General features: G+C 40.5%; 2 long non-coding RNA genes and 1 pseudogene across 3 annotated transcripts in view; 1 reads left to right on the top strand and 2 right to left on the bottom strand.

Annotated features, from left to right (window-relative positions):
• LOC311581751 overlaps nt 1-2,673 on the bottom strand; it is a 5,557-nt gene extending 2,884 nt beyond the window's left edge. Inside the window, exon 1 of the long non-coding RNA XR_014773882.1 lies at nt 2,569-2,673. This is a non-coding gene — a long non-coding RNA (uncharacterized lncRNA). The remainder of the gene's footprint in view (nt 1-2,568) is intronic.
• An 8,310-nt stretch (nt 2,674-10,983) lies between these two features.
• LOC311581746 lies at nt 10,984-17,654 on the top strand. Its single transcript, XR_014773881.1, has 3 exons — nt 10,984-11,345; nt 12,006-12,175; nt 17,229-17,654. It is a non-coding gene; the product is annotated as an uncharacterized lncRNA (long non-coding RNA).
• A 49,754-nt stretch (nt 17,655-67,408) lies between these two features.
• Nucleotides 67,409-68,486, bottom strand: LOC311578180 (N-acetylneuraminate-9-phosphate synthase-like; annotated as a pseudogene). The gene has a single exon. The product of its transcript is annotated as an N-acetylneuraminate-9-phosphate synthase-like (transcript).
• Nucleotides 68,487-72,089: the final 3,603 nt, after the last annotated feature.

Raw genomic sequence — 72,089 nt, 5'->3', positions numbered from 1 at the left:
GGTCAAGTATGAGGCACCAGAGTACGTGAGAAAGTCATATCCCACTCTCCACTCAACTGTGGAGAATGTCCTGTCCATTGGCTAGATCTGGGTAGGGGTTTGAAGTTTACAGCCTGTATTGTCCTTGGCTGGTGCCATAGTTTGAGCGGGACCCCTGGGCCCAAATCTGCCTATCATAATGTTCTACTTGTAGGTTTCTAGGACCCTCTGGATCCTTCTACTTTGCTATTCTCCCATACTTCTCTCATCTAGAGTCCCAATAGGATGTCCTCCCCTCTGTCTCAGTTTCCTGGTTAGTGAAGCCTTTCGTGGAACATGCCCCTTGGGCTAGTATGCAGATATAAGTGAGTATATACCATTTGAGTCTTTCTGCTTCTGGGTTAACTCACTCATTATGATCATTTCTAGCTCAATCCATTTTTCCACAAATTTCAGGAATTCCTTTTTTTTTAATAGCTCTGAGTAGTATTCCATAGTGTACATGTACCACAGTTTCTTTATCCATTCTTCTATTGAGGGACTCTTAGGCTGTTTCCATGTTTTTGTCACCTTGCACAAAACTCAAATCCAAGTGGATTAAAGACCTCAACATAAAACCAGAGACATTAAGTCACTTAGAAGAAAAAGTGAGGAAGAGCCTGGAACATATTGGCACAGGAGACAACTTCCTGAACAGAACACCAACAGCCCAGACATTAATGTCAACAATTAATAAATGGCATCTCATGAGGCTGAGAAGCTTCTGTAAGGCAGGAGACACTGTCAAGAGAACAAAGCGACAGCCTACAGACTGGGAAAAGATCTTCACCAACCCTACATCTGACAAAGGTCTAATATACAAAATATATAAAGAACTCAAGAAATTAAACACCAACAAACCAAATAACCCAATTGAGAAATGGGGCTTGGAACTAAACAGAGAACTCTCAACAGAGGAATATCAAATGGCTGAGAAGCACTTAAAGAAATGCTCAACCTCCTTAGTCATCAAGAAAATGCAAATCAAAACAACTCTGAAATTCCATCTTACACCCATCAGAATGGCTAAGATCAAAAATTCAAGCGACACCACATGCTGGCGAGGATGTGGGGAGAGAGGAACACTCCTTCATTGCTGGTGGGAATGCAAACTAGTACAGACACTTTGGAAATCTATCTGGTGCTATCTCAGAAAAATGGGAATAGGGCTTCCTCAAGACCCAGCTATTCCACTCCTTGGAATATACCCAGAAGATGCTCCAGAACACAACAGGGACATATGCTCAACCATGTTCATAGCAGCCTTATTCATAATAGCCAGAACAGAGCTTGAGTTTTTAAGCTCATAAGTTTTCAAAAATTTTTGGACCCGATGCTTTTTAAAATGAAATTTGTAACAAACTAAAGTGACAATTAATTATTTGACTATCTTCTATTCCACATCTTCTCACTTTTGGGACTCTGGACAAGTATGCATTGAACTATTCTATCTTTTGGGACTCTGGACAAGTATGCATTGAACTATTCTATCTTTTGGGACTCTGGACAAGTATGCGTTGAACTATTCTATCTTTTGGGACTCTGGACAAGTATGCGTTGAACTATTCTATCTTTGTTCACAGCTCACTGGCTTATTTTTGCCTAAATTTTTCTTTGCATTTTAGCTAGGATAATTTATATCAAATTGTTGTTAATTACGCTAATGTTTTTTTTGTTGGATGGAGACTGATAGAGGCAAATTGGAAATAAAAAGAAGAATAAATTGACTTCAGTAGGAGCAGGTTATCCTTTAACCAGAACAAGGAGGAAAGACAGCTTCTCCTCAAGAATAGGGACAGTGCATGCATGGTGAAGGAGAGATAAACCTGTTTTTTAGGATTCCAAGTGTGGGGTCAGAATGGTCTCATGAGGGAACAGGTGAGGTTAATCCACTAGAAGAGCAATCACCTCTTGCAGGAGCTTAATTGTTGCCAGCTGAAAAGATCCCATGAACAGACTCTGAGAGGAAATATATAAATGAACCCAGAACTGGAGACTGGGCTTTTTGGAGGCTTGGGATAGTTTTGAGTGTTCATCGCTGCACTTTGAGATGCTCCTAGAGAGAACCGCTCGAGGGAAGGCTTCGGGGCTCCGGCTCCTGCTGAGGTTCTGGGTTCTGGTTACTCAAGGTTCCAGCCGAAGAAATCCTCTGATTGTGCCAGAAGAATCGCTCCTCGGAATGGATATCCTTACGGTTTTGTTATTGTGTCCATTACTTCTCATTTCCTATTGTTTTGCTTAGTCGAGTTATAAGTGATGTATGCTTGGTCACTAAGTTGTTAATAAAATATATTGGTTAAGAAAATTGAGCCTACAGCACGGCAAGGGGGCTTTGAGGTTTATGGACAGAGGGCATTCTTGGGGTGGTAGATTCTATCTGTAGGTCTGTTCTTCCACAGTCCCAATCTTCTGACTACCAACGGAAGTTGATGTGGCCTGGCAGAGGTGAGGTTGAAAAGTTGGAATGGGTGGTAGGGGATCGGAAGGGGTGTGGGGTCGGGTGGGTGGGGAGTGAGAGGTGTTCTTTTCAAAAGAAAGGAGATTCCTTACCTTATGAGACCATACTGGTCTTTAAGCTCCCTCGTCAGGAGCCTTTTGGAGTCTAGCAGTCTGCAAAGGTATCAGTGTTGTCCTTCATTTAGGAGGCCATACCAGAGTTCAGACTTCCTCACAGGCGCTCCCTGGGACCCCAGCAGCCAGTAGGTTTTAGTAGCTATCTTAGGGTTTCTATTTCTGTGAAGAGACCCCCTGGCCATAGCAACTCTTATAAAGGAAAACATTTAATTGGGATGGCTTACAGTGTCAGAACTTTCACTCCATTACTGTCATGGTGGGAAGCATGGCGGCACGCAGGCAGCCGTGCTGTTAGAGAGGTAGCTAAGACTTATGCATATGGATCTTCAAGCAGCAAGACAGTTGGTGAGCAGCTGAGTCTCCGGTTGAGCCTCTGAAACCTCAAAGCCCACCCTAGTGACACACCTCCTCCAACAAGACCTCATCTACTCCAGCAAGGTCACCTGTCCTAATGGTGCCATGCTGTTAGCATAATTTAAAATCTATTTTTATTTTTATTTTTATTTTTTAATCTCTTTTTCTCTCCTCCACCACAATCCTTTCCAACACCCCAACACCATGTAGGAGATAATGAAGGCTAGTGGGTAGAAGGGGCATCGTTTTCCTTAGCTACTTCTTGCTGTTTAGAGTTGTTATGTTACTTGAGGCAAGTGCGATCCTTATTTCAGGATATCTTTACCTTCTTCTCGTCAAACTACAACAAGAGCAACCATGAGCAGCAGTGGGGAAGCACCAGCAGCCTTGTTCTTTCTCAGATCCCCCCAGCCTCTCTCTGGGTCTGGCATTTATTCCCACTGGCAAAGACCATGCCCCCGCACAAGGCAGTTCCCAGCTGAAAAAAAAAAGCCCTTACCCTCTCATGAGGCAGTTATCAGCTGTAGACAAACTGGAGCAGCCCCCACATCACACACCTGGGATTAAAACAAAAACATGTTTGAATATCGTAAACCAAAACTTCCACATCACCACCGTTTTCATACCAACTTCCTCAGTAACTAACAGCATTTCTGCCCTAGTTTCTTTTTTTAAAATATATTTTATTAATTTATTCATATAACTGCCCTAGTTTCTTTATCTTCCTTAGTCTATTGGCCATTAGCCCTTTATTTTCCTTACGGGTTCTAATCTTTTTACCCTCTGTACGTAATTTCCAATCTTCAGATTGCAATTTCCTTTTTTCTTTCTAAGACAGGGTTTCTCTGTGTAGTTCTGGCTGTCCTGGACTCACTCTGTAGATCATGCTGGCCTTGAACTCACAGCGATCCACTGCCTCTGCCTTCCAAGTGCTGGGATTAAAGGCGTGCACCACCATGCCTGGCACAATTTCTAAAGCTACCATTTTAGCTCTATAAATTTCTAGTTTTTACTTTCTGTTTTTCTACTGGAACGTCCCATCCATTATTTCCATCCTTCTTATAAGCCTTGGAACATAATTTAAGCAGCTGTGCTGGTTGGCTTCTTCATTGTGACACAAGCCTATACGTATATAGGAAAAGAATACCTAAATTGAGAAAAATGCCTCACTAAGATTGGTCTGCAGGCAAGCCTTTAGGGGATTTTCTTGATTAATGGTTGATGTGGGAGTGCCTAGCTCAGTGTGGGCAATGCGACAGTATGCAGTGTTCCTTCATGGCTTCTGCTTTAGTTTCCGACTGCAGCCGCCTCCCTTGGCTTCCCTCAATGCTAGACTGTTACCTGAAAGTGTAAAACGAAATTAAATCTACTCCCAAAGTTGCTTTTGGACATGGTGTTTAACACATCAATAGAAACCCTATTTAAGAGACTAGCTATCTCTGGGCCTGTTTATACTGACCATTTTATTTGCTCAGCTTTTCCTGTCTTTCTATTAAATTTTTAGTATACACTGCACATTGTGAAAACTCTAGTGCTATGTTGAAATTACAGTGACTAGCTTTTTAAAGAATATTTTATTTATTATTAGGCCTGAATATGGCCTCTCTCTCTCTCTCCCTCTCCCTCCCCCCCCCCTCTCTATGTGTTAGTGCACAGTAAAATGGTGTGCATGTTGAGGTCAGAGAACAATTTCCTGGAGTTGGTCTTCTCCTTCTACCTTTAAGTGGGTTCCAGAGATCACACCCAGGTTGCCAGGTTTGGACAGCAAGGAACCATCTCTCTGGCCCCAGGTTTGTATGCTATTTTGATTGCATTTGATTTAGTAACAGCTAAGTATGACAAACTAGAATTTTAAAGCTTTGTTAAGGTAGAGCCTAGAGTGTCGTAACAGATATAGAGTATAGGACCAGAGCAAGGGCCTCTCAGTTGTGGGGCTGTTAAATTCTAATACTTGTTGCCGTTATTACACAGGATCTCACTGTGTATCTCAGGTCTTCTTGCCTTTGCCTCCTAACACTGAAACAAAAGCCGAGTGATGCCCCAGCAAGCTGGTGTTTGGGGATTTCAGAACAGATGATGCTGAGCCAAGGGGGTGCTCTGTGTATGGGTTCGTGGCACCCCTAACCTCTCCTTGCCGAAGTATGAGCAGCAGCAGCCTCAAGGTTGTAACTGCCTCAAACAAGCCTAAATATTGCTAATGCCCCCTAGGGGATGAAGCTGCCTAAAGCCAAGAACCCACTGAGCGAGCACTGCCCTGAATTAGCTACTATTTAGCTAATTAGCTACGAGTAGCTACTATTAAGCACTTTTGTGGGTGCTTAAACAACCAGTTCTGTGAATGCTTGGGGCCTTGCTAGCTTGAAAGTTTAGAACTTTGAAGTCTTTATTCACTTAAACGTCTCCCTGTCCTTGATTCTCTTAGACTCTGCTCAGTCTCATTCTGTGCAAAATAGCCAGGCAGATCTCCATGAAGATTCTTGGGCTTTTCTGTCAGCGTCTCTCTCTCTCTCCCCTTATATCCTACCATGAAAATTCTATTCTTCTTACCATCTTAGAATTCAGTTTTCTTTCCAGGCTCAGATGCCCTTAAGCTGCCTCCTCCCGCTCCTCTTCTCTTGATCGCAGTGCCGCGTTGTGTGATTTCTGTGACGGAGACTCCATTTCCTGTTTTATCTGCTTCAAAGTCGCCTTCATTTATTTTTTGCATGCGTGCATGTGTATGTGTTGTTTGTGTGCATGTGCGCATGCGCACTCACACCAGTGTGTGCCAGAGTTCACATGTAGAGTTCAACAGTAAAGGAGCGGTAGAGAGAGCAGTTCTCTCCTCCCACACTACGGGCCCACGGGATTAAACTGCGATCCTCAGGCTTCATGGCAAGGGCCTTTAACCGCTACGCCATTTACCAGGCGCCCTCATTCATCCCCGTAATTGTTTTCCCGTGGGAGGCAAGTCTAATTATCATTACCTTGTCTAGGGATTATGACAAATGGCTGCCTCTTCCTACCGGCATATTGTTGTTCAACGGATTTTTTAGTTATCAAAGGACAAAGCTACTATCAGGCATGAGAAGGCAATGATGCATAATGTCACGAAGAGAAAGTTCTTCTTTGCAACTGCGTTCGAATCCTGGTTAATCATTACTGACTGAAACTGACTCAGAATTGCCCCGGAAGCTGTTTTTCTCGTGTATTTTGTAACAACAAGAAGACTGTAACCAGTACAGCAAGGGTGCTGTTTGGGGAGGCTGTGGAAGCTTTAAGAGATGCTGGCATGGGCCTCGCTGGCAGAAGGAGGTCACTATGAGTCTTTGAAGGTTGATGCCTGGCGCCTGGTTCCCACAGTACTCTCTACTTCTTGCCTCTCTGTGATGTGAGGAGGTCTACACGCTTCTGCCTCCGTAGGCTCCTCTGCCATGCCTTCTCTGCTGTGCCTGGAACGCCCTGAGTCTGTGTCCCAAAATGACCATCTGTTCTTCCTTTCATGTGTTCTTATGAGGTACATTGTCACTAGCATGCTTTGCTCAAATGACACATGATATGTCACATAGAAAGTTAACACGTTTTTTTTCCTCCTTTTCCCCTTCTTAGTTTTGCAGGCCTTACCCTGGATGTTACATTACCTCCATTTTCTATTCACAAGTGTACTTTGGATATAATACATCAGGAAGATGCCTGGTGCCCCTGCCACTTCATTCTTAGACTGGTTAAGTAAATTTCCTGTTTAAAAAAAAAAAGAGTGATGTGGGTTCTCTTCTTCAGGCCTTTGATCTGATGACTGGTTGATGCCTTCTCTGAACTTTAGTATCCTCACAGACATCCCTAATGCTGCTGCCAGTTCTAATGTTCAAGAGAGTAGCCAAACATGGCATGCATTTGCCTTTGTAAAGAGGATGATCAGAGTTTAAGGGAGTGCATGCTGTGTTTCATTCCAGGGATTGAGTACGTAAGCAGATATACGTGTGTGTGTGTGTGTGTGTGTGTGTGTGTGTGTGTGTGCGCGCGCTGTATTTCACTGCTGTGACTGAACATATAAGCAGATATAGGTGAGAGTGTGAGTGCTATGTGTGTATGTATGTGCACAAATGTGCATTTCCTCACACAATACAAAATGTGTGGGGCTGACAAGTTGGCTCAGTGGGTAAAGGCACTTGCCACAAAGCTTGACAATTTTCATTTAATCCCTAGGTACACATTAGCACATGTGTACCTTCCCCCACAAATAAATAAATACAAGAACAATATATATATTTTAAAAGAAGTGTTTGTAGATAGCACTGTGGAATATTTATAGGTAGTTTGTGATTTGCAGAAATATGAACAACGTGCAACACTGATTAAAACTGTTATATCCAGCCAAGGACAATACATGCAGTAAACTTCAAACCCCTGCCCAGATCTAGCCAATGGACAGAACATTCTTCACAGTTGAGTGGAGAGTGGGGTCTGACTTTTACACGATCTCTGGTGCCCCATATTTGACCACGTCCCCTGGATGGGGAGGCCTAGCAGCACTCAGAGGAAGGATAGCAGGCTACCAAGAAGAGACTTGATACCCTGTGAGCATATAGATGGGGAGGAGGTCCCCCTCAGTCACAGTCATAGGGGAAGGGAGTAAGGGGAAAATGGGAGGGAGGGAGGAATGGGAGGATACAAGGGATGGGGTAACAACTGAGATGTAATATGAATAAATTAATAAAATATATTTTAAAAACTTATATCAGTTGATCACCAGGATCATAAAAGGTTATGTACTATTCTCTCATTCGAGTCCTCTGTAATTTGTTAAAGTGTTCATCTATTATGTCTCATCATAGTTTCCTTTCTTGTTTTCAGGGAGGAAGTGTATTTTCAGAACTTTAACCTATTATGCAAATGAGGATATAGTTGCCCACCAGTTTAAAGACACTCAAAACCTCTTGACTTGCCATGTCCTCCTCCTTTATATTGTGTTATTCTGTCCATGTAAGTGTCTGTTCATCTTTGATAATACTGTTGGTAAGTTGAGAAGAGGTAGCAATTAAAGTCAGAGCAAGAAGCAGACACACTGTTGTTGAAGCCAAGCTCTTCAGAAGGAAATGCAGGTGATGCACAGCCTGTGCCTCCTGGAGCTCACTCATGAGTTATTTCCCCAAGTGCCTCCAGCAGGTTCTGGTCTGTAATTGTCCTGTCCAGCTATCAGCTAGTACAAACTGGTCTTCAATGCACAGGGATGGCTTTATCGAGCCAATAATACCTGCTCACTCTCCTTTTCACTGATGATTTATTTAACTCTTCTAACTAATTTAAATTTAATAAAAAAAGAACTTTGTACATTGTTTTACTGAAACAAGATTCATCATCTATTAAAAGAAAAACCACACAGCAGTATTCAAGATTAGTGCAAAAGTGGCAATAACTGTTGCTGGATTTAATTAAAAACAACAAATCATTTGGTCAGTGGTAATGGATGCTCCATACAGCCCATTGGCTACGTGGTGATATAAGGTACCAGTATTTTAATCTTAAAACATTTGACTAAACAAGATCATTGGGTGGATGGCTCTTCTTTTGCTTTATCCAACACAGTGTCATTTGCTAAAATGATGGCTCTTCTCTGACACTGGGACCCTGAGGGTCTGCTGGTCAGAGAAGAAATGTACTGTGTTTTACTTTACGTGCAGAGTTAGAAAGAAGAGTAAAGGGGGGGGGGGGAACAAAACAGAATAAGACAGTGCATTCTACAGATGAAGGTCAGTACCACAACAGGCACAGTGATGCCATAAGGCTTTGTTCCCCGCCACTCCCACACAAAGGGAAAAATAGGCTGAAATATGTTGAGATTTATGTGTAGCTATTCATGGTGAAACACCGTTTATCTAATATTTGGAATTTCCAAAAGACACTGTTCCTTCCTCTCTCTCTCCTTTTCCCCTTCAAGTTGGCTCAGGGGCAGCTTACAACCTTATTATCTTCAGAATTGGAGAGTGGGAAAAGCACATGATATATGAGAATGCTTATTCAGCCACATAAAATGGCCATGGAGGGGATGCTTTCTTTTGAAATATGCAAGGCATTTAGGTGGCTTTTTTCTTTTCTCTTTCTTTCTTTCTTTCTTTCTTTCTTTCTTTCCTTCCTTCCTTCTTTCTCTCTTTCTTTGAGACAAGGTCTCACTATGTAGCTTTGGCTGTCCTGGAATTCATTGTGCATACCATGTTGGCCTCAAATTTACAGAGGTCTGTCTCCTGAGTGCTGGGATTAAAGGTGTGAATCACCACATCCAGTTTTAGTTTATTTCAGTAAATAGGTGCTGTTGTTTTTACTCATCTGCAAGAAACACCTGGATATGTCCTGAAAAGCACATGCTCTTGCTCTTGCTCTTGCTCTTCTTCTTCTTCTTCTTTTCTTTTTCTTCCTCCTCTTCTTCCTCTTCTTCTCTTCATCTTCTTCCTTTTCCTTCTCCTTCTCTTTCTCCTCCTGCTTCTCCCTCTTTTCATCCTCCTCCTCCTCCTTCTTTTTTGTCTCCTTTTTATTCCATACAGGGTTTTCTAATGAGCAAAAACTGCAACTTTCCAGTACCATCGTGAGTTGAAGCATGTGTATGTATATGCACTATATGCTTATCATGGAAAAGTTTGATCAGAGAGGTTTGGGCTCCAGCAGACCAGATGATGTGTGCACACAATTATGTCTTGCAGCAAGCACTGGCTCACTGGATGTAGAATAAGGATTCTCTGACTGTAGGTTCCAGCAGAGCCGGGTCACAGACAGTTTTCTAGCTTGGTGTGTGCCACTCACATCCGAGATGCCCTTTCTTGGAGCTCATCTTTCACTTTACCTGTCTTTCTTCCTATGGCTTCTGATCTTCAGTTTGTCCTGATTTTGTTTATTCTTGGCAAATGATTAATTCTGAATGCTTTAATCCCACACTATATGTAACTTTTAAAGGATATTTAATCCCAGATGAATATATAATAATAGAACAAGGGATGTCATGTCTTTTAAGAGTTTTGGGTCTAGAACTAACATATAGGGAGAGAAGGACCCCAGTGGTGAGATATACCACATCTGTGATACCAGCACTAAAGAGCCATTATCAGGGGCATCTTTTAAAAAATATTTATTTATTTATTTATTGTGTATACAGTGTTCTGCTGCATGTGCACTTGCAGGCCAGAAGAGGACATTAGATCACATTATAGATGGTTGGGAGCCACCATATCGTTGCTGGGAATTGAACTCAGGACTTCTGGAAGAACAGTCAGTGCTCTTAACCTCTGAGCCATCTTTCCAGCGCTTTTTAAAATTTTTATCTTGTGTTTTCAAAACAGAGTTTCTCTGTGTAGCCTTGGCTGTCCTGGACTCACTTTGTACTCCAGGCTGGCCTCAAATTCGCAGGGATCTGCCTGCCTCTACCTCCCAAGTGCTGCGATTAAAGGTGAGCATCACCAAGCTCAGCTCAGGAACATCTTGAATCCAAGGTCAATTGAGCAAGATTCACTCTAAAAAGTAAGAACAGGTAAGCCAGCCTGCTTCCAAGACAAAAATGAACTTGTTATTTGTCAGGTTAAATTTTGATCTAAGATCAGAAGCATTTTTGAAGATAGAAACTAAAGTCAATTTTTAAAAATGTTTCCATTTGGGGGATGGAGAGATAGCTCAGAGGTTAAGAGCATGGACTGCTCTTCTAGAGGACCAGATTCAAATCCCAGCACCCACATGGCAGGTCACAATTGTCTATAACTCCAGAGTCATGAGATATGACACCTTCACACAGACATACATGTAGGCAAATCACCAATGTGCATAAAATAAAAAATATTTAAAAACTTTCACTTTTGTTTTCTGCAATGATATATATTGCAATATATATAAATACACACACACACACACACACACACACACACACACACACACACACACAGGCTTAAAAGTAAAATAGGGAAATGTGCATTTTTCCAGCCCAATCAGTAACCATGTGAAGTTGGAATTTTCCTGAGAAGAAGTGCCAGTTTGGACCCAAGAAAAAACAGGAAGCATGGCTGGGCAGAAGCTGAGTGTTTGTCTAGAAGCACAGCTCCCAATTTGTTTAAGCTGTAATTTAAGTGGTGAACGAAGGCAAACTCCCTGAGCAGAACTGAAATTTACAGTGTAGCTTCTGATGGCCAATATATCAGGTTTATGGGTTCTGAGTGTGCAGACCACAACCATGTATGATATTTCTGCAGCAGAAAAGTTGTTTGTCTTTTGTGGCTCATGTCCTGCCACTCTGTTTATAATTAGTGACAAATGCAGACTTCAGAGAGTGGAGCATGCTGCATGGCTGAAAGCCCGTGAAGAAGGAAGGTCGGCATGAATGGGTTTCAGCCAGCTTGGGCTGTGGAAAGAGAGGGCCGTCACTGGGGAGTAGGACTTGGTGTCAGGTAAATAAAAGTGTTTTCTAATCTAATTTGGGGAGACAATTGTAGTTCACCATATCAAATTTAAGAAACAACACAGAGAGACATATAGGATTCCTTATCTGTTGGCTTACCACTGTATAACTTAAAAATCATACATATCAAGAGAACAGTTGTTGCAACCAGGACTCATTGTTGTAATTAACGCTCTCTCTCTCTCTCTCTCTCTCTCTCTCTCTCACACACACACACACACACACACACACACACACACACACACACACTTGTTCTCTCTCTCTCTCTCTGTGTAGCTCTTATTTATTTCATGTTTAGGTACTTGTTGCTTTGCTACAAGACATGAAAACCAAACATCTGATGAGGCAAACATTGAATGACTCTGAATGAGAGGACAGAGAGGTTTCTGTGGCCGTGAGGACCTTGATCAAGATGAGTATAAACTTTGAGTTGGAGGAGGCTGATGTCACAGAGGGCTCCTCAGGCTCTGAGTTCATTAGGTTTTGACATCTATTGAACAGGCTCAGCCCCTATGCATAAAAGCTAGGATTTCTTTTCCTTTTATTTTATTTCTTTTGATGCTGGGGATTAAACATAGGCACTTACTACTACTGACCAAGGTTCTCGTTAGGGTAGCATGTAAATTCCTTTTCCTACTCTTCAAAATAGGGAGAAGGATAGAACCACCTTCTATTCTTGTGAGAAACAGACTCAGCTGTGAGATGTTCAGCTGTCATTTGCCATTCAGTGAGTACTGCAGCATACATGTGGAAGAAGAGTCCATGGAGATGGAGGATGCTCACAGTTCAGTGGAAGAGGAAGAGAACCAACTTCACACGGTGTGTGCCTCCTCAGGGCGGTGCAGAATGCTCCTAGATTCAACCTCACTAAGTTCAGAGCTGGGAACTCCCTTCTCTTGATGGTCTCTCAATTTGCTCCTCCCAGAGCACTTAATTGAACTGATGTTGTAGGAAAGCTAGTTTTGTATGACTAAATGAAATATTTTATTGACAATTATTGCAGAGCAGAACCTAAGGTATTCATAGTTCAGCCAGGCTGTGGTTTTGAAATGTCTACTGTGTCAAATTGACATATGGATGTAAAACATTAGAATAGAATAGAATAGAATAGAATAGAATAGAATAGAATAGAATAGAATAGAACAGAACAGAATAGAATAGAAAACATAATCACTACACTGCTGGCCAGTTTTGTGTCAACTTGAGTGGGTCATAATGTAATCGGCACACTGTTTCTAAGTGCATCTTCCAGGTGTTTCCTGGTGAAGTTAGAATCGGAATTGGTAGACTCAGTAACATAGCCATCTCTAGTGTGAGGAGGTGGCACATTCTAGTCTGAGGAAGGCATGCATAGAAGAAAAGGAGGAGCAATTCGCTTGTTTTTACCTACCTTGTTGCCTATGCTTGGGACACTCTTTTGCTTTTTAGTGGCATTTACAGCTTTAACTCCTCCAGTTCTCAGCTTTAAACTCTAAATTATACCATGTGATTTTCCTGTATATCTAGTTTTCAGATGGCAGATCATGAGGCTGTTTTCTACCCTCCCTCATCTTCTGTCTGTCTATGTATCTATGTATCTATGTACCTATGTATCTATGTATCTATGTATCTATGTATCTATGTATCTATGTATCTATGTATCTATCTATCTATCTATCTATCTATCTATCTATCTATCTATCATATAGATAGCTATCTGTCCATCTAGCTATAATTTTGTCTATTCTGAATGAAGGTTCTGAGAAAGAAGCTATACCTTCAAAAACAAACAAAATGAAACCAAAAACAAGACAAAGACCCCTTTCAAGACTGGTCAACTGATTAGACTTTCAGTGTTTGTGGAGAGTTTGGAATTTTCCAGGCCCAGAGCCAAATTATAATTTATCTTGTGATAAGGTCCCACCCAGAGCAAAAGGGAGGCAACGTAGCATAAATAGTGTCAGTGTTTGTATGCATCTATATGTCGTGACTCTATAACACAGAGCACCCACTGTGACGTAAAGGAAATGAAGAGGCTAAAATGTACATGAAAGGAGGTAGCTAATGAAAGGTATATAAGGTAATGCTCTATGGTACTTGGAACTCAGCCTTTGCATGTGAAAACATTAACCAATGCTGGCACAAGCAAACATTGCTCTTTCTGCCCTGTTTGAGGTCCTGTCCTGACTTCTTTAGCAATAGGCTACATTGTGGAAGTATAGGCCAAATAAACCCCTTTGCCCTCAATTTGATTTTTGGTCATAGTGTTATCACAGTAATAATAACTCTAACAGGAAAGCTGGATGAAAGTGACCAATGCTTCTTCACGTATATGCCTTTTACTACCATTCATCTCCAGAACAGGAAAAACTATGCTGCCTCATTTACTGAGAAATATCAGGCTATGATGGTCTCATGCAGTTCATCATCCAGACCTACAAGTCCATGTGGATTGATTAGTACCAGGTTAGCCTGACTGTTTAATATTGAAGTATACCACAGACTTAGAGGCTAGTCTTGCAACGATTATAGGAATACTCCCCTACAAGGACAACAAATTCCCAGGCTTCAATGCAGCATCAATTCCCAGGGAACACCACCATTGGGACCCTAATGATGTCTGGGAAAAGTTCAGATGCTCAAACAGTACCAAAAAGATTCTTTTAAGTGGCTAGAAAGAAAGAGAGCAAAAGGTCATGAACATGAACAAATCCTCAGAGGTACTCTAGGGACTTGAAGAGAGCCCAAGAAGATACTGAGAGGCTATGTGAAGAATTCTACCTTTGTAAACCCCCATCAAGCTCAAAATAGCAAATGATTGCTGCAGTCATTGTTGGTCAGGCCCAGGGAGACATCTAATGCAAACTACAGCAGTCACAGAGCTTCTCTAGAGTGGGTGAGGGCCAGCTATTTAAGGTTACAATAGAGTTTTTCATCAATTGAGATTGAGAGGTCAGACAAAAAGCAGACTGAAAAACGAAAAAGAAGGCAGATATGCTTAATGTCATCCTAGTGGAAGGATCAAAACACTCCCAGAGAGGTGTCTTATTAGGCCAGGGCCAACGTCAGAAAAGAAGCTGCCAAGGACTGCTTTGCCTAGAAATGAGATTGGGGCAGAACCAATGTGCTTTTTGCCTCCAAGATCACTGGAAGAATGAGTGTATCCAACACTCAGAGAATATTCCTGGTCATGATATTATCACACAGTTCCTGAATGGGGAGGGAGCGGCTGGCTGATTAAAGTATAGAAACAGCCAATGTATGAGACCTGTCTCAATTACTTTTATATTGCTGAGATAAAACACCACAGCCAAGGAAACTTAGAAAAGCAAGTGCTTAATTTACCTTACACTTTCAGAAGGCAAGAACCCATGATGGCGAAATGAAGATGTAGCTGAGGGCTCACACCTTTGCTCCACAACCATGTATAGGAGAGAGAAAGGAGGGATTTGCATGAGTTTTTCAAAACCCCAGAGCCCACTCCAAGTGACACACCTCCTCCAACAAGGCCATACTTCTTAATTCTTTCTAAAACAGAGTTTCACCAAGTATTCCAACATCTGATCCTATGGGAAGGGGGCATTCTCATTCGAATCACCACATTCCACTCCTTTGCCTCCCTGAGCTTGTGGACATATAATGTGTTTAGTTCAACTTCAAAAGTCCTAATACATTTTTTTTGCTGTTTCAGCACATTTTAAATCCAACGTCTCTATTGAGACTCAAGGCAATCTTTTGTCATTCCACTTAAACTAAAAGAGTGAATTGCATACTTCTGGCATACAATGGCACAGAATACAAATTACTACTCCAAAAAGGAGGAACAGGAATATAGAGAAGAAATACTAGACCAAAGCAGGACCCAGCAGGGCAAACTCTAAATAGTGTGGCTCTATGTCTGATTTCAAATGTGTTAGATGGCTCTGCCCTTCAGGCGTTTCAGCCTGTAGCTCATTTCTCTCTCTTGGGCTGGTTCCACTCCTTGTATGCAGTTCACCTTGCATACAATATTCCAAGACTCTGGTACCTCTAACATCTTGGGGTCTTTAATACAATGCAGGCTTCACTTTCACAGTTTCACACAATGGCGTCTCAGGGCCACCACCAGGCAAGAGACTCCCTTGACACATGACTAGCCTTATTAACTACTCTTATCTATTGAAGAAGAATCCCCAACTCCTTTACTTGAGTACTGTTCATGACTCTAAAGCTAGAACCATCTGAGCGACATTCCCATATTTGACTGTCATCTTAGAGTGAACCCTGGCATGCTTGAATCAGATTCATAGCAGTTTTGATTTCTTGATTCATTTTAGGTGCATAGCATTCCTTAGGCCCTTTTTTCTTACAAATTAAAGGCTTACCTGAGTGAGGCCTTGCTCCAAAGAAAGTCCACATTTATTCCATTTTACACAGAACCTCTCTCTAATCTTTTTTTTTTGTTTTTGTTTTTCCTTTATTAATTTATTCTTGTTACATCTCAATGGTTATCTCATCCCTTGTATCCTCCCATTCTTCCCTCCCTCCTCTTTTCCCCTTATTCCCCTCCCCTATGACTGTTCCTGAGGGGGATTACCTCCCCCTGTATATGCTCATAGGGTATCAAGTCTCTTCTTGGTAACCTGCTGTCCTAATCTTTTTTTAAAATCTATTTTAAGACAACTTTTTGCTCCAATATTAAATTTCTCTTAAGCAGTACATTTTGCAATTTTGTCACAATTGCTCTTTTTTACTATAGACTTACATAAAAGCAATTACTAACAACCACAGGACAGAATCAATAGCAGGCTGTCTTGAGTTAGCTCAATTAAAATAGTGGGTTACCCTTAAGTTTAGTCTTAGGAAAATTTTTAGAACAAGGGCAGTAGGCAGTTATATTCCTTGACAAAATATGAGAAGAAAGGTGCCTAGCTCAGTTGCTAATCTGTTCTCTTCTGAAACATTTAGAGATGACTCAACAATTGCACATAACTCTCAGAGCTAGTCTTCCAAGTTCCTACTAGGATGGCCCATTAAGCTTTGCTTATATCATTCGACTTCCTTCCTATTCCAAAGTCCCTGAGTATTCCATTTTCCTCTAAAAAAACCCATATTGTCAAGTCTGCCATAGTAACATCTGTCTTAGTAACTTTTCTATTCATATGCTAAAGCACCATGACAAAGGAAACTTATAAAATACAGAGTTTAATTTGGCTTATGGTTTCAAAAGATTAGAGTACATGATGGCAGAGTGAAGGGACCTCTAAGACCTCACATTTTTTCCACAACCATGAGGGAGAAAGAGATAGAGAGAGATAGGTAGGTAGGTAGGTAGGTTGATAGATGATAGATAGATGATAGACACATAAATAGATAGACAGACAGATAGATAGATAGATAGATAGATAGATAAATAGATAGATAGAAGCATGCACTGGAGATTGTACAAGTCATCATTTGAAACCTCAAAGCCTAGCCCCAGTGACACACCTCTTCAACAAGGACATCTCTCCTAGTCCTTCCCAAACATTTCCACCAACTAAGGACCAGGTATTCCAATGTAAGAGCTTATGGAACCTATCCATACAACCATGGGTCCCTAAAGATGACATTATTAATTTGGCTGATAGAAAAGTATGAAGAAGAATAAGAAAGACAAGACTTCATTTTGAGCTCTAAGAACCTATGGTTCAAATGACTGTATGGGATCGCGTACTTCATGGTAGATAATATGGCAGAACTTTCAGTAGGGTCTAAACACGTAGGCCCCCTCTTGTGGCAATAGAACAATATTATGGGAACTATAGGGAGCCAAGATCATTGACCCTTTTTAGTGCCTCAGTGATGCATTTAGGTTGTCATTAAGTCATTCACAAATTTCTATATCACTTTGAATGTTCTTTGGCTTTAATAGGTCAGGATGTATTGCAAAAGCTAAAGGTCCAACTCCTAAGGCCAAGAACACCTGACTTCAGGGAAGCCAGAAGTCAAAATCTGGATTCTCATGGTTCTTCATGGAAAAGTGTAATGCCCCTGCAGTCTCGTAAAGACACCACAGCATGGACCTGAGCTTCCCTTCAAAATGCCTGATGTAATCAGAAGTCAATCCTCTCACAGTTGCCCAAATATACACCCAATAGTTGTAAAATTAAAACCAGGGGTAAGGTCTGTTTCTACCCACAAGAAATATTATCTCATGCCCTTTAAGGCACATGTTGGGGTCCTGGAGAACCTGGAAGGATTTCTAAGGCATAGAGTCCTCCAATTCTGCAGTAGCCTTGGAACACACCTCTCCTGCCAGTACAGTATCTAAGACAAAAATCCAGTTCAGTATCTACAAGCAGTAAATCAGGTCACGGTTACACCAAGTTGTCCCTAGTGTTTAAATTCTCTTGGGTCTCATTCCTAATGAAGATATATTCTTTATGTGTCTGGACCTCAAGTGTGTAGTCTTCTGTATCTGCTGGTTCCCTCAGAATCAATTGGACCTGGACTAGAGTGTCACAAAGATTAAAAAATTCTCCAACCATTTTTTAGCACTGTGGTAGCTTCTGATTTAAAAGCTTTCCCAGCAGACCAACATGAACGTATGCTGCTCCATTTTGTGGACAACCTACTATTGCCTAGGTGGATATATGAGAACTGTATGGAAGGACTTCAGCTGCTCCTCATCTTCCTATGGAAGGCTGTTTACAAGGTTTCACATAAAATGTCCCAACTCTTTTTTTTTATTAATTTATTCTTGTTACATCTCAATGGTTATCCCATCCCTTGTATCCTCCCATTTTCCCTCCCTCCCATTTTCCCCTTATTCCCCTCCCCTATGACTGTTCCTGAGGGGGATTACCTCCCCCTGTATATGCCCATAGGGTATCAAGTCTCTTCTTGGTAACCTGCTGTCCCTGTCCTTCCTGAGTGTCACCAGGTCTCCCCACCAACTCTTTTTTTTTTTTTAAAGTTAAATGGCATGTATTTTTTTTTTTTTACCTACCCTCCAAGGACAGTGATAACTTGGCCTGAAGAAAAAAATAAGGCTTTATCCTAGCTCTATCAACTTGACACCAAGTATGAAAGTTCTTCAGGGATGCAGGTTTTTGTAGAATCTGTATACTTAACTCTTCTGTCTTGATAAAATCCCTATATTAGGTCACAAAGGGGGTAAGTTCGATCCTTTGTTATGGAAATGAATACAACAAAAGGCCTTTGAAGAGATCAACCATGCCTTCCCTTACCAACATGCCTACTTAGGACTGGCATTTATACTCAAACCTTTCTTTTATGTGCATATGTATACTGGCCTTGCAGTACTGGCCTTGAAGATCTTGACCCAAATGAGAGGATCGTGGCATTGTTCATTGGCATACTTCTTAAACAATTTGATTCTGTTGCCCAGGGCTAGGCACTCTGTCTGTGGGAACTCATAGCCATGGTCCTCTTAGTGTAAGAAGCTGGCAGATTAACTATGAGACAAGAATTAATGATCTAAATGCAACATTCAGTATTGGCATTAAAGGAGTACAAGGGACAACATTGATTAAGCCGTATCAGGTAATGCTGTGTGAAAATTTGGATGTAGTGTGGACTTGAAACCCAATGACCAAAGTGCCTGATGGGCCTGGTCAGTCATATGGTGAGTGCATAGATGTGGATGAGATATTGTTCAGCTCACAGGACCTACTGGCCGGTCCCTCAAGGTCCCTGCTACTCAGTATTACACCGATAGTAGCAGTTCTCTGAAATAGTGAGAATGTCTGTGGAGTCCTCCATGGTGACTCTAATTTCCACTATTGAGGTAAAAATCTCTGCTAAGAGGAACCTCAGAACAAAAGGAAAAAACTCATCTCACTGATGTGAACATCCCAACTAGAAACTGGGATACATGTTATTATATATGTGGACTGCAAATGCGCTTTCACCACCTTTCGCACACACAGTACTTTATATAACGAAAAGAGCCTAGTAACCTTAGGATCAAGAGACATAAAATATGATGAAGGAGTTCTTGAACTCTAAGATGCTGTGTGGGTTCCTAAAATGGTCCTAGAAATATGTTGCGAGGGACATCAACTGGGCACTCTGAGACTGTAAAGAAGACCAAGAAGCAAAGCTTGTGGTTTCCAAGGGAGTGATAGAACCAATCTTTCACCTATGTTCTACTACACCTATTCCTTAAGACCTTTCTTTACCTCCCAACAGTGGTTGCTTTCTAGTTCCCTCCCTTGTATGGATGCAACAAATTGACATATAAATCTAAAAATTCTATCCTAGCATGATGATATGAGTGACATCTTGAAATGTTTGCTTTTCTGGGGGTGGTGGTTTGAATAAAAATGACCTTAGGCCCACAGGGAGTGGCATTTTTAGGATGTATGGCCTTGTTGGGGTAGGTCTGGCCTTGTGGGAAGAAATATGCCACTGGGCGGGTGGGCTTTGAGGTTTCAGGAGCTCAAGCCAAGTCCATTGGTTTACTGTCTCTTCCTGCTGCTTGCTGATAAAGATATAGAACCCCCAGCTACCTATCCAGCACCATGTCTTCCTGCATGCCACTGTGCTTCTTGGCATGACAATACTGAACTAAGCCTCTGAACTCTAAGATAGCTCCAATTAAATATATTTCACCAGAACCATTTAATGAAGATGCTATCTTTCTCCCCACAGTATAGTTTTGGTATCTTTGTCAAAAATCAGGTGGGGTAGATATATAAAATCTGGCTCTTAAATTATATATCATTAATTAATGTGTCTTTTGTGACAGTACATGTTTTTTTTTTCCCTACTAGTATGGCTCTTTAGCACAACTTGAAATCATGTATTGTGATTCTTCCAGCAGTGTTTTTGTTGTTGAGGATTGTTTTGTCCACCTACTGTCTTTTGTGCTTCCATTTGAACTCCATTAAATGATTTTTATTTTTTACATATGCATTTATATTATTACACATAAACAATAAACTACCTACAGCAAGAAGAACCATGACAAGAATTTTAAGATTTTTTTTCTGTGAAGAATTGTGTTGGAATTTTGATGTGGCTTGCAGTGAATCTGTAGATTTTTTTTTTTAGTGGGATGGCAAATTTCTGACACTATCCTACCAATGAGAAGGGAAGTCTTTCAATCATCTGGTGTCTTCCTAAATAGTGTTTTGTTGTTGTTGTTTTTGTCTGTTTCTGGTTTTATTTTATTTTTTAAATTTATTTTTAATTTATATATTCACTTTTCATCTCCATCATAGGCCCCTCCCTCTTCTCCTCCCAGTTCCTCTTCCCCCTCTTCTCCCTTCCCTTGTTCTCAGAAAAGGGGAGACCCTCTACCAACCCACATCAGCACATCAAGTCCCATCAGGACTGAGCTCCTCCTCACCAATGGAGGCCAGGCAAGGCAGTCCAATTACAGCAAGGTGATTGAAAGCAGGCAACAGAGTCCATGTCATAGACAGCACCTGCTCAACTTACTAGGAGACCTACATGAAGATCAAACCGCCCATCAGTTACATATGTGTAGGAGGCCTAGGTACAGTTCATGCATGCTCTTTGGTTGGTGTTTCCATCTCTGTATGGCCCCATAGGTCTAGATTAGTTGACTCTGTTCCTTTTCTTGTAGCATTGTTGTCCCTTTCCCTCCCACTCTTCCACAGGATTCCCAGAGCTCCTCCTAATGCTTGGCTGTGAGTCCCAGCATCTGATTTGATCAGCTGCTCTGTGTGGCTTCTCAGAAAGTGATTAAGCTAGGCTCCTGTATGTAAACATAAAATATCATTTATGATGTCAGGGGTTGGCTTTTTCTCATGGGATGGGTCTCAGGTTGGACCAGGCATCAGTTAGTCATTCCTTCAGTCTCTACTCTATCTTTATCTCTGCACATCTTGTAGGCAGGGTACATTTTGGTTTGAAGGTTTTATAGGTGTATTGGTGTTCTCCACTTGCACCGCTATAGGTCCCACCTGGCAGGAAGGTGGCTTCCTCAGTCTCATGTCATCCACGGCTAGGAGACTCAGCTAGAGACATCCTCATAGTCCCCCTTTAGCCTACAGCATCATAGCTCTCCAGCTTGTAGCAATGATGTCCCCTCCTTTAGTTTCCCTTTTCTCTCCAAGCCCTCAGACCTCCTCTTCCCATTCCTCCCACATCTAATTCCCGACCCTCCTTTCCTTCCCCACACCCTCTCTTATACAGTTCCCTCTCTACTTCCTCTTCCACTATCCTATTTCCTGATCTGAGTGAGATTCAAGAAGAGCCTCTCCTGGGCCCTCCTTGTTACTTAGCTTCCTTGGGTCTGTGATTTGTAGTATATTTATCCTTTAATATATGGCTAATATCTACTTATAAGTGAGTATATAGCATGTCTTTCTTTCTGGGTCTGGATTACCTGGCTCAGTATGATCCTTTTTAGTTCCTTCCATTTTCTTGCAAATTTCCCTTTAATGTTTTTAAAGCTTTCATTGTGTAGGCCTATTGTTTACTTGTCAGTTTTTTTTTTCTAGTGTTTGGTTTGTTATGTATTTGAGACTATTGTGACTGGGACTGTTTTCCTTATTTTACTCTTAGTGTATTTATCTTTGATATATAGAAGGGCTACCATTTTTGTGTGTGTTAATTTTGTAACATGACATTATTTATTAGCTCTTGGAGTTTCCAGGGGGAGTTTTTTGGGTCTCATGTATAGAATCATGCCATCTGTAAAGAGCGATACTTTAACATCTTCCTTTCCTATTTGTATCTCATTTATTTTCATTTCTCATTTTATTCTCATTTTCATCCTCATTCCTCTAGGAATCAAGTGCTATATAAAATCTGAGAGGAGAAAGTAGATGCCTTTGTTTGGCTACAACCTTAGAATGCTTGGAAGTTACTCTATTTAACATGACAGTGACTATTGGTTTATCATAAATAGTCTATTATATTTATATGTTCCCTTCATCACTAATGTCTCCAAGTTTTTGCCATGAAATTTAGATTTATCAAAGCTCTTTTATGTATCAATGAAATGATCATGTAATTTCTGTTCTGGAGTTGATTAATAAGTGATATGTTTATTTTGATTTGCGTATGTTGAACCATCTCTGCATCCTTAGAATGAAACCAACCCAGTTCATCATTCACTGGATGTGTTTTTGCATCTGGTTTGAAAGTATCTTATTGAGAATTTTTATGACTATTTTTAACCTGTTACCAGGGTGTGTTTTATCTAGACTGTAATGCCTGTATATTGGTAAAGAATATGGAACATGGACCACTCTAGAGACAGGTTCAGGACACAGTGCCTACATTATTGTACATTAATGGCTACTTACATGGTGCAGCCTATTGACTGATTGGTTAGCACGTTACCTTGGATTGGACAGTGAGTGCTCCTACCACCAGGGTTTCTATGCCAAAGAAGCACATTAAAGCAGATATGGAGAAGTCAGCAGGCCAGCTACAGCTAGTCACACTGCTTCAGAACTTAGTGTTCTGACTTCTGCGAATATGCAGGAACATGGTAGGACATGCTTCTTATTTAGAAGCACAGGTAGCCTCCCCGCCAGGTCATGCCTGAATTTCTTCCTACAGGAGAGATTGTTCTATAACTCTCTCTCTCTCTCTCTCTCTCTCTCTCTCTCTCTCTCTCTCTCTCTCTCTCTCTCTTTTGGTATTAGTATATGCTAGCTTTATAAAACTAGTTTGGAAGTTTTCCATTTCTGTGTTATGAGATAGTTTGAGTAGTAACATACATTACTATATATTCCTATATACAAATTTATGAAAACAGATAACATGAATTTGACTGAGTGTGGTGGGTGGTACCTGAAAGGGGCATGAGGGAGGCAAGGGGATGAGGAAATGATGTAATTAGATTATAATGACACACACTGAAGAACAGGGGAGCAATGTAGATAAGGACTAACTGAGGGTAGGCAATAATCCTGGTAGGGATATAAGATAAATGGGGCCACTATAATGGGGTAGATAAACAGTTGTAATGGAGAAAGAGAGCTGGGTGGAACTATATGAAAATGAAATCATTCATCTGAATGCTGGTTCCCTCTTCCCGTTCCCCCCACATCTAATTCCCGACCCTCCTTTCCTTCTCCCCACCCCCTCTTACACAGTTCCCTCTCTACTTCCTCTTCCCTAGTTTTTCCATCTCTAGGATTCCCTCAGTTTCTGTTTTCTTTATTGCTTCTAATTTCCATTTTTAGGGTATTGAACAATTTTATTCAGGTCCACCTATTTGAGTGTGTTTTCCTGTATTTCTTTAGGGGATTTATTTACTTTTTCTTTAAAGTCCTTTATCATATTCATAAGATTGGACTTAAGGGCACTTTCTGTGCTTCTGGTGTATTAGAATAAGGAGGGGTTGTTGCAGTGGGATAGCTGGGCTCTGGTGCTGCTATATTGCCCTGACTCTTATTGATTGTATTCTGTTCTGGCATCTAGCCATCTGGGCTTTGTGGGGTTATTATAGGTTTAGGTGCTGATTTTGAGTATATCTTTGTTGGATGCGTGGGTTTTTTTTTTTTTTTTTGGATGGTTTTTCTCTTTGTTTCTGTTTCCTCTCCATCTTCTGGCCTGAGTGGCCTAAGGCTCTGGTGACTAGTGAGCCACTCTTGGGTGTACTTTAAGGAAAGTTGAAGGGCTGGGTTTCTTGTTTTCTTGCATCAATATTCATGAAGGAAACTGCTCTTTAATTCTCTCTCTTTGTTGAATTTTTGTGTGGTTTGGTATCAGAGTTAACATTTATTTCTGGCCCAAGTATCAATTTCTTCTATCTTTTCTTTAACCTCTGCGGTTCTTTCTTTCATATCTTGTAATCTCTTGGTGATATAGTTTCTGTTCGCTTACTGAGACTTTCTATTTCCAGAATTCCCTTAGTTTGTCTTTTCTTTATTGCTTCTATTTCAATTTTCAGGTCTTGAACAGTTTACTTCACCTTCTTATTTGTTTTTTCTTGGCTTTGATTTTCTCTAATTTTTGTTTGTCTTTTTTTCTATTTCTTTAAGGCATCACCCTTCTCCCTCCCCTCCCCCCAATTTTTTTCATTAAGGGCTTCTATCCTATTCATAAAGTGGTTTTGTTTTGACTTGGTTTTTAAAGACAGGGTTTCTCTATGTTATCTTGACTGTCCTGGACTCACTTTGTAGACCAGGGTTGCCTTGAGCTCACAGTGATCTGCCTGTCTCTGCCTCCCAAGTGCTGAGATTAAAAGGTCCTTTTTTTTTTTTGTGCTTCAGCTTCAGCTACATGGAATACTCAGGTCTTGATGTCACAGGATAGCTGGGCTTTAGTGGAGGCATATTGCCCAGGATGTTTTTGGTTGTGTTGTTACACTAGCATTTGAGTTTAGGGTGGTTCTAGGTCTAGGTACTTATTTTTGAGCTTGTCTTCGTTGCATGAGTGGTTTTTTCCCCCCCTTGATTTCTGCTTCCTTTATGGTTTTCTGTTCTTTGTGCCTTGGGCTTCTGTCAGCCTGCTTGATCTCTGAATGACTAGGCTATCTTTGACCAGGTTGGGGATTTGACTTCAGGCAATTTGCTTGGACTTCCATGCCTCAGGGTGTCTCTGTTCTTCTGACTGGTGTGGCCTGCACCTAAGCAGATGGAGACTGTTAGAATTGGGGGGAGGGGAAGCCATATTTGACCACTTCCCCTTGGTGGGGAGGCCTGGTGGCACTCAGAGAAAGAATAGGCAGGCTACCAAAATGAGACTCGATAGGCTGTGACCATATGGTGAGGGAGGAGGTCCCCTTCTGTCATAGACCTAGGGGAGGGGAATAGGGTGAAAGAGTTAGAGAGGGAGGAACAGGAGGATACAAGTAAGGGGATAACAACTGAGATGTAATCTGAATAAATTAGTAAAAAAGAATTTGGGGGCGTGTGGTGGGATGGGAAGGGGAAGGCAGTAGAATGGGTCTTGAGGAACAGAGACTAGGGAGTGGGGAAGTTCCCCTGGCAGGTGCTCACTCACCTGTCTTTCTGACTGGTTTGGCCTGCACCTGACCAAACATGTTTTAATGTAAAATTTTAAAATGTATTCTTTGACAATTTCATGCATGTGCACAAGGTATTTTGATCATACCCTTACCCTATTGTCCCACTGAAACTCACAGTAGAAGAATGAAGGAGTAGGGACCTAAGAGGCTGAACTGCCTGGTGGCCAGAGAAGCCTTAGGATCTCTGTACCTGGCCACTGTTTCACAGCAAAATCATGTCCTTCCCTATTTTTTTAAAAGTACTTATTTTGAATTTAACACTAGACCTTGCCAGAAGTAAGAGTTCAGGTAATAAGAGAAACTGTAGTAAGTAAAGAACATATAACCTATTTATGAGCTTATGGCTCTTCTTCAAGTGGTGATTAGTTACGACCATTTGTGGTAATATAAATGCATTGCTTTTTAAGAGTCCTAAAATTAATTGTATTCCAAATTATTTGCCATCTTAGGATGTCAATTACCTTTTATTTCTACAGTCCTTTTTTTTTTTTTTTTTTTTTTTTTTTTTTTTTTTTTTTTTTTGGTTAAAGACATTTTAATGCTGCTAGGAAATGGAAGGATCAGTATTCCATTATTTTTACATTAATAATCACATTTTAAATTATCTGGATTCACTCCCTGAGGAAGACACTGATTGTTCTCAAATTATTAATGTCTACAATAGTCTTCTCCCTCTGCACAAGCCAGCCAGAGAGATGCATGTTCCATGAAATTTTATAACACAAATGTCTCCCAAGGCAACAGTAGAGACAAATTGGGATGAGAGCCAAGGAATTGTTGGATAAGTGGGTTCAGAGGCTAAGCAAGATGGGTTGGAGTTTTTCATTTGTAAAATTTGGTATTAGTAGGTGGAATGCTGCATGGGGAAGTGACACTGCATCTCTTTTGCTTGAATTAGGCAAATCTGTACATACAGAGAAGTTATTAATCATATTTCTAGCTTCTGTTGTGTGGTGCTCCAGTGTGCCCTTAAGGCAAGCAGGTCACACTGCTTGCTTTGGGCAACCTGTTTTGAAGACACTGATTCCCACCTCCCTCACTGCCCATCCCATCATCCCTTACTCCCTTACTCCCTTGTCATGGTGGTGATGTGTGTGTTTTTCAATACATAAAGGCCCATACTGCAAGCTACCTACCAAGGGGGAGTCTCCTATTCTGAAACACGACTTTCCTGACTTATTGCCCTCAGAGCCAGGTCCCAGACAAAGAAGTGCAGTTCTATATTCAGAAGCACTAATGCTATTCAGACGGTCACCCCCAAATCTCCATACCCTGCTTGACAACAAACAGAAAACAGAGATACTGAACTTAAAGTCTGATACAGCCATGAATTCTCAAATCTACAACCAGTGATGTACTTCCTCCAGCAAAGCCACACCATCTTCTGAAACAGTACCACCAACTTCAGGTCAAGTGCCTACATAGCTGAGCTAAAGGGCACATCCCTCATTCAAACCAATGAATAAGCAACTAGAAAGTATTATGGCATGCTGTATGCTTTAATGAGAAACACAACATATGAGAACAATGGAAAAAAGCAGAAAATGAAAATACTTAGGACAATTCAGAAGATAATGGATGAGATAAAAAAAAGTAATGAAAGGACTCTAAGTAGCAGATGCTTAAGGGTTCCACTTAGAATACCTTCCTACCCCTTCCCAGAAACACACCTTTTGTGCCACCCAAATCTTGTAGCTGGTTACCAGGGACCTGTACCTCCTCTTGATTTGTTCTTTTCCTTTGAGACTCAACTGATTCTTGCTAGATGCATATCAGGGACTCTCTAGGCACCATGTTTCAAGTCTTAGTGAGAGGAAAAAGAGAAAGAAATAAAAGGAGATTCAAGCAGGAAAGGAAGAATAAAAACATCCTTGTTTGAAAGCAATGTTATTGTATATATAAAGGATACTAAAGACTCCACCAAAAACTCTTCTAGATGATTTAGCAAATTTTAAGGATACAAAATTAACACACACAAATCAGTTGTAGCCTTCCTATATACAAATGACAAACATACTGAGAAAGAAACGAGTGAAACAATATTATTCCCAACATCCTCAAACAAAAATTTAAGCAAGAAAGCAAAAGACTTGTACAATAAAAATTTCAACAACTGAAAAATGAAGTTGAAGATGATACCAAAAGATGGAAAGACCTTCCATGCTCATGGATTGGTAGGATTAACCTTATAACAAAAGCCATACTAGCAAAGCAACCTGCTTTCAATGCAATCCCTGGTTCAATTCTAACATAATTTCCCATGGAAATTGAGAAATAATATTAAATTTCACATGAAAAAACAAACACCCAGGATAGTTTTTAAAAAAAAAACCCAAACATTAAAACAAACCAATAAACCTGCTAACAGTATTATCATGCCAGACTTCTAGCTATACTATTGAGTTATAGTAATAAAATGAGCAGGAAATTGATATAAAAACTAACACATTGTTTAATGGAAAGGACCCAAGGATATATATATATATACACACACACATACATATGCCCAAACTCCTATAGACACTTGCCTTTTGACAAAGAGACCAACAGCACACATTTGAAAAAATGACTGCATCTTCAACAAATGGTGTTAGTCAAGCTAGGCAACAATATGTAGAAGTATGAAACTCAATCTCTATCTCTCACTATTCATTAAACACAGCCTCAAATGGATCAAGAAACTCAACATACTACCTGATACCCTGGGTATGATAGAGACAAATGTAAGGTATACACTTGAACTCGTTGGCACAGGAAAGGACTTTTTGGTCAAGATACTTTAGTACAGGCATTAAAACCAAATTTATAAATAGAATCTTATGAAACTAAAAAAGCTGAACATCAAAGGATAGCATTATTTGAATAAAGGGGCATCCTACAGAGCAATGAAAAAAACTTTAAGAATTATGCATCTATCAGAGGGCTAGCATATAGAGCCTATAAAGAACTAAAAACAAACAAACAACAAACTTCTAAACATTAAGAAAACAAAAAACCTAGTCAAGAAATTGGTCATAGTATTAAACAGAGAATTGGGGGGGAAAAGGAAATAAATACAAATGTTTAGGAAACATTTAACAAGTATTCAACATCATTAGTCATTATGGAAATACAAATTAAAATTGCTTTAAAATTTTTATCTTACCCCAGTCAGAATGGCTAATATTAAAAAAAGAAATGTTAGCATGGATATGAGGGAAGGGGAATGCTTATTCACTGCTATTGGGAGTACAAACTCGTGCAATATGTCAATTCTACATGGAGCATGGGTGGAAGTGTAGAGGAAGAAATATAGGGGAGAGAAACTAACATTAAAGTAATTTTACAAAAGTTATATGGAAATACACCATTTCAGAAGCCCCTCCAGTGTGTGTGTGTGTGTGTGTGTGTGTGTGTGTGTGTGTGTGTAGTTTACATGAAGTTATCCTATAGCAGGGCAATAATTCCCCTACCAGGTATCATATAAAAAGCCCAGAGGATCCTTTTGCCCTAACTGGCCTATTGTGTGTAGCCTCAGTAGAAGAAGCAGCGCCTAGTCCTACTGTGCCTTGATATGCCAAAGCAGGTTGATATACATGTGATGTCTCCCCTTCTCTGAGGAGAAAGGAAGGGGAGATGGGAGGAGAGAAGTTGAGAGTGAGGGACTGAGAGGGGAGAGAGAGGAGAAGCTGTGACTGGGATGTAACTAACTAAATTAATTAATGAAAAAATAAATTAAAAGTTACACTTGAACAAACAAACAAACAAAAACCATTCAGAGGAAGAAATGAGTAACTCCAGTTGTGGTTGTTGACCAGTGAGTTCCCACAGATCCCAAAACAATACAGGCTATTGCAAATGCTCTTGATTACCCAACCCCCCCAAACGTGATAATAAGACTCTATTGCTGAAGATACCACACATTTGAATCACAGAACATGGAGAACTCACTGGTACTCATTTGCAAGCTTTCTTTCCATTGGCTACCTTTTATAGTGCTGGAAAGTGCTATGCATGCTACCAGAGGAGAAAAGTCGTCATCAGTCTTACCTAGCTGTGAAGGACAAGAGCTACAATAAAGACTAGGCTGGATGATATGCCCACTGCTGCACTAGTGGCAAAAATGTGATGGGAGTACCCATCCACTTTCTGATCAGTCTTAGGTTTCTCCCCACAAGAAATAACTCATGCCTGCCACAAAGAGCCTGTAGATCGATAAATCATAAGCCATAGGGGAGGAACTAACCTTCCTCTGATAAATCGGCATTGTACTAAGCCTGTTCCTTGTGACTCATTGTCACCAGATAAACTCCCCCCCCCATATATAGTGATTAACAGAGAATCCCACAATTTATCAAGTGCAGAGATTAAGAGACTGAAATTTTCAGTGGTAAATGGGATATCTGTATCGTACCCCCGCCTTCCAAAGCCTAACGATCACCAGGGATAATGGAGCAGAATGATTTTAAGATCTGGAGATGTTGGTGAACACAAGGAAACAGCTTCATTTAGACACACACAGCAGAAAAGCTGAAGATATGAACTTACAGAGACTATGATGGTATGCATAAGACAAGCATATATTCAAGCTTGATAAAATTCTGGCATGAAGAAGAAATGGACATGAAACTCCACTTCTTACTAAGTGACTATTGGCAATTGATAGCTTCTGGAGAAGTTATGTCATTTTTTTAAGGTGCAGCTCATGGTTGGTCAAACATGTTCCAGTGGGGATGTGTGTGTGTGTGTATGTGTGTGTTACACATCCAAGAGTGTATGGATAGCATAAACTGCACTTGGTGGATTAAAGAAAAAAGAGTACATAAGGTTGGGTGCTGGGCAAGGGTATTGAATCTGGCAGATGAGTGTGATCAACATATACTGTCCGAAAGGGTTAATAAAAACAAGAAATGCATTTTTGCCATAATTATTCAAAAATACTTTTATATTCATATAGTTAGGAACAAACTATGCCTTAAATTCTCTTGTTTAGCAGCTTCTTTCATTGCTTGCTCTTCTCCATTTAAGTCCTTTTCAATAGGGCCTGATCTTGTCTTTCTTGCTTTCTTTATTTCTCATGTTTACTTGGATGAGTCAAAATAGTGTACATATTTGAAAAAAATATTTGATTACTATGCCTTTACTGTCCAGCAAAGTCTTTGCTTGGGTACTCAATAAATACTTATTAAAAAGCACAGTAAGTTCTCAGCTGAAGAAAATATAACACCGTACTTGGAACTGCTGAGTCCACTTAGTACAGCTTGTATCTGCGCAGGCATAAGTTCATCTACTACAGCCTGGGCAGCCTCTCAGGGCCTTTATCTCTGAGAAGCGGAAAAAGACTATGAATTTGGGACATGTAAGTGGTGGAAAGAATGGGGAGAAGCTGACTGAGAAGGAGTGGGAGGTACAATCAGAACACATTAAATACACACATGAAACTCTCACACATTAACCACTAGAAAGAAACATAACACCAAACAAACAAAACCCAGTGAAGAGCTAGTGTCTCTTTGGTGAGCCACAGCCTGAACAGAAGCACGGAGAGAGTAGCTTCTCTTGAGATGCACTTGTAGAGACTTCCTGTGAGGAAATGGAGACAGTTAGAGACTTCCTGTGAGGAAATGAAGACAGTTAGAGACTTCTTGTGAGGAAATGAAGACAGAGTTAGTTAGCAAGGGGATCAGAACGTCACCTGTTTGTGGAGGTGATTCTCTAGAATGTTTTCCTTCCTCTAAAGAGAGAACAAGTTCCCCCCTGTGCTTCATATGGCAACATGCAAGGAGAATAATGTGACTTTTAATTCCATGAAATTACATGGAAATGATAAAAGAGAATATTGATAGAAAACCAAAACTAAAACTACAAAAATGTATGACTTGTCATAGGAATACTAAAAAAAAAAAAAAAAAAAAAAAAGGAACGGGACTGTGGAATTGTTTGATGTAATGAGACCCAAGTTTGTTTGTTTTACAAAAATTAATGATAGACACCAAAGCACAGATTCAGGAATCTCCTCAAAATATAAAATAGATAAAGTATAAAACAAAACATCACTACAGCTTTGTTTATTACCTTCAAACTTTAGAAAAATGAAAGAGGAAGGTGAGAGGAGGGGCATTGCCTGTGGACAAGCCAGACAAAAGGCACAGCAGGCTCAGCAGAGAAAGCTGTGGAGAAGGCCCTGGAGAAAAGTGTTAGGTAAGCCCTATCCATTACATTTAAGAAAGGGAAGGCATCAGAGAAGGACTGAAGTGGGGCCTGAATCAAATCATCTGTTAGCCCAGAATTTTTTTAATGCCACCTTCAGTAGTCTGAAGTAGAATTTCAGCCCCCTGAAGCAATGCAAGCTATTTGCATTGAAAGGTTTTCTAGGAAGTAGGCCTCATAAATGTGTGGTGAGCAACATTATATGACTGAGGCAAGAAGAGAGCTATAGCAGATTTAGAGCATGTGACAGGGGTCACTCCTTCCCTTGGTGAGGTGGGGCCTGGGTACTGTGCAACTATATTAGGTGACAGTAGCCAAGCCACCTCTGACCTGCTAGCAACAGTAGCATGTGTTCTTACCCAGCCCTTGCTGCTTAGGGTTTGGATTCCTTAATGCCATCTGCATCCAATTCACTGCACTTAAAAAGAAGGCAGAGCCAAGAGTGGTGTTGCACACCTTTAATCCCAGCATTTGGAGTCAGAGCTCTGTGTGTTCAAGGCCAGCCTGGTCTATAGCTTGATGAGTTGCCAGGACTACACAGTAAGACCCTGTCTCTGTCTCAGTACACACACACACACACACACACACACACACACACACACACACACACACACGCGCACACACACACACACACGCGCACACGCACACATAAATAAATGCAGGCACAGAAAGTTCTTCAGATACCTAAAATCTGAAGGAAACATTTTTCCTTTGTTTTTGTTTTTCCTGTTTTCTTTCTTTTTTTCTTTTCCAGTAGATCTGTCTAATAGATGTTTAAAAGTGTTCAGTGATAGTGAGGTAGATTAAAAACTTGTATCTAAGTAAAAACAAAAGAACAAAGATGAAATAAGTGGAGGGAAAATGAGCCAGTTTATTTTTATTGCTCCCAACTGACCTGATAGGGCAATTTTGAAGGTGATAATAATGAGTTATGTATTGAATAAGTGCATATTGTGATTAAATGTGGTGACTGTTGACATTATGATATGGAATGAGAAGAAGACACTGGACACCAATTTTATGTGGTATCTGCACTCTGAGAATAAGGGTAATGTTAGAAAATGAACTACATGAATTATATGCAAATGTGCAGTACTTTAGAGTAACTCAAAGAATTCCACTGTAGTTAACAATATTACAGCAAAGGTCAACCAAACAAAACATTAAGTTGTTAACCCAGAAGACACCATGTTAAATGAATTAAGCCAGATAGAGATAATCAAATGTCACAGGATATCTCTCAAATGTGTAAAAACAGTTGATTTTATGGAAGTTGAGCAAAATGGACACCAAAGGCTGAGGAGAATAGTTGGCTGGGAATGGGAAGAGATTGGCCAGTGGGCATAGTGGTGCTGTTGCAATCAGGCAGTGTAGAGCTGGTGCTCATCACAATGGTAGGATGATGCAGTCACCACTAGTGTATGTTTTATAATAGAAGATTCTGAATGTTTTTACCACAGAGAAATGATAAATGTTTAAGGTGATACATAGGCCAATTATTTTGCTTTGTTCATTACACAATGTATACATTTATGGAACCATCACAACATAACCAATAAATATAAGTAATTGTTATGGTGAATTGAAACATTAACAAGTAGGGTCCAAGCCAGGTATGGTGGTGCATACCTTTAATCCCAGCACTGAAGAGGCAGAGGAAGGTGGATGGCTATGAGTTCCATGCCAGCCTGGTCTACAAAGTGAGTCCAAGACAGCCAAGGCCACACAGAGAAACCCTGTCTCAAAAAACAAAACAAAAACAAGTACAGCTCAGTGATACAGTGATTCACTAGCATTTGTGAAGCTGTGGGTTTGATCCTACCACTGGGAATAAAAGAAGGAAAATGTGTGCTGCCAAAAACAACAACAACAAAAAACCAAAACAACAACAACAACAACAACAACAACAACAACAAAAACCAACCAGCCAACCAATCAACCAACCAACCAAACAAACAAAGAAAGGAAAAAACAAAACAAAACAAAACAAAGCAAAAAGTACAAAAAGCAATACAAAGAAGACAAATTTAAATAAATAAATACAATGAATGAAGAGATAGTTAGAGGTATAAGAGACCCTATTCTAAAGATATAAAAATTATTTCAAATGTGTGCAGAAATGCAGAAATTTTAGTGTAACTTAACAGAAAGAGTCAATCCATTTTGTCTATAAGAAAATACTTTTAAATTAGAGAGCAACCAGGAGTAGCTGGGACAAAATTGTATAACATCCACCTCAGACTGAGCAAATGTCAGAACAGAATAAAGTGCTGCTGAGAAGGGACTTTGCAAAATGTGGGAACATTTTTCCAAAAAGACATAACAATCCTCAACACAGCCAGAAAAAGCCAACAGACTGCAAGGAGATGCAGGAAAACTACTACAATGGGAGACATCAACATACCTGCTAGTAACTGACAAAGCGACAATGCAAGAAATAAGCAACATATGTTGTCCTGAGGATGCTCAGCTACAGGAGACGCTCAGAAATGTCTGTGATAAATTACATTTGCCTCATATTTTCACAGCATCTTTTCTACGTGTAAACTTGTTCAGGCACACACACACATGTGAAACCTTGGTATTAGAATTGCCTATAGCATTATGTACAGAACAGGTGTGTAGCTTAGAAGCAGTAGGCTGTTGCATATAATGTATAGGTCTAGTAGGTGCTATTGCCTGGTGTGTGTGTATGCACAACTTACGATGTTTGCTCAGTCTTCAGGTTGCTGACTAGCATTTCTCAGAGTGAATTCCTGTTTCAATAATGCATGGTTGCTGAAAAGAGTAGCACAATCAGTCAACTGGCTTTGATTGACAGTTACATATTTTATTCGACAAGAGAACAACATATTCTTCTTAAATCCACATAGAAAATTTGCCAGGATAAAGCACATGTGGGACCATGATACACACCTATGGAAACAGAACCATATAATGAACTCTAAATTACAGTGGAATTAAATTTAGAATCAGTAACAGCAAGATAATTCTCAAACAGTTTGAAATCAAAACGTATCTTAAACCCACACAGGTCAATGAAAAAAGTCTGATAAGAAAGTTAAAAAAATATTCTGCAGTAAGTGAAAAGGAGAGTTCGGATAGGAATTTATGCCAGTGCACACAAATGTTAAAATCCAAATACTTAAAACCAGTAACCTACTATTTCTCTTTGTTAAACTAGAAAAAAAAAAGCCCAGTAAACTTAGGGTGAGTAAAGAATTATGAGCATAGAGATCACCAGTCAATAAAACTGCAGAGGGAACAATAACAATTGTTACCAAAAGATCAATAAATCAATTAACCTTTAGCTACATCAACCATTATATCAACCAAAAAAGACAGAAATTAAGATAAAAAGATAAAAACCATCTCAACAAAACAAACAGGGAAGATACAGATTACCATATTGCAATGAAAAGGAGGTTGCCATGTTGTCCCATGGCAATCGGATGGAAAATAATATAACATTGAGAATAGCTGTCTGTGAGCTTGACAACCTAGCTGAAATGGAAGGATTTTCCTGAAAAGCCATTAACCACCTAATCTCACACAAGGAGGTAAATTTAATCTGGAAGAATCTACAGAAATCTCAACATATGCAATATACCTATGTATATTAAACGCTGACATATTGACTTAAGAAATTGAATCATGATTTAAGAAATTGAATCATAGTAATCTTCTCAAATAAAAAACAAGCCTGAATCTATTTGCCGCCTTCTTCTTCTTCTTCTTCTTCTTCTTCTTCTTCTTCTTCTTCTTCTTCTTCTTCTTCTTCTTCTTCTTCTTCTTTTCTTCTTCTCTTCTTCTTCTCCTCCTCCTCCTTCCCCAGTGCTGAGATTACCATTGTGCAACCATTACACCTGGCCTGAATGGTTTTATTGGGAAATTCTACCATACATTAAAAAAGTAATGGCATGGATTTTCTATAGTGTATTCTGGAAAGCAGAAAGAAAGGAAGGAGTCTCTGATCATTTTCCAATGTCAGCATCACAAGGCTACCCTAGATACTGAAAGACACTCACGGTTCTGAAACACATCAGCAGTACTAGGATACCCACAGTGTTGAAACATGTTACTTAGAAGGAAGGAGCACTGTGTATAGCAATTTTCCTGAATATAGGTATAAATTTCAACAAAGTACTAATATATTTGAATGTGTACTACATAAAGGTATATATATATTAGATCTACTGGAACTTATCAAGTATCTACATCAATAACTGACTTATATAAATAATCATATCAACCAGCAGAGGAAGAAGAAAAGTGTATCAGCATGTTAATTAACAAAGAAAAAACCACCACACTACAAAATATAAAGCCTGGTCATGATAAGAATGCCCAGCAAACTAGTAATGAGAAGGTACTCTCTCAATTTGACAAATGACATCAACACACAAATTATAGCAAAAGTAGGACTAAGTAATAAGAAAGTAGAAACTTTTTCCTGACATCAGGACTGAGGTAAGGATGTCCTTTTCCCACTTCAAGATTCAACAGAACTTCTAGTTAACAAAATGAGACAAACAAATGAAAGACACAAACACTGGAACAAAAATAAGTAAAACTACCACTGTTCATAGAGGACAAGCACTGTTCATAGGTTACAAACACTGTTCATAGGGGACAAACACTATTTATAGGGGACAATCACTGTTCATAGAGGACAAATACTATTCATAGAAGTTATATATAAAATGTCAAAGAACTAAAAATTTTTTTTAAATGAACCAAATAATATTTGCTGCAATTAATATTTATATTAAGAGTATAAGGTATAAAGTTAATGTACAAACACCAACACACTTTCTATACCTGTCAGTAAATAGAATTTGGGGAAAATTACATTACACTAGATCACCCAAAATAAAATTCCTAGACACAAATCCAATGTAATATTGTGATAGTTATATGATGAAAATGATCAAACTCTGATGAGGATGTCAACAGAGAGCTAAGCAAATTGAAGGCCCATCAACCCGGAGCTGGGAAGTTATTACTGTATTTTTTGGACCATAAGATGCACTTCCCCCCAAAAATTGGGGGGGGGAGCGAATTAGGGTGTGCCTTATGGGCTGATTATTGTTTTTGTTTGTTTGCTTGATTTACTGTTTTTCTTGTTTTACTGCTCTAAAAACTTGGTGCGTCTTATGGTCAGGTGCATCTTATAGTCAGAAAATACAGGAAGCTGATCTGGCTTTAGAGATTTGATGCAGTCTTGGTTGAAATTCAAGCCAGTTTTTCTGTGCATATCAACTACCCAATCTAAGGTTTTTAGGGTAAATGAATGCCTCAGAATTGCCAACATAGTTCTAAAGAAAACTCAGATACGGTAACTATCTGGCTTGAAGACACACTCTTTAATGACAGCAACTAAGACAGAGTAGCCCAGGTGACAGATCAATGAAATAGAAGAGCCTGGAGGTAGACACACAGAGTGTGCTTAACTGGACTTTGATAAAGATGCAAGACAGTTCAACACACAGAGGGCTACTGGTTCTAGAAATTCTGTTAGAATAATCAGATGCTGTGATGCTTAATTTTAAGTATCAGCAGGACCAATGAGGAGTCTCTAGGAATTCTAGAGCATCATCTCTGGATATGTCCAAGAGAGTGCTGTCATGCAGGGCTACAGAGTGGAAATCTTCCCTTAGCATGGCAGGACCACTCAGCTGACTGCAGGCACTGACACAGCAGAATGCAGAGGTGAGGCAATTCTTTTCTTTCTACAGGTGCTTACGTCTTTCTGCTCTGAGATATTTGGAATCTAGAAACTCTGCCCTTTGTGCTTTAAGAACTGCACCAGTGGCTCCCTTGGGTTATCAGATCTCTAAACTTGGGCTATGTTATGCAATTGATTTCCCTGGTTCTGCAGGTTTTGACTTGGACTGAGTCTGACTATCATTCAATTTACAGATAGCCTATGTGGGAGTTTTCAGCCTCCAAAACTGCATAAACCCAAAGCGACTAAAGTAACATTTTTTTTGTCTTTACTCAATTTGTGTTTTTTAGGCACTTCTCAACCCTCTGTCTCCAGTAGCCATGCCCACCTTAACAACACATTTGGGATTTCCATGATCCTGACCATAGTCCATATGTATTAACTAAAAGTAATTTGTGTTTCACGATTGTCATATTATGTTCGAAGTAACTACTATGTTCTGCCTAAACAATTATTGCAAGGGTACTTTGAACCTCATTGATATAATTGTGGGTTTTGTCTTTTAAAATAATGTACTTTTTTTTTGTTTTTCGAGACAGTGTTTCTCTGTATAGCCTTGGCTGTCCTGGACTAACTTTGTAGACCAGGCTGGCCTCAAACTCACAGTGATCCACCTGCCTCTGCCTCTCGAGTGCTGGGATTAAAGGTGTGCACCACCACCACCTGGCTAAAATTAATGTATTCTTGAACTGTGACACCAAAAGATTCTGAGGCATTAGTCTACTCTTGGTTGCTCTTATACTTTTAATTGGCTTAACATTTAAGGTCCGTATCTTTCTCACATGGATTATTTCAAATTGGCTCCCTAATAAAATCTCTTGAATATAATAATATCTGTACATACATATCCATTGGTCCTATCCCTTGGAGACCATAAATTAATATGGACAGCTACATGCAAGCAAGGACCAAAAAGAAACCAATCATGCTACTACCTTGATGCTGGAGTTGTAGACCCTCAGTTTAGCCAGCTTTAACAAAGTAGCACAATATACAGATGATAAATTAACATGAAAATGTCCAGTATTATTAGTCATTAGGGAATTAAACATTAAAACCATTGCACCCAGAATGAAATGGCTAAAATCCAAAAAACAAACAAACAAACAAAAACCACAACATGACAATAACTATGGTTGACAGAGAAGCCAAGCAGTGGGAACATCCTTTGCTAGTTGCACACGAATGTTTATATTGGTGTGCTCTAGCTTCCCCCAAATGGAAGGAACCAAGCTATCTTTTTTTCCCCAAGCTATCTTTTGATAGATGACTGAACACACAAACTTGCTGTATCTATAAAACCTTGTGTTTTCAGCAATAGGAAAAGTCAAGCAGTCAAGTCACAAAGAGATACAGAAGAACATTACAGATTGCTAAAAGAGGAAAGATTTTGGTCTAAATCAAAGCTAATTATATGATTTTGTCCGTATATCATTCCAGAAAAGATAAAAATAAAAAAAAAACCAGTGTTTGTCAGGGATCCAGGGAGATGGGGATGGACTAACACACTTAGTGAGTTCCATTTATTTGGTGTGCATTATGAAGGTGATGTATTGCACATTTGTTAAACCCTATGACTTAACTGCTCAGAATGGGTCCTAGGAAAACTCTGGTCCTTGGTAATGACAACATGGGTGAATAACTGTAAAAAATTCACACTACAGCAAGATGGCAGGAATAGGGAAAACTTGAGCATTGGGGTCTTTCTGCCTAATTCTGGTAGATAACCAAAAGCAATGGCAATTGGCTTTACACATAGGGACCCTCTGCAGGCTCTCTGGAACAATTCAAGAGCAGATATCCCAGACTGAGCACTGAGACTTTTGTTTACAAGTGTGTGGCTTCTAGGGGAGGTGTTATCAGCTCACACACAGGTTACCTCCATTTAAACTTGTAAAACCTCTACATAGTTTTAGTTATGTTATGTTGCACTAGGCCTCTGTGGTTTCTGTGCATCTTTAGTTTTGGTTGTCAAGCATATCCTAAACCTCTACTCTTCTCATATTCTTCTACTCTATTCTTGTTTAAAGCCTTCTACCCAAGCACCCCCTTCTAATTTCATGTCATCTCCCCATCTCCAAAGATGTTTTTCTCATACACCTTGCAAGAGGACATAGAAAAATGAAGTGGGAAGTGAGTTAGACGCTTTCTCACTTCTAGTTAGTGCTTGTAGTATTATGCAGGCTGTGGAGGGAGAAAAAGCATTAGTAGTCTTTTCCAGTCATAGACCTTGTGTGCTATAATTCTGACCTTTCAGGCAAAATGTACCCACTAGTATAATAGCAGCAGGGCTGTTATGGTGGTAACTAGTTGCTTTCTGTTTGGAATTAAGGTCTGCTCCATTGAAGTGAAGACACATGTGGTCAAAAGTTGGAGAAGTCACAAGCCTAGGGAGAATATACTACTGGCATTTTGGACAAGGAGTTAAAAATTTGCACAAATACTTATGTTTATATCCATACACTAGAGTTGCTGTAGTCCTGGGAAAGGAAAGCTCCTTTTTGCAGTGGGTGATTGCTCAGGGTGCTGAGCATAACTGGCTGTCGAGTGTCAGGCCTAAAAGTGACATCTACATCATCCCTCCAAGACTCAGGACATATCATGAAGAAGAGTTGGAAAGATTCTAAATCTAGAATAGGGAGAAAATCACTATGAAGCTTTGTTTTAGGGACATGGCGTGGCTGTCATAATCCCAAACACATATCAGACGTGGCTATTTGGGCTCAACTGTGTGCATGCATCTGGACACATGCGCACGTGCACATACGTATGTACATGCATACAAACATAGGGGAAAGAGGAAGACTAATTGAGAATACGGGAGTCAGAAAAACAGAGAGGTGATAAGGAGTGGGTATGACCACAATGTATCCTATACATGTAATTAATAAGAAAAAGAATATGTGAGGCTGTGAGGAGTATAGTAGTTTATGAGAACTTTATATAAACTCCTCATTTTTCTGTATGTTTAAGAAATCCCCAGAAGCCAGCCTATTAATTCACCTTGTTCATACTGACACATTTCAGGGACAGTTACACTCCCCAGAGCAAGTTTAAACAACCACCAAACCTGTCATATACAGGAATATTTTGCTGGTCTGCATTCAAAGTCTTAATTTTATTGAGTCAGTAGCCTAGTAATTGGCTTTTATTATTATTTGAAGGGGAGAAGGTTATTTTTTTCTGAGGCAGAATCTCACTATCCAGGATAGTGGAGATGAGGATGTATGCTAACTTCGAACTCAGTCTTTGGAACTTGTCTTTCTAAGAGCTGATGTTATAGTTTTTTTTTTTTTTTTTTGCCACATTTGACCTTTAAGAAACTGTGGAAGCAACAAACATTCTTTATGATTAAGAATAATTTTCATATGTATTCCATAATTCTCCATCCACATTTAGTCTTTCAGCTTTCTTTATGTGTATTTGTAAAATATATAGGGAGAATTGCCATGCACCTCCGTTCTTACAGATGCAGAGCATCCAACACCATCAACACACAACGACATTAACAGCTCATATCATAAACATCTCATATGAGAATGGTACATTTATTAAATCAATGAATTAAGGTTGGTGTGTTATTAACACCTAACACACATGTTTTTACAAAGGTTCACTATTGAACTGTACCATCTGCAGATTAGAAGGATGTTCAGTGCCACACGTCACCATAAATGAACAATATAGAACATTATCCCAGCTTCAACATCCCCTGTGGTCCATCTACTCATCCTTTCCTGCCTGCAGAAATATGGTAGCAATTGATATTTGTTTTTTTTCATAGTTATCTACTTTTCAAAATGTCAAGTATTTGAAATCAGGTCCTATGTATATTTTTGTTGCTTTCTTTTACTTAAGTTTCATTTGAGGGCCATGTGTGTCTTTTCTATGGCTTCATAGCTAATTTTATTTCAGTGATGCATAATATTCCATTATTTGGATGTATCACAGTTTAACTACTTACTTATTGGAAGATATTTTGGTTGCTTACAAATTTAGCAATTAGAATAAAGCTGTTTAAATGTTCACGCATAGGTTTCTTGGGTGGACATAAGTTTCCAAGAGATCTGAGTAAATAAGGCTGTGAGTGCTTCTTATGTTTATTTGAAAATGCTAAATCACTTTCCTTTTGATAGGAAACAAGCGGGTTCCTTTTATTCCACATCCTCGTCAGTATTTGTGGGTGTCATTCATTGAGTTTACTCTATTATAATGCCGTGTGTAGTAGTACCCTAAATTTTAATTTGAAATTCTCTAGTGAAATTGGATATTGGGACTATTTTGTTATGCTCATTTGTCATTTGTCTATCTTTAGTGAGATGTTTAAATCTTTACCCTCATTTCTTATTTGTTTTGTTTGTTTGTTTGTTTGAGACAGGATTTCTCTGGGTAGCCTTTGCTGTCCTGAACTCTATTTGTAGTCCAGGCTGGCCTCAAACTCACAGATATCCACCTGCCTCTGCTTCCTTAATGCTGGGATTAAAGGCATGTGCCACCATGAATGACCAGGATGTTAATATTCTATTCTTGAGTTTACTCTCTCTCTCTCTCTCTCTCTCTCTCTCTCTCTCTCTCTCTCTCTCTCTCTCTCTCTCTTTCTCTCAATATTTTTTTTATGTGCACTCACCACATGAGTGCCTGCTGCTTGTAGACACCAGACAAGAGCTCAGATCCCCTGTAACTGGAGTTAGGTATATTTGTTATCTGCCGGATGTTCAAGATGGATTCCAGGTAATCCATCTTTGTAAGAGCAATAAGTGATGTTAAGAATTGAGACATCTATCCAGCCCCTCTTTGGGTGTGTTTTATATACTTCTATCAAATATGTTTTTTTGTAAATATTTTCCCAGTCTTTGGCTTGTTTTTATCATTCTCTGGGTTGTGTTTTTCACAATTCTAAAGTTTTAAATTTTAATGATGATCACAATGAGTGAGTTAACCCAGAAGCAGAAAGACTCAAATGGTATATACTCACTTATATCTGCATACTAGTCCAAAGGGCATGTCCCATGCAAGTCTTCATTTACCAGGAAACTGGGACAGAGGGGAGGACATCCTATTGGGACTCTAGATGAGAGAAGCATGGGAGAATAGCAAAGTAGAAGGATCGAGAGGGTCCTAGAAACCTACAAGAAGAACATTATGATAGGCAGATTTGGGTCCAGGGATCCCGCTCAAACTAAGGCACCAGCCAAGGACAATACAGGCAGTAAACTTCAAACCCCTACCCAGATCTAGCCAATGGACAGGACATTCTCCGCAGTTGAGTGGAGAGTGGGGTCTGACTTTCACACGTACTCTGGTGCCTCATATTTGACCATGTCCCCTGGAGGGGGAGACCTGGTGGCACTCAGAGGAAGGATAGCAGGCTACCAAGAAGAGACTTGATACCCTATGAGCATATACAGGGGGAGGTAATCCCCCTCAGGAACAGTCATAGGGGAGGGGAGTAAGGGGGAAATGGGAGGGAGAGAAGAATAGGAAGATACAAGGAATGGGATAACATCGAGATGTAACAAGAATAAATTAATAAAAAAATAAATGAAAAAAATTTTAATGAAGCTCAACTTAATGATTCTTCTTCTTTGGATATTGTCTTGGTGTAATATTTAAAGTTACCACCAAATCCCAGGTCATTTAAATCCTTTAACTGAATTAGTTACTTTTCTCTTTTTTGTGACAAAATATTGTTATTAGGGTTTTGGATGAGGAGGAGTGACCTAGGAATATCCCTGACTTTGTTTCAACAGAAAAAGAATTTCACACCATGGAAGGAGGGAGGAATAAAGGGAGAGAGGGAGAGAGGGACCAAGGGAGGGAGGGAAGACCCAGATAGGAAAATGAAGTGTTATTTGGAAAGTAAAGTGCCCCTGACAGACTGACAACTAGACATCTGAGGCAAGGACTTGAAAGCAGCAGCCAGCAGGTAGGGTCTCTGACAGATCTGTGTTCTTCTGAGAGTATAAAGGTGGGGACCCCCGACATAAAGTAATAGTTACGTATCCCATATCCCCAGGAAGAACCATAAAGCGAGAGAGAGAGAGAGAGAGAGAGAGAGAGAGAGAGAGAGAGAGAGAGAGAGAGAGAGAGAGAAGGAGAGAAAGTGGAGATCCTGAGGGTCCTGTAATGGAAAAGGAACCCCCCCAACAGTTAAAGCAAAGACCCCCAAGGTTCCAGGCTACAAAGTTACAGATGGACAGAAACAGAGAAACACTAGGCACAGAGAGGAAACAGAACAAGAAGTCAAACTATTAAAACAGACTAACTGCTCCCATCAAGTGTGTGGGAAAGACTTCAGAAATGTGAGTCCATCCCAGGCTTTTGAGTTAAACTTTTTTTTTTTTTGGCTTCTGTTGGCCTGCCCATAGATAGATGCCAACCCCTCTGGATTTCCTCTCCTCTCCTCCTTGGTTGGTCCTGTTCAGTGTATATCCTCCCTTATATAGGCTCTTTTTTCCTTCCCACCATTTGTCTTCCCCAGGAAGACAATCTGGGGAGATAGAAGCAGCCTTTCTTAAAGAGGCTATTTCCTGTTTTCCAGATGGGCATTCAGGCATTCAGGCATGTGGGTCCCTGGTTCTATCTCTTTGGTGGGATCCTCGAGGATACTTTAAGAGCTGCATCATTTTGCTTCTGGGTTTGGGACAGGGCTCCTTAAGTCTCTCCCTACCCACCCACCCCCCCATCTCCCCGTATTAGCTATTTTTTCTTGTTGCTATAATGAAGTAACCATCAAGAAATAAATTAAAGGAGGAAAAATATTTTGGCTCATAATATGAGGGTACAGTCCATGATGGTTGAAGGAAGCCATGAGAGTAGTAGAGACTCAAAGCCCTGGCAGGGGAAACTTACATCTGCGTGGACCAGAAGGAAGAGGGAGGGTGGGGAGCTGGGCGGGGCTCTGAATCTCAAGGTCCTTCCAGCTATGTTCTACATCTCCGAAGTTACACAAGCTTTCTCAAATCGTCCTACCAACTCAAGGCCAAGTGCTCCAACACATGAGCCTGTGGGTCATATATTTTATATCCAAATGAAACACTCTTGCATAAAGCGTGGGACTTGTTTTGTGATTTTTACAGGAATTCACAGTTAAGAGATTTCCTGGAGTCTCAAAAGATACTATACTCTGAACATTTTGTTGTTGTCCAGACAGTGACCCACTCCATAGGTTGGGACAAGCCTAGGTTGGCCCGTAAGTCACTGTCTAGCCTAGCAATGATCCTGCCTTGGCTTCCTAAGTGCATTTGGCCCCCGTGCTTAAAATGAACTCTGGCCCTTTGAATGGTCTTAGAATGGCAAGATTATGAGGCTGTTGAAAGGAGACAGAATATATTTTGTTATGAAGTGATTATTAAGCACATGGAGGTCAAATGTTATGGTTCAAACGTAAAATATCACCATATATATTTGAATCTAGTCCTCAAGCGGTTGCACTCTTTAGGTCAGTTGTGTACCTGTGGAAAATGGGTCCTAGCTGGAGGAAGACGTCTACAGGGAGCAGGTCCTGAGAGCATGTAGCTTGAAAGTTCCACACACACTCTCACTGCCGTGCGTGGACTTTACTCATAAAAATAAATTCTCCTTCCTTTAAGTATTCCTTGTCCCGTAGTTTGCTAGTAGAAAATTAGAACTGAGTGGGGCTATTGCAGTGATAAAACTGTCCATATGGCCTTTGTAACTGGTCTGTGAGAGAGTATAGGAGAGTTTGCCTCTGTGAGGAAGAGAAGCACGAGAATGCTGTTTACTGGACCCCATGAGCCACTGTGGGGGAAGTCTGGAAGGTCGCAGATTCAGTAGTAATGTATACAAGGGAGGCTGGGCTCACACATTTCAGGAAGAAATAAGAACTAGGCTGGAGGACAAGTACATTTTTATATTCTGACAAAGAGTCTTACTCTATTTTGTTTGTACCCTAAGGATTTGGGTGAAGCTGAAGTTTAAAATGTTGGATTAAGTTGCTTTGGTGAAGGAAACTTCAGGGCAGCATAACATACAGACTACAACATGGTTACTTTTTAGTGCATTTAGTCAGACATACAGTGAGTGAGACAGAGAGATGTGAACTATGAAATTGGATGAGGAAAGAAGCACAAAATGGTTAAAGCAGCAGACAGAAGCTATAATCCTTGAGGAGATTTCTAAAGTTAAGGAGAAACCATAACTTTCACTTGGGCAATAGGAGAGGTTCCTTGGTGGTAAGACACAATCCATGAGAGTTTCAGCCCATCAAATACAAATTCATTTATTTAAAAAAAAAAACGCTGTGTTTAAAAAATAATAAAATGTTTTAAGCAAGTCAGCTTAAATATCCTTCTAATCAAGCAGGCACATCTAGGAACATGTTTACTCGGGTTCACCTTGGGATGTACCACATAGGTGGCCGCAGCTGTAGTCTATGGAATGGGGCCAGGACCCAAGTGGAAGTGGTACCAGAGTTTTCCATGTGTTGCTCGTCTTGCAGACATGTATAATGACAAGTTATAGAGTCACAGATTTGGGGCCCAAGATTCCAGAAAGCAATTTAAAGGCAAAAGGGTGTGTTTTTCTCACAGTTTGAGGGCAAAGTCTATCCTGGATGGAAATCATGGTGGAAGGCACTGCTGAAAACTTTGACAAATGGGGGCTTGTTCGCATTAGGAAACAATAATGGAATAGCAAGTGGGCATAGGCTTCCTCAGATTAGAAACATGGCTTCCAGGAGGGAGCAGAGAGGCTCATGAGATTTGTGGTAATCAAACTATATGTGTATAGGAAATCTAGAACTTAAAAATAAAATCACCAGGCCCTCTCTTCAGTGTTACAGAAATAGTAAATAACCGCTGAGGGAAGAGACTGGCTAGCAGAGCTGTGGGAGGAGATTCTTGGATCAGTTCAGTTGCTAGGAAAATAGACCTGGAATGTGGGAGAAGAGTGTTGGGTATGTTCAGCTGCATGCAAGGTGTGAAGAAAACTCCAGGGTTGTAGTGTCTGTGAGTTGTTGCCACCCATCTTGGATGGTTTGGGAAAATGCAGTGATTTGACATCATCTCTGCTTGTGTATGTCACACTTCACCTGTAGTTCTGTTAGTAACCTCTATCAAACCTCACTGGCCCACTAAGCTGCACTTGCTACTTTGGTCTGTTGTGTGTGTGTATGTGTGTGTATGTGTGTGAGATGCATCTCACCAGAAAAAAAGTTTGTTACAAAACACCTATAAACCACAAAACCCGCAACCCAGAGATCTATTTCCTCTCATCAGACCCCATTTCTCAAAGATCCTACAGGCTCCCCAAATGGCACCAACATCTAGGTACTAAGTGTTTGGACATGGGTCTTTTGGGACACTCCACATTCAAACTACAATATCCCCCAGTTCTGTTCTTAGCTTTGCTTCAGAACTCCATAAGGATAATTTAACCAGTTTCCCACCCTGGGAAAATAACTGCAAAATTATGCTGTAGAGAATATATGGCTGTCAAATGGCAGAGACAATGGGTTGTCTTTGAGACCCAGCTTCTGGGAAATGGGATCTGTATTTCTGCACATGAACAGGGTTCTCAGGTGGGTGCGGGGGAAGCCACCAAACTCAAAACCAGTTTGTAGGGAATAGTTAAATAACCTTTCTATAACAAAAACTCCCACGTTAGAACAGAGTGCGAAGGGGGCAGTTTGGAAACTCACACATCTGAAGCGTGGAGTAAAAGGGATGGAGGTGTTAATTTGTAATTATTAATGTAGTATGTTGATGCATTTGGGTTCAGATTTAAAATAAAGCACAATTGTAAAATGATAATGACAGTCTTTTCTTCCAATGCTGGGGATCAATTCCAGGGCCATGGGCTGTAGCACAGAACAGCACTGTTGGGTCTGAGATGACAACTGAGAACATTTAAATATGACCTTTGTATTAAATAAGGTTGATGAATTATTGTTAACTCGGCTAGGTGGACTTGGTGGTAATAGCAAAAAAATACTAGTTGTAAGAAAACAAAGTACGTAACAGGTGAAATTATTTACAATTAAAATTCTCTAGCAAGAAATCTACACAAAATTAATAAACAAAAACTTCTGTGAGTGTGAAAGATAAAAATGATAGGAAAATATTTCTAGTTCTTGATCCAGAACATGGATGTGAGAAGATTCATTTTGTTATGCCATTGCTTTGATTATTTGAAGTTTTTTATAATTATTTTTTAAAGTCTATTTAGAAAGAGGAAGAAAAGGATTGATCTTTCTTGTCAGCAGACATTTATATATACTTTCAAATGAATTATTGTTCAGATGTTGTCTCTGCTTCTCATCTATTGTTGAGTTTCTGCGCGGTCTTATTCTAGGATCAGGCCTGAGATAGCAAGAGAGGAAACTGGCCAGAGTTGACAGTTTGAACAACAACAGTAGTGTATGAGCCAAGAACTACTGTCTCCCGTGAGAACAGAAATGCTTTCCTTCCTTCCAAGGCACATATGTGGGTAAGACTATTAGCTAAATGACCAGGTTAACCCTCAGAAAACTAGGACATTCTAGACGTTATCAAGTAAATACCAAAAAGGCTTAATGACCAGAGAAGCAACAGCAAATCATAAGAAGCCTAGAGTGGAGAGGAAACAGCATACAGTTAAGTGGCTAGAAAAACATTGACTTAAATGACTATGCAATTTGGAGTTATGTCTTAAGTATTGTACTGTGAAGTTTCAATTAGGAACTAAGGGCTGTGAAATGGGCTGTGATGTCGGACTTTGGCCAGCTATTAGATGTACACTACGGTTTCCCAAGAAGGAGTTAGACAGAGAAATCAGGACAGATGTCAGTGTTTTTTGTTTTTTGGGTTTTTTTTTCAGATTTTAGAAAACTTTTTATTAAACATAATAGAATTTAACAGACTCCTGATTAGTTTTTTAAAAAACATTTTATTAATTTATTCATATTACATCTCAATGGTTATCCCATCCCTTGTATCCTCCCATTCTTCCCTCCCTCCCATTTTCCCCTTACTCCTTTCTCCTATGACTGTCACTGAGGGGGGCCCAGGAGTCCTGCTCAAACTATGGCACCAGCCAAGGACAATTCATGCAGTAAACTTCAAAGTTCTACCCAGATCTGGCCAATGGACAGGACATTCTCCACAGTTGAGTGGAGAGTGGAGTCTAACTTTCACAGGGACTATGGTGCCCCATATTTGACCACGTCCCCTGGATGGGGAGACCTGATGGCACTAAGAGGAAAGATAGCAGGCTACCAAGAAGAGACTTGATACCCTATGAACATATACAGGGGGAGATGTCGGTGTTTTATCTGTTCATTTTTAAAGGCATTGGACACACTCAGAGATGTGTTCTTTCTATCATGTGAAATGAGTCAGTATACATACTTATATACATTATTCAAAAAATGTACAAAACACCATATAAAATGAGAGCGAATCAACAAGTAGGGAAGTTCATAACATGTAGGCACACTTGACTTCTCTTAAGAGAAAAAGAAAAGAAAGAAAGAAAATGATGCTGATATGGCCCCTTGCTTTGATCACATCACTTGAAATGGACCCAGAAATGCAAATTTAAACACTGCTTTATTGTTAAGAGTGCAGCAATCCTAAGAGCAGCTGGTCCAGAACCAGGTGTCATAAGAAGGAACACCCTGAATACTTCCTTTGCTTTTCTCTGGGAGTGCCTGTAGGAAGACATTGATTTTCTCTCAATAGTTTCTCAGTTGGAGAATTTCATTAGGATTATATGACAGAGTGTTTATCTACCATGCATGAGACTCAATTTGATCTCCAGTGTTGTAACACACAGCATATACACATGAGAGAGAGAGAGAGAGAGAGAGAGAGAGAGAGAGAGAGAGAGAGAGAGAGAGAACAGAACTGTTGTTCTGTTTCCGAATCTAAAAATACAACTGCAAGAAAAATGTTAATTTTGACAGCTCATGTTGGGACCACTAAAATCATCTTGTTGGGGAGTCCTAAGAAGTTGTCAAACAACACCAAGACTGCCTTCTGTCCATACCCCACAGCCCAAACACAATGCTCTCACTACCCAAGCAGATGTGGAATCAGCACCATTTTGCCCCTTCAGGATTTGGAGGGTGTCAGTAAAACATAGATGATGAACACATTTCTAATTTTGTAAGTCATGACTTTAGGATTTGGAATCTGTATTATCAGAGTTCAGAACCAATTCTGTGGCTGGATGGCTGAGTAAATTTGTGCAAATGACTTCATCAATCTTAGCTTAAATTACATAACAGGAAGCTTACTAAGTATTTCATTGCAGGACATGGAAGGTAACTGCAACAACACAAAGTAGATCCTATGCAAAGGAATGCTGAGTAAAGAGATGCTATTGCAGAAAAGAAACATCCCTCTGCAGACTGTGACAACAGAACTGAAGCAGGACGGAGCTCAGGGCAATTTCCAGGTGATGGCCTCTGAGCTTTTATGCAGGGAGCTGAGACATTGGAGGGAGTGAGGCTGTGTGCTAAGCATTTGTGGGAAGGTGCCCAGCAGTCAGTGGAGGCTGAGTACTTGGTTGTGACTATAATAGAGCTGTACGGCCAAGAAGACAGACATGGATGTTTGCTTCTTACATTGTGGAGAGATTTATAATTCCTTGTCTATTTATCAGTGACACACTGACAGAGTATCAGGGACATGAAGAATGCGTTGATTCCATGCCCCCTCTTTTCTAACTCTCATCCTCTCTGAGAGGCTAGGATTGTTTTGTTTTCAGTATTTTCATTTGTTTCTGCATCAGCCACATATTCTTTATTTTCTCTCCTGTTTTCTTTGAGAAAAATGCTTGGGTAGAGCTCAGCCTGCCCCTCTCATTTGTTTGTTCACTTGCCTTGTTTTGAGCCTATAGCAAAGGTGATTGTCAAGAGCTGGGTGCAGGCATTCCTCTGTATGCAGTTAATTATGAAACTATCTCAAAGTGCTTGGAATAGCCTGCCTTCATGCTAAATAGCCTCAACGTGTTCCATTATATGACTCTTCAATTTTGTCAATCATGTGCTGTGAGGAATGTCCCACAAGTGTCTCCAGACATTCAGCATCTTTCCGTGGTCCCTCCACAGTGTTTCAGCCTATTGTGATGGACATATTCCCCACACAGATATGTGTGACATTTGTCATGCTAATCTTTTGTTGAAAAGACAACCCAGCCATAATTTGGTTCAGACTGTGCTAGATGCTTCTAGTTAGAATTTGAGAATACCCTTTCAGAGTCATCCTTAAGATGACTTTTATCCGTAAGACAGACATTTTCAAATTCTAAAAGGATGACTCAAGATAGTAGAAAGATCTGAAATCTCATGCTTTTCCATTTGAATTAAGTACTTACCATGTACTATGGCTGTAATCATTGAAGTTTAAAATTTGACAGCATATTCTTATAATTTCATAGAAAAGTGATTTGATCACTGCATATTACAAGCGCAACATAAGAATTTTCTGTCTAAATTGCCATCATTGTTACTCATAAGAATTGTAACCATTATTACATAAAATAAGTGTTAGCCAAACACAAGCAATGTGATACGACTGATACCACTTCAATTGTGACTACCAAGATGGCTAAGTGACTCACAGGCAGGTCACATATGCAGTGGGGATGTGCTGGACAAAGGCATGATTCATGTCCTGGGCAATGACATTCTGTTATACTTTTTCACAATAGCATACAATTTAAAACTTGTGAATTCTTTATTTCTGGAATTTTCCAATTAATATTTTCAGGTTACATCTAATTATAGAAAGAAAAGTCATGATTAAAGGGGCATTACTATATATATTGTATTTTTTTAGGTTTGCATGAACACAATTCCTTCCCATTTTGTTTTGTATTGACTTCAGATTTTGGAGATGGGGTTTCTCTCTGTAGGCTTGCTATCCTGGAACTCACTTTGTAGGCCAGGCTGGCCTCAAACTCACAGAGATCCACCTGCCTCTGCTTCCCTAAATGCTAGGATTAAAGGCATGCACCACCACTGTCTGGCTCTGTATTGACTTTTAAAGTAGCTCTTAGGTAGTTATTGCAACCTGTTGCCAATGACACAGTCCCAGACTAGAGTGAAGATGGGACTTACGTGCCTTGGCTTACACAAGAGATGACAGTGGACATAAAACTGTATATTGGCCGGGTGTGGTAGTGCATGAGTTTAATCCTAGTACTTGGGAGGCAGAGGCATGTGGATTTCTGTGAGTTTGAGGCCAACCTGGTCCACAAAACGAGCCTAGGATGGCCATGATAACACAGAGAAACCCTATGAAAAACAACAACAACAAAAACCCAAAACAAAATCCAAAACAAAACAACTGTATATCTTTCAAGGAACTCCTTGGCCCAAGACAGTACACCGAGATTACAGATACCCTTCTGGGACAAATCTCAGTCTTCTCGGCTCCTGATGTGTATGTGCATGTGTGTGTATGTATACACACACACGTGTGTGTACCTGTGTGTGTGTGACTCAGTACTAGTTTAAAGGTGAATGAATGCAAGGCCCAAGAATTCTTTTCTTCTAAATTCTTGCAGAGGGCAGCACAACATAAAATGTATGATGTTGGAAAGAGAATAAAAATCACCCCTACTCCCCACAGAAATTAAAATCTGATGAAAGAGGTTCATGTCTGAATTTTGAAAAGTGACCTCACCTCTTCTGTGGCTTATCTATGTTTTTCCCAAGCCCAGGCATCTCTGTGCTGATTATTGTAGGTAAATGCATATATATTATAAGTGTGACGCCAATCAATATATTATCAACACAGATGTCTGTCATTGGACTTGAACCATTGCTTCAGAAGGGCATCATGATACATACACGGTGTTGAGTTCATCCCAAGGCATGGCATGATCAGGCTGAGATTCACACATGCTGGATGCTCAGGAAGTGGTTTTTGGATGATGAAGGAGTGAATGCTGAGTGACAGCCCACATTCTGACAGTCAGCAGGTATTCATCTTTGTTTTTCTTTAATCTGAACCCAGTCAGAGGCAAATCTGCCCCAGATTGCTTCCCTTCTGTGGCTTGCAGTGATTTTTATCTCTGACATCATGGAGATTTTCATATCACAGCTTGATAAGCACAGGCTAAGATGATGTTACTTTATACTGAAGAAGCAATTCTTTCCTTTTGTACCATCTGACTTTGTAAAACAAACAACAGTCTTTATTGAAGATGGTTTATGGTATTCATAATGTTCTGGGAGATTAATTTGTTTTCATAAAGTAGAAAACATACCGAAGAGAGGAAAATCTAACCAAAGGCAAATGTTGAAGATCACAAAACCCATTCTTGTAATTTTGAAATAAACAAGCAGGCAAAACCACTCTGAACATATCTTTAGCCTTGAAAAGCCGTTAGGAAACATTGCTTCTGGCAACTAGAAGGCCCTGCTCTTTCATAAGTGGACCTTTTTTGATACGTTGCCATGGGGACCAAAGCTCTGTCATCTAAAAACACTGTTGACTTAGGGAAGAGCTGATGAACAAAAACTGCAGAGGAAATATTGGGAGAAAGCAGATATATTTTCTTTCTCTTTCTCTTTTTTTTCTCTATAACCCAAATTTGATTTAATCCTAGGGCGCAAGGGTAATACACTAAAATGGACACATCCTGTGGATTACTAAGTTATACTCTACTGTTATCTTTATTCAGTTTTTTAAATGTGAGGGCTTAGTTTTTAAATTTATCAACCCAGTCAATATAATTTTGTGATGGGTTGAATGGGATAATAAAATGTTGTTGAGAAAGGTAGATTCAGGCTTTCCTGGTGGATCCTGAAGATGGCTCTCAGACAGTATGAGAAACTGGGCAGGTTCAAGTCATGCTTGAATAGAAAAAGAACTGTATTTGAGGTCACTGAAATCACCTGGTCTGAATTCCAGCTTTGAATACAGAGGGTATGAAAGGCCTCTGTTTTAAAACCATATGGACATGACTAATTTGCAGAGAAATTTGCCATATGCTGGTGTGATCAACAGTAAATGTTTTCTGTTTAAGCAGTGATAGTGAGCAGTAGAGGTGTTGGGCATGGGGCATGTTGTCAGTGCTTCACACGTGGGAAACATTAATCCTTATCTCACCCTCACAACAACCCTGCGACAATTCCAAGATAAATGTTCGACTGACTCCAGTAAATACTGAGGGGATAAAGCTGAGATGCTTGCTAGAGGCCATGCCTAAAGACTCCCCTCCTTTCATTAAAGTGAATGCCTTCCTCAAGGCATGGAAGGAATTAGGAAACAATGGTTAGCACAAGTAGTCAAGGGATTTGAATACAAAAGGCCCTCCTACCAACCAGAGTGTAGCTCACCTTTAGCTTCCAGGTAAGATGGGGACTTTCTTCTTCTTGGCGGTGTATTCATTCATTTCCTCTTCAACCAAGACCAAATGTTTGACAAGAGGCAATTTAAGGGAAGGAAGGAATATTTTGGGTCATGATTTGAGGACTACAACCCATCCCATTTAAATGCCACCAGGTGGTGCCACACAGCTCCATATACCAGGAGCATATATCAGTACAGGAAGCAGAGAGGACGCTAAGTAAAGCTGGCTACATGCCGGGAACCCACTTTCTCCATGTAGCTCCCGCTTCTCAAAGGTTCCATCCCTATAATCTCCTAAAAACATCACCGACAGATAAGGAACAGCATTTGAACACACCAGCCTATTGGGGCCATTTCTGATGATTACCGTAACAAGGTTTCACAAGTGAGAACAATGTAATGAAACCCTGCTTTGAGCGGTGATGTCAGGCTATTTAGAAAGCCAGAGAGAGCATCATCCAGCAACACTAAAGTATGGTTGCAAATTCACAGCATACAGCTACCAGAGAAGAGGTTGATGTTAGTGTGAAGTCTAAATGTCTTTGTTCCCAGTTTATAGGATTAAAAGACCCTTTTCTTTAGCATCTAATAGAAAGTCAGAGACACAAAGCCAGGTTAGATTTGTGAACTGATGAAACCATCTGTCATGTTAGCTCTGCTTTCATTGCATTCCCATTGCTTGGGACTTGCATTACTTGGGAATCTCTGGTTCTGCAGGCAGTGTGCAGGGACCAGGGAACCATTGACTTCTGCAACAGTTTAGCTAAATGCAGAAGGAAGTCATTGTGGGCAGCTTCTGGAGCACTGATTCCCGAATTTCTGAAATACTGCTTTTCCTACTTAGCCATATGCACTGCCTACTCATTTTGTCCTCGTTTACTGTTTTCCACTGGGTTGGAAGGTCAGCTGGGAGGAGCTCCTTCCTATCTGCCCATGTCAGTCCTAGCCAGGCCTTGGGTATGCTATAGTTCTCTGCTTTCCTCTTGGCTGCAAAAATAGGGACAATGGTCTGCCCCAAATCATGTCTACGTGATGTCACTCAAGCACATGACGTGCAATGTGTGTGTTGTAGAGGTGTACTTACCTTTGTAGGAAGAGGCATCTAGTATGGCAATCATCAGAGTATAGGGGATCATTTAGACAAACTACATGATTTGAAAGACATGTTTACAGAGACAAATCTTAATTGCTGTGCCCATTGTTGCACAGTTGGCTCATGTCTGACTATATCACAAACACAAGCACAGCCTGGTCAACGACAGGGACACATTCTGAGAAATTTCATTTTGTCATTGTGCAAACATCATAAGCAGTACTTGCATAAACCACCTACACACCAAAGCTACAAACTAGAGCCCATTTCTTTGAGAGCCAAGATAAATAAAGCAAGACAGGACTATATTAAGAGGATCATCATGCAGCAGGGAGGCATGGTAAGCCGGAAATGGACGAGGCTACTGATGGCAACACATGGAAAACTGCTTAACCTTTAATAGCTTTTGTTGTAAATAGGAATTTATTCTAAAATAATAAAAATATGATGTAGTAAATACACAAGCTACCAATTACAATTCTAAGTCATCATGATCAAGTACTATGTCCTGCCTGTTACTGTATGGGATGTCCTTTCTGACAATAGTGACACAGTGGACTTATTATACCTGTGTCATCATAAACATGTAACACTCTACATGAATGCATTATAGTGGTCATGATGTCCCTAGGCAATATGAACTTTTCAACTGTGCTATAATCGCACGGGACCACTCCTACATGCACTTCCTCATAGACTGAATTGTCACTTTTACTTACCATACTATATTCCAGCTACACACAGGCTCAACTAGTGTCCTTTTATATCAACCTTGTGGCCCAGCTATCCATGGTCTCACTGGGCAAGGACCCCAGGAAAGAATGAGATAAAATTCCTGTGTTCATATGCATGTTTCAACCTTGCCCTTTATGAAATCTGTAAGTGTAAACAATGTGAAGGCTGTCCCGCAGATGGTCACTGTTTGATGTAGTAATGTTGTGAACAGTAAGCTAGTGAATACTGAGCCATCGCTCCCAGGGGAAAACCAAGGTTAGGATCCCCTCATCTTCTGGTTGCATTTTCATAAACTGAATATTACAAAACATTGTTTCATTCATGTTTTGATAAAGACTCTGTATCACTTACTTTTCTCGTTGCTATGACTAGTTGCTTGACAGGAGGCTACTCAGGGAAGAGAGCATTTGGGAGGCTTGTGGGTTGAGGGGAATGCAGTCTTTCAGTAGAGGGAAGACGTGGAAGCAGGAAAGACTGTAGTCATAGGTGTAACAGTGTGGGTGGCAGGTCTCACTGGACTATAGTCAGGAAGCAGAGACACATGAATGATGGTGCTCGGCTTGCTTTGTTCTCTTTTCCTTTTTATATTCTGTCTGGGACTCAGGCACAGTCAGCCTAGGTCTTCCCACCTCATGAAAACCTCTCTGGAAATGTTCTCAAAGATCACCCAGAAGTGTGTCTCCTAGGTATTTCTAAGTTTGGGAGACCATCCAAATTAACAGCCAACATCCTCTTATTTAATTAGCATTGTTGATCCATTGATGTTGAACATACAATGAGGGTCACTGTAACGGAATGAGGGTCATTCGACACACTTTGCTCTGTGAAGGACATCGTACCTTCCCTGCCCCAAGGCACACTTGATAGTTCCTCAGCACTGTAACTGGTAACAATATTTTAGCATAGAAACCACCAACTAAAGGTACAAAAATATGAAAATGTGGAAGGCCTAATAATACCACAAAAATATACTCACATGAGTGTGAAAGCTGAGAATCGAAGAGCTGAAAAACCTTGCTCTACCTCACTTTGGATTTTAATCTTTTATAGATGCAAGTTTTCAGCTGCTGTCTAAGTCTTTGAATCATCACGAAAATAGCACAAATATTCATTCTAAAATTTTAAATAAATGCTAGAGAATAGGTGAGTTTGAAAACATGTCATGTCAAATAATGAGGATCAGCTGTTTATTGCTACCCTAGGTTTTTATTTAAACAAAATTTAAAATAATAAAAGACCTCCTGATGGATTCTTTTGATAATTAGTGAAATAGAATTTATATATGGTTCATTAAATTAATTAATGATGACTTCCAGATTAAATGGAGTCTTCACTCTGTCCTCTGCCTTTTATACAGGAAACATAGAATTATTATTTTAACAAGGTCCTCTGGAAGATGACACTATGTGTTTTGAATTTCAAGCAGGCCCTTCTGCTTGCTAGCTAGAAAAAGATGATTATTAATAGCTAGGGGGAAATGGAGACAGGAAGCCTGCTCCAGGAGGATGTCCATTAATTTGTTTGCTCATCATTCATTTAACAAGCACATATATTTTGGGGAATCAATAAAGTTCTGGGCTCTGCAAATCTAGACATGAGCAAATAGCCCAAATGCTTGATGTGTGAGGAGCTCATGTTAGGAAGGAAGGTGACACAAAAAAGTGCTCATTTATAGAATGGCTAGGTGGTTATAAGGACAAGAGAGTTGATGTAGCATCTATGGTTGGAATCGATAAGAGAACCATTGCCTAGGTAGCCATTGGGCCTATGAAATGACCTAGAAATTGATCTGGTAGGGTCAGTTTTTCACAAAATGGATTTTGGTAGCTTCAAGATCACTGTGAAGGAGGGAACATATCCTGAAAACTTTAGCATGGAATATCAAAGGCACAGAATGACCAGGAGCAGGTGGATCTTCTGGGCTTGGTATTTTCAGGAGCATGACCAGTGGAGCATGGTGGACTAGATCTGAGAGAGGCCAGGGCATGGACTGCACTAAGGGCTATAACCGAAGTGCATGGGAGTGAGTAAGCGAGGAAAGGGTTTTCAGAGCTGGCTGTTCTGTATCCAAGAGAGCCTGTGAGAAGTTTAAATTAGACCACTAATACCTTCTGAGTTTGTGTTCTTATAGGTCATTTGCTCCATTAGAACAGATACTCACTAAGATACCATATTTTAAAAGGAAGGGAAATGTGCTGATGCAGGTTAGCTACTTGACCTTTCTTCTAGCTTTCCTCCACAACACTGATACAATGTTCCTTGCCATGGTCATAGATTTATTCTGTGAAGTAGAAAGCACTCGTTAAATATCTTTCTTCTATACACTTTCTGTAAATCTCTATCATGATATCTCTTCACAGCAATACAAATGTAACTAGGAGAGGCATTGATGCCAGGAAGTAAACTGTTGTAGTGACAGGCCTGATCATGCTCGATTTTGGAGGAATATTTTGGGACATTGGACTAGGAAAGCAGTTGTATGTGGAGGTTAATGGGTTAAATTAGTAACTAAGCTAAAGGATACTTTGTAAAGGAATGTGGCTGCTTCTTGCCCTTGTCCTAAGAATATGCCTGAGGCTAAATTAAAAAGTTTGGGACTATTTTATTTTAGTGGAGAAGATTTCAAGGCATAATATTGAATAACTTTAATCACTTATTAGTTTTCTGCTACCCTTTGCCATAACTTTGACTGTAGTTTAATAACAATTTTAAAAGATTTATTTTTTTAAAAAAAAAACTAATGTTGACTCTATTGTGTGCTCATTAGTGAATACTTTAAAGCAAATGTTCAGTGAAAAAGAGCAAGTAGGGCAAAATGAAGAACAAAATGTACAGTTTGAGAGGGAAAAGAACACCAAAAAATTTAATGTTGGAGCCCAAACCAGAGTTGAGGGAGAAAAAGAGTAGTCTAGTGCTAAATGGAATAAAGGAAGTGATATATTCAGGGCAAGACCCCACCTAGAGACTCCTTTAATTTATGAACAGGTAAGCTTTTGCAACAAAGAAAAGCATCAACAAACCAAAATTTATGTAAATGTAATTAAAAGAGGTGTCCATGCTCAATACCAAGCAGAACTTGGCAGCATAGGTCTGGAGGTTCGGTGGCCTTTGAATCATGATGAACACAGGAGTAAACAGGTTGTGGAATCCTCAATTAAGGAAAACTGCTGAGGCCAGGCACGGGGCAGGAGAGTCCTTCCATGGAGGTCTAGAAAGGCTACCCTGCCGGTAGCTCTCTGTGGCAAGTATCCCACATCTCTGACATCTCCAACATTCTGGTGTCTTTGAGCAATCGAGTCTTCACCTTCACAGCTTCACACAATAGCATTATGATATAGCTACAGGTTTATGGGGGTCAGAGAATGGAATGTGCTGGTTTGCATGAGAATAGCCCCAGGTTTGAATGCTTGGTCTGTAAATGGTAGAGCTCTTCAGGAAGGATTAGAAGGTGTGACTGGGGGTGGGCATTGAGGTTTCAAAAGACTTAGGCAGTCTCTCCTGCTCCCCCATCCTCTCCTTCTTCCTCTCTCTTCCTCTTCCTCCCTCTGCCTCATGCTTGTATACCAAATATAAGCTTTCAGTTACTGCTCCGGCACCATGCCTGTCTACTGTTGCCATGTGCCTGAAAATGATGGGCATGCACTCATGACCTCTGAATATGTAAGCCCCTATTAAATGCTTTCTAATGTTGGGACAGACTCTCAAAAGCAGGGGCATAGTGGCCATGTACCAACAGAGCAGCAGAAAAAGGCAAAGAGATGGGGCAGAACACTAACAACAGCCTCAGCCCTGAAGCACTTCTCCCACCAGGGCTGGGTTCATGTGACATGCTGTACCCCATGGGAGACCCTAGGCCTCTGAGGCTGATGCTTCTCATTCAGATTGGGAACCAGGATTTTGTCCTCTTCATCTGTGTTTCTAAAGAGAAACCATATATAAATTCCATCTGCTTTGAGACTTCCTAACTTTTCATTCAGTTATAAGTGGGATGCCTTGGGCAAGCAGATAGGATCCAGACATGCAAGAAAATACGCAAGCACTCAGAGTTGATCACTATAGGTACAAATATATCATCTTTTTAGATAGCCTTTGTTTCAGAACATCACTTAGGTTTGGTTGAGTCCTGTATTTTGCCAATACAGTCTCCATGAGTATAGGATGGGGTGTCATTTTACTTCTCAGAAACCTTATAAATGGATTAGAAGACGGGTGCAAGAGTCAGGCAGTCACCAAGCATGAGGATGAGAGTTCAGATACCCAGAACTGGGAAGATGTAGAGCCCTACCTCTAATTCTAGTTTGTGGACGTCAGAAACAGGGGATCCCTGGATCAAACAGGCTAGCTAGACTAGCCTTATATGTAAATTAGGTACCTTGCCCCAGTGAATAAGAGGGAGAAAACATTCAGCACATAGTATCAATGTTAACCTCCACATATGTGCATGTACATCCACATACATACATAGCATATAAAACAAGGAAAGGGAAAACCAACAGCAGCAGCAGCAACAACAACAACAACAACAACAACAACCACAGCAACCACCACAACAGCAATACCACCTTGGGATTTGTTGCTATCCCTGTGGCTTCTGATTTTTTTTAATAGTATTTTTTTGACATACACATTTATATTATCACACATTTATAAAATAAGCTACATTCAGCAAGAAAAAGCACAAAACAAACAGGAATTATATTAATGTTACATGCATAGTGTTTCAGCTATTTTTATTTGGCAACCTTGAAGGAAACATATTTCCTATCTTGGTGAGTGATGTTTTAAACACTTAGCAGGTAAAGGACCAGGAAAAGTCGGAGCTCCAGTGACACCCCTCCATACCTCCTTCCATCCTTCCTTCCTTCCTTCCTTCCTTCCTTCTTTTTTGTTGCCTCCCTGCCAGCTACATAAATCACTGTGTTATGCAAATTGAAAAAATCTGCCTGTAGCTCCTGTGAGAGGAGATCATCCACAAAAGTGGATTTCCATGGAAACCAAATGCAAAATGCAGTAGGAAGGAGAGGGGAAGGATAAATTAGACTCGCTGCCTCGTTTCCATCAACGTCACGGGCTCCCATTAGCACCTCTCCCTCATTTTTTTCAGTATGCTCTCTTTTAGACCACAGTGTTTTCTTCTTTTTCATGCCCTCCGTGGAGTTCAATTTGTTCAATCTGGAAAGGGATGATTTATTTCAAGTGCTTACCTTTGTGAAGAGCTATTACATAGAGAATGGTGGCCATTTTCTCTTTATTACAGGAGGAGAAAGAAAAACAGAACCTTCATCCCAGTAGAGAAGTGAACATTAAGAGGAAAGTTCCCAAGTTACTGTGTCAGGATTGTAGTGACAACATTATGTGGATTTTTTTTGAACCCTTTAATAGTGGGATAATGACACATCTGTGTGTTGGGACAGCCATAACAAAGCACCACATGTTGGGTGGCTTAAACAGCAGAAATTCATGAACTCATAGCTCTGAAAATCTGGAAGCCCAGACTGAGCTGAGGTAACAGTATATCACCATTGCCACCACTGCCACCACCACCATCACCATCATCATCATCTTTAAATGAAATTTCTGTTGTTGGCCTTTGGTCATACATTTTTCTACAGACTCCTGAGTGGCCCCTTTTCCCTGCATACACATCCCTAGTGTCTCTTTGTGTCTAGATTTCTTCCTTTTATTAGGTTACTGGTAAAATTGGATTCAGATCTACCTTTGAAATCCACTGCCATATATATATATATATATATATATATATATATATATATATATATACACACATATATACACATACATATACATATACATAAAATGAAAACATAGAGGCCATGAATTTGAATTTGCACAACACACACACACACACACACACACACACACATGCATCTGCGCACGTGCGCACGCACACACACACCAAGAAAGTAGAAGGTGAACAACTTTGAAAGGAAATGAATGGAAGGAAAAAGGGGTAAAGTGAGTGAATATGATCATAATACATTGTAGACATGTGTGAAATTGTCAGCAATGTCCTAAAATTGAAAATGGTAATGGCTTCACAATAGTATAAATATGTTACACTAAAAGCATTGAATAATGTAAATTGACAATTGTATGCTGTACTAATAATGTAACAATAAAGGTTTTATCAAAAAACAACATCAACAACAACTAAAGACCCTTTATTCAAACACAGTTATGTTCTGCGACTCTGCAGCCAGGCCTTCAACATATATGTCATGAGGGACACATCAGCCCATCACAAAAGATCCCACTAGCGGAAAGTGTGTTAGAATGTAACATAGAAACATCAGGAGAAGTCTTCCTCAAAAAACTGAGTTCAGAAACAGGACACTGAGGCCCATGTAAAGCACTAAGTGAAGGCCACTTGATTAGGAGATGTGAGACCTTCTGAGCATCCCTTTCCTAGCCAGTCCACTCTTTACACTATGGGTCTGCCATAGGGAAAGCCTCCATTAATTCAAGATGACATGCAGTCTCTGCTGCTGTGCGAGAGCTAGGCTTGAGCCTTTCAAGGCAAGCACAGAAGTCTGGTTTTGTGAACTATAGGCCACACTTGGGATATGCTTCTTCTACTGTGAGTGAACAACTGAAGAGCTTCTGAGAGCAAGCAGAGAAAAGTTCTTCAACGCAACTTCAGATCACCGTCTCCCCAACCATACAGGCTGTGACATGGCGAAGCTAATTTTGGGATTCCAAATCTTCCCCCTCAATTGATCAGAAAGAGAACTTGAATTTCTTTGGCTTGGGATCACTCTGGAAATTGGGATGGAGACTTTAAATACTAATAAAAGTGCCATTAAGGATCTTATTGAAGATGAACTCTTGAGGAGCTTGCCAGGCAATCCGGGTGGTGTGTGGTTCAGAATCATTTCTATTAAGCATTCGGCAGGTAAATGAATCAGACTACCTGTTAGCTGTACCCTGAGACTTCATGCTGAGCAAGGCCCATGATCAGGCTCTGCAGCATCCTTGGGAGTTGGTGTTCAATTTTTAACCCAACCCAGAGGAATTAGGTAAGAACTGAGGTTGTTTTTCAAGTTCACATGGCTCTGTTTTAGAAGAATTGTGTCTCCCTTGGGGTGGTGAAATTGCCAGAATAATTACTTAACAGGATGTTTCAAAGATACCTCAAAGATTCAGTAATCATTAGCCATCCGGAGAACGTTACTATTGAGACTATCATGTTAATAAGATAAAAAGAAGCCTCTTCTCTCATAGACAAAAGGCTTGGGTACAGCACACCAAGCAGTGTAGGCTTCAGGTCTCTTGCCCACAGCATTCCATGGGGCTAGCATAGCTGCGCCCATGTAGACTGCAGTGGTTTTGAATAGGCATGGCTCCAGACTCATGTGTTTAAATACTTGGCCCATAGGGAGTGGCACCATTAGAAGGTGTGGCCTTGTTGGAGGAAGTTTTTCACTCTAGAGGTTAGCTCTGAGGTCTTATATATATATATATTTGCTCAAGATACTCCCAGTCTCTCGAGACAGTCTCCTTCTGTTGCCTGTGGATCAAGATGTAGAACTCTCAGCTCCTTCTGCAGCACCATGTTTGCCTGCATACGGCCATGTTTCCCTCCATGATGGTAATAAACTGAACGAAGCTCTGAAACTGTAAGCCAGAAGTAATTAAATGTTTTCTTTGATAAGAGTTGGCTTTGTCATGTTGTGTCTTCACAACAATGAAACTCTAACTAAGAAACACAGGCAGTGTGCATAGCAAGTTTCCACCACAACCAGAACTCTGAGCTAGGAAACCAGTGCTACAGGAGGCATTGTGTTCTGATTGTAATCAGGAAGTAGATTGACACCTGCCTTAGTGATATCTTTCAGGGCTGCTTGCTGTGCAAATATTCTTTAAAATGAAAGCTTGTGCCAAAACCCATATAAGAGGTACGAATCATCCACAGATATTGCTCTTCCGAAAGGGCTTCCTTCCCCCTCTAAAATACATCCCCTAGCATCTTTGTCTTCAGGGAGAAGCAGATATGCCACAGTTTATAGCCAAACCACAAAGAAAGAATGAATAAGTATTAGTTCAGGCCAGAATCTAGTCTTTTAAAAAATATTTTATTGATTTATTCATATTACATCTCAATTTTTATCCCATCCCTTGTATCCTTCCATTCCTCCCTCCCTCCCATTTTCCCCTTACTCCCTTCCCCTATGACTGTGACTGAGGGGGATTACCTCCCCCTGTATATGCTCATAGGGTATCCAGTCTCTTCTTGGTAGCCTGCTATCCTTACTGAGAATCTAGTCTTAAAGAACTGCTTCATGTTAGAAGCACATGTACTTGAATGTTAAGATGGATTGGTCAAAGAGTCTTTTGTTGAACTATGTAATAAATTAGTTCAATCAAGACAAATTAAAATAGTAATAGTAGGTTCTAGTAAGTACTCTTTTAACATATACAAATATTAATGCCCATTTACATTCATTATATAAATTTCAAAGCTGACTTGATTGCTTCATTTATTCATATAAAGACAGAGACTAAATACCTTATTGAAAACCACCAGTAAGAGGTGAATATATTGGTAAATTCCTGTTAGCCTGGCTACTTCAGAAGTGACAACTGGAAGAAAAAAAAGTTTATGGCCAGCCCAGGCCATAATGCAAAACAAAACCCAACAGAACACAGTAGAGTCAGGGCTCACATTCAGGGCTCTCACTTTTTAGAAGGAAAATTTTTACCCAGCACATAGATTTCATCAAGAGAAGAAAAAAAATTTCACTTCATGATTAAAAATAGAAATCAACGTCACTAATTTTGTCAGGAAAGAGAATAGCTACAAGGCACAGACGAATTTATTTCCCTTCTACATCCATTTTTGTGGTGATTAGCACTTTCCAGGGTGCACTTTTTCCTCATGCAGGATCATTATCACAATTTCACTGATTGACATGGCATCTGCTCCCCTGGAACCTGACCTGACTGAAATCTATAAGGCAAATGCTGCTTGTTATATTACAAACCTGATTCTGAAATCAGTCAAGGAATGATTCCCAGAGACTACAAAAGAGCATGCTACCACTCACCAAGCTCCTGCATGGGAAGCCGTCGGCTGCAGAGTGTAAGCACCCGCTTATATTAGAACAGATTCCGAGGCCAACTTAGGCCAACTTGAAAGGAAGTTTTGATATCCTACTCGGTTAAGGAGGTGTGCGCATGTGTGCGGTGGTAATGATGACGGTGGAGCTGGTGCTGTGGGGTATCTTCCTCTAAAACTGGAGGTCAGTTTTTCAGCAAGACTGTCTGGCCAGCAAACAAACCCCAGTGACCCTCTTGTTTCTTACCTTAAGAGCTAATGGAACTCAGCCTGCCAATCACCTTCCTTGTCCAGGAGACCTTTCCTCAGGAAATATGATAAACCTAAAGACATACAAAGGAGATGGGGGAGTAATGGTCTCTTAAAGAGAAAAGTCACTTATATACTGCAGAAGATGTCCCTCAATGTAGCTGCTTTTAAATCTTCATGGCTAAGCCTGCCTGTTTTTCTGAGTTCTCAGGAAAAGAACAAGTAAATTTTCTTTTTCATTTTCTTTCTTTTCAGATATTGACTCAAATCCTAAGCTTGTTCTGACTCTCTGGAGATTCTTTCTCTGAAGAATCCCCTTTCGGCCTGACAGCTGCTTGCTTACCTGCAAGGCTGAGCCTGCCTGTGTTTTTGACTCTGACTCAAAGGTCATGGTCCTGTGTTTTCTCCTTAGCCACCTCCTTTCTCTGTGGTCTGCTGAAGTTTGCAGCTTGTCTGCCCTGTTGCTTTTCTCACAAAATCTAATAAAACATGCCTTGAGCTTCTTTTGAGTCTGTTTTAAAATTCTTCTAACAGTGAAACTAAGTACTCACAAAAGGGAAGTCTGGCTCCACAGTAACAGCAAGAGCTTGCTCCATCCTTACTCCTCAGCTCCCACAAACAGCCTCTATTGCCCGTCAGGATTTTGGGAAAAAAGAACATTGACTAGAAATGTCAGCTGATTGTCTTATTGATGGGAAAGGAACATGTTCCTGCTCTGTATCTCTGTGTCACAGGGCCCCTGGCATGGGTAGGAGAGAAGAAGGAGGTCTCAGACCCCCAGAGACACCCATATCAAACTTCATCTAACACACAATCGCTCAAAGGTTAAAATATGCTCAGCCCTGAAAGACCTCATGCAAGGTGGAGAAGCTGTGTTTTGGTCCTTCTGGGTGGGGCCAAGGTCTCAAATTTGCCTGAGCTTCCAGGTACTGCTGGTTTGGGGAACATATTTTGAGTAGTAAAAGTCTTGAAAACTTGCACCTATGGTTATCTTCTCGGTTTGCGTTTCAATTTCTTAGTGAGATTATTGAGATACGATGAGTTTACAATGAAGGCTATACAAGTTAAAGAGTATGGTTTGATGTCTTTGCCTCTGTGGAATCACCGCCATAGTTAAAGTACTCAACATAGCCATTATCCCTCCCAATTTCCTTGAAACCATTTGTAATCTTGTAAGTTGTGAGGCCTCCATCCCTAGCCAGCCATTCTCTGTTCTGTCACCATAGATACACTTGTATTTTCTAGAAATAGCCATCAATGCTCTCTTTGTTGTTGTTTTGCGTTGAGTCCTGTGATTGGACATAATTATTTTGAGATTCACTTATATCGTGATTTATTTCTTTGTGGCTGACCTTTAGAGTATTTGATTGTAACAGAGGAAGTCACTGTGGACATGAACGCATACATTTGTAAGCATCTGCTTTCAAACTCTTCAGCAGATTTTTGAGGAGGAGATCATATGGTAGGTGAAGGCTAGATCATATATGGTACATGGCATTGTATCATTGTGTGTGTGTGTGTGTGTGTGTGTGTGTGTTGGCACATGCCTTTAATCCCAGCATTTGGGAAACAGAAGCAGGCAGATCTCTGGGATCGAGGCCAGCCTGCTCTACATAAAGAGTTCCAGACCAGCCAGGGGTAAAAAGATCCTGTCTCAGAAAAATAAAAGCAAAAGCTTTTTAAAAAAATAAGATGAAGGCAAAGAGATACTTCAAAAGAACAAAATGATTAAACTTAGCACTGATTCCAAAGAACAAAGTGACATGTGACAGTGAACCCCTATGAAACATCCATGCAGCTTGAAGAAGTCTGACAATAGGAGTCTCTGTCTGGGCCTGTAATCTGTCATATGTGACACGACACTCAGGTGATGATTGCAGCGCTGATTTCTGCACCCCACTCACATTCAAGACATGCAAGCTCCATGCCCCCTGACAGCCTCTCACAGACCCCTGTTCTTCTCTTCTCACAGTTGCCTTGCTGACGGTTGTACTGTGGGTTAGTGTACACGTGCTGCCTGAGGACGGGGCCTGAGAACGGGACTGGATGCTTTGAGTCATGTCCCTAGGCCTCTGGTGGTGACTGACACAGAGATGGCCCTGAGGGTTTGCCAAAGGGAAGACCAACTGCTCTCTCCCCACCTATGCTCACAGAAACATTAGTGCTTATCCCTGCCCACAGGGCCTCAGGCAGAGCCTAGTGCAAAGTGACCACAGCTCAGTGTTCTGGGCAAAGCCGAGGGTAGAAGGAGTATGTTTTACCCTCTGCTTTGAGCACTACACTTCATGCCCAACTCCTGTAACTCTCAGACCAGTGTCCCACACAACTCTCTCCTCTCCATTTGCAAGGCAGTTATATTCTTTTACTGCCAACTTCCCGGTAAATGTGCACTTGTAATTTAGGGGAACAGTAGGTAGTGTCTCCTGGAACAAAACATGACAATGTTCTTCATGTAATCCCTGGTGTCTGGCCATCTGCCTACCCCATACAAGGGAGTCTGGCCCACTTAACACCTGGGGCAGTAGCAGCAGAGTGCCCGAAAAGCCAGAGGGTGGCACTTTATTTTAAGACTTGACTTTCTCCGGGCAGTGGTGGCCTACACCTTTAATTCCAGCACTCAGGAAGCAGAGCCAGGCAAATCTCTGTGAGTTCAAGGCCAGCCTGGTCTACAGAGCGATTCCAGGACAGCCAGAGGTATATACAGAGAAACCCTGTCTCAAAAACAAACAAACAACCAAAAAAAAAAAACCTAAACTAAAAAAAATACTTGATTTTCTTGCTATGATTTTCCACGGATTCTTCCATGATTGTGTTATCTTCTTCAACGACCACCAGCACCCTTTTGCCCACTAGGTTGAAGATGTCTTCAGGAGGGATAGCCTTTGGGCTCCACGACCTTCACAGTGAGCATGTCCAGGGTCAGGACGGTGCCCTCGGGGATTTTCACTTTAGATACCACAGACTTCCCCGGCTTCTTACTGCAGGCCATCTCACAGGGCAGCAGCTGCTTGGTTGGGGAACCCAATGCTCGCTCCACCAGGGGCACAGACCGCACCAGCTCTGTTGGTTCTCCAGGCTCCAGCGAGGCTAAGTGGTCGCTCTCCTTCCAGGTCTTGTCCAAAGTGATATGACGTTCCAACACCTTGCCCCCAGAGCCACTGCAATCACAGATATGGCGATGCCTGTCTCATGCCCAGAGTACTCTATGGGGATGTCAGGGAGGAGCTTCTGGTATTCCGAGATGCCGCCAAGTTTGGCATCCTCGGCCTCCAATGGGTATGCACTGGTGCACTGGAGGAAACAGAGGTTGGGATTCAGGGGCCTCAAGATCTGATATACTTGCCTCATGGTGTCCATTGACTGTATCCTGCTGGGATCACCATAGAACGACATTTCTTGGCTGTCTTCTCCAGATAAGGAAAATTGTTAGTGTCTCGAGATCCAACTTTGAAAAATGAAACATTCAGTTCATGCAGAAACTCAACTGCTGTCTCATCCATGCCAGAGGCAGTGAAGAAGATGTCAGTCTCCTGCGCATAGCTCTGCAGCTCCTTGTACTGGGCGTGGCTGAATTCTAGGTGCCTTTTGTGCTCCGGTATGTCTTCCGCCAGGAATGCTTTGAAGTATATGGTCTCTCCAGGGCCTTCAGGTTAAACTTGAACTCCAACTCACTCTTCTGAAACTTAGCTCAGTCAGCCCCGCCCTCCCTGGCAGTGCGGATGATGTGCTTGGCCACGTCCAGGTCTCCCTGGTGGTTCTGGCTTATCTCTGGGATGAAGAAGCACAGGTGCTGCCCACCCACCCAGTGCCCGGGACACAGCTCCAGCAGCATGGTGTTTATTCTGCCAGCTCGCTAATTCATGCTTTCCCTTAACATCTTAAGACATTTCAGTACCACTAGCAGAGGTTGAGGGCTCCAGCTCGTTTCTACCAACTTTTTTGTTGTTGTTATTGTTTTATTTTGCTTTGCTTTGTTTTTCTAGACAGGCTTTCTCTGTGTAGCTTTGGCTGTCCTGTCCTGGACTTTGAAGACCAGGCTGGCCTAGAAATAGCAGCGATCTGCTTGCCTCTGCCTCCCTGAGTGCCGGGAGTGCATGTGCACCTGGCTTCCCTTGTAAAGGTTTTAATAATCAATCTTCCTAAATTCTTTTTTTTATTTTTTAAGCATTTTTTATTTTTTATGTATTCATTTATATTATTACACATATATACAATAAACTACCTGTAGCAAGAAGAACCCATGACACAATCAGGAATTATATAAACATTACATTCTTAGTGTTTTGGCTATTTGTATTTGACAGCTTTGAAGAAAACATCTTTCCTATCTTGGTGCATCTAAAATTCTGACTGGAAATCAATCTCCATCACATCTTGTTGTTATCAACTTAGAGCATCTAAGCTCTTACAGGGTCTCAGAATCTGAGGTTCAAGAGGGAAGCTGAGGCAGAATATTTTTTAAGTAAGAGATTATTATGCCAGGAAGATGGTTGAAGCTCTGAGGAGAGTCTGGGTTCATGAGGGTAACTGGACGTCACTCTTAGAGGTTTCAGAGAGCAGGGGAGAATTCCCGTCCCACGTGGTTGATGAGTAGCCTGAAGTAGGTCCTTGCAGCTGCATCGTCTTTGATTCTTAGGCAGCAGAAGGAAGGCTCTGCCTTTTCACTAATGCACCTGCTGCTTACGGAGCTTGGTCAACTCCCTCTGGGGAAATGAGCATTAGACTCAAGGATAGTCACAGGAGGATGCCTGCTCCTCCTTTACAGCACCTGTGAAGGTAGCAGAGGAAGAGGCTGCTGCAGCTCACCGGGCAAGCCTGAACTCCAAGCTTCATCCTCACAGTTGTGTCGCTCTGGTATGTACAGTGGTGGCTCCCTGTGGTGTTAATGTGAATTTGCCGTGAATATGAATGCTGAGCATAGCATTTTGCGCTTACCCAATATCTCTATGCGTTCCTTGGGGGAAATGCTAGCTTGGTATTTTTACCCCCACTTTAAAAATATTGTCCACTTTATCATTTAATTTTGAGAGATTGCATTAAAATGTTCTACATATGCCTTTTATCACATTGACGATTGTGGATATTTTCCTACAAGTTGCCTTATCTTTCACAAGAAAAAAGTATCATTTTAATGTTTAATGTTTCCTTTTTTTTATGAATTGAGAAAAAGTGTTTTTGAGAGCATGAAGAGGAAATCTTTGCTAAAAACAGTTGCGAAGACTATCTCCAATGTATACGTCTAGAATTTTCTTATTTCATATTTTACATTCATAATTCTGACCATACTCAGTTATTTTTGCCTAGGGTATATACCTACATAGCACACACGTATATAGTACAGTGGAAGGGCTACATTTATTCCAGTGGCACTTGCCAAAGACTGCCCTTGTCAGTTTGTCACATGTCAGCTGCCCATGTAGAATAAGAACACGTGTTCTTATCCAGATACCTTGACTCATTAGTCTCTATGTTGCCAGAACACTTTCTCTGTCACTCAGTGCTGGTTGGCATCTTGATCTGATTATATTAACCTTCCAATTTCCTTACTGTTAATGTCCCTTTGGCAGCTTCACATCCTCTGCATTTCCATTTTGGGGCCAAATTGCCAGTTTCTCTAAGTAACGCCACTAGGATTTGGTTTGGTAGTGTGTGAGCTGGGTCATTGAGTACTCAGTACCATTGAGCTCAGCAGTACTGAGTCTCCATCCATCACAGAAGGCCTCTCTCTATTCCTGTTTCTCTTCCGTTTCTCTCAGCAAAGATTCTAAGAATCTTGAATATCTCGAATTTGAAATACTAAGTGCCGTAGGTACAATCATTTATTATGTATTATAAAACCAAAGTATCATTATCTTATTCCTATTTTAGGGGTGAATTATAATGTTGGTATTTTCAAAACCGCTCTTTCAATGTTCTGTTGCCTGTAGATTGGCAATAATGGTAGCTGATTACACAAACACTCTAAAACTGAAGAGCAAAATTAAGACATCATTATGAAGAAATGTGCTCTCTCTGATCAGCAGCCCATTAAAACCTGCTGTTTATTTTAAAATGGAATAATGCTTATAATTAACTTACAACAGACTTTTCTATTATAAAGAATGAAACTATCATATACACGTTCAAATACTGCCAAGAGGATCAACTGAAATGACGGAAGTCAGGAAATGACATGCAGACATTTCATAGCACCTTGCATTGTGAACAGCTAGCTACCTCTGTGAGAAGCAGCATTCTTTAATCCACTTCACAGTTAAGATAACTGCATTGTGTGAAAGAGAGGCTAGCTAAGGCATCAGGGGAGATAGGCTTAGAACAGGCCCATGTTGGATGCAAACATGACTGTTCCTGCCTCTACCAAAGTAGCTGGTGGGAAGCAGAGCCTTGGGGTGGAGTCAGTCATCCTCTCCATGAGGCCCCATCTCCCATGTGGCTGGGTCTCAGTTTGCATGTACAGAAACCTCAATTTGTTTCTCTGTGCAATGTGGATGAAAAGCACTTAAGCTTGGTGTGGTCTACATTGAGAGCTAGCAAGAGACAGAACAAGAGACAGTGAGAAGGGAAGTGAGATGGGGTAAGGAGGGGGGAAGGAAGAGAGGCAATCAGACAGAGTGAGATAGAATTCAGTGTTGTATTATAAGGATTACAGAGAAAATGCAAGTAATATACTTGGGGAAATATCTGGAGGAAAATAATACTATATAGCAAAAGCAAGAGCATTCTCAGGGAGGCATGACTGTTTCAGTCAATTTTTGCAATGGCTATGGCTTTTCTGGATAAGTGGATAAGAAATTCTAAGATCATAAAATTTGACTTCCTATTGCGACCAAAATTTATCCCTCCCTCCCCACCTCTCCTCTTTAAAACTCAGAGTTGATTCCTTACTTAAGCCACTTTTAGATGCTATTCTGCTTCCCAGGGCTCCCACTGAACAACCAAGGTAGCAACACTCATAGATAGTGCTCCCCTTTGTTATGTTATAAAAAGCGACCGTGGGTATATGCCATTGCAGAGAGGACATTTCATCACATCAGCTGCTGCCAGGAAGGCACGCTTGGCTTCTCTGTGTTCTGACTCTCAGCTAGAAGACAATAAAAGGCGCTGTAGTGTGGCACTCTCCTTAGGTAGCACAACGTGGCAAGGGAATAAGACAAGGGACACAAAGACATGCTATGCTAATAAAATAATTGCCAATGACTACAACAGCAGTCATTATGTTTAATGTAGTTTCCAACATGTGTCAAAATGTTTTAATTCTCCATTTAGTGGCAAGGCAAGTGTTTTCACAGCTTCCAGCACAGGGGTGTCTTTTCTTTCTGGAGGATGTCCTGGGTTTCACTGATGCTGTCTTTGTATGGAGCTCAGTGACAGCTGTCTTTATATTCCTGCTTTGTCTTAGGTCCCTGTGTTGATCTTCCCACCCAGTCTGTTGTTA

This window comes from Acomys minous, assembly GCF_964271855.1.
Source record: "Acomys minous genome assembly, chromosome: 2".
NCBI lineage: Eukaryota > Metazoa > Chordata > Mammalia > Rodentia > Muridae > Acomys > Acomys minous.
This window is presented reverse-complemented; position numbering and strand designations above follow the sequence as displayed.